The sequence below is a fragment of the Oreochromis niloticus genome, linkage group LG6 (assembly GCF_001858045.2).
Source record: "Oreochromis niloticus isolate F11D_XX linkage group LG6, O_niloticus_UMD_NMBU, whole genome shotgun sequence".
Taxonomy (NCBI): domain Eukaryota; kingdom Metazoa; phylum Chordata; class Actinopteri; order Cichliformes; family Cichlidae; genus Oreochromis; species Oreochromis niloticus.
This window is the reverse complement of record NC_031971.2, coordinates 35442706-35514794: the sequence shown is the minus strand read 5'-3', so window position 1 is coordinate 35514794 and position 72089 is coordinate 35442706.

Sequence of the window (72089 nt, the reverse complement as noted above, 5' to 3'; positions counted from 1 at the left end):
ACGCATTCCATCACACACTCCCCCATTTGACCCACTCTGCTCCAGCTCAAAATCCTATCCTCAGCCCGGCAGTTATTACTCATCTTTTATCAAACTATAGTTTACTTAATATTTATTTTTCAATCATGTCTAGAATGCTTTGGCTCAGGTTATAGTAGCCTTCATGTCAAAATTTGCATAAACAATCGTGTTGATAGGCAATCCAGTAGTGGTTTTAAAATAATTTCCATTGGGTCCAACTGACATCGCAGCTGTGCTAAGTGGTCATAATTTTGTTTCTTTGGGTCCTGCACACCCAAATATTAGGTATTTGATGAATAATCCCACTGTAGGAAAAGTCATGAAATATGGGATGATGGATTCATACAATTTTTTAAATGCCAAGGGGTCAAAATGACTTTCTTAGTTGTTCGACTGTTCAAGGCATGAAACCCTGGAATGTTATAATTCATTATTATCAGGTTGCTCTACAAGCTCCCTGAAAAGTCTTGATATAAAATGCTGCAGCAAGAGTACTAACTGTAAACTGCCTAGGGAATAGAAACAGTTAAGTTCAGACAAAGCACAAAACAACTTCAAACATCCAAAGTCAATCCTAGCACCTAATTAGAAAAAATAAAAATAAATTTCATGTGACAAAAACTGACATTGGTCGGCTCAGTATTCAGTCATTCCATAGCTGCCTAAGCTTTGACTACATCTTTTGGGCCCCAGAAATGAGATGACCACCCTGTCTCTACAAAATATATTCTAGTAAGACCACATATATATGTATTTTTGGTTTAATAAATCATTGCACGTTGTGGTGATCTTCATGCTAATAAGATCCTAACTCCTCAGAGTCTGCAGCCAGTTTTGTGTTCCTCTGTCTGACAGGATGATGTATAGCTATGCTAACTAGTGGATCACTTCAAGCAGTAGTACTGAATTATAATATTCCTATTAACACTTGTTGACTGGACTAGGCGTCAGTACTAAAGCTTTCGTCTCCATATTTGTCAAGTCAGTAAACCAAAACCACATGCAAGTAATATATCAGGGTGCAGACAGCATAAATCCTTTTGAACTGGCCTTCACTTTCCCGTGGCTCATGTTTAAAAGGTCTGCAGCCCACTGATGTATGCATGCTATCTCTCCCTGTATCTCTGAAGGTCTTTTAGAAGTCACCACTAACTAGAAACTGGGGAATAGGTTGTCTGGGCTGACGGAGAAGCGAATGGGGTCCCCCCAAGAGGCTCCGTCAGTTCCCAAAAGCTCACACCTCAAACAGATTCTCTTTCATGTGGACTATTAGCATCAGGTAACGCTGTAGCCCACTGCTTTGAAGTCAACGCAGATATCAAAGGATTGGGGAGAGATAGGGAAAGGCGACATAGACGAGGACTGTATTTAGATATGACTTGTACATTGCATGTGAATGAGCACACTGCAGAGTGACAACTGTCGCACGCAGCATTAATATCATCACTGACAGATCACTACTCGCTATATTCACCTCATTAAAATTGTGACAAATAAATAAATGTTAACTCTAATTGTTTATCTAGGGGCCAAAATGATTTCTGTGATGGCACAAGTAGTTTGCTAATACAAACTAAGAATAGGCCACTGGCAGCACAAGATGTCTGAATTTTCAACAGTGTCAAGGGGTAAAGTGTTGAAGGGTAAGTTGTGTAAATGTGTCAAACACACCGCTGTCACTGAAAAATGTTCATCTGCTTTTCCCAGTGCTAAAAAAGAGGGTCATGGCCTAGCACTCCAGATGTGTTTCTCACACACCACTTTGTGCAAAGACTTGTCTCTGAGTGGTGAGCTTCAATCCAGAGCAGTCCATGCAGCACGATCGCTGCAGGGGAGGGAGATTTAGCTGAAGTGCTTCCACCCTTCACTGTTAATCCTGTGGCTGCAGAGAGGAAGAGAATAACAGAGAGAAGTGCATGTAACCAAGGAAGGTTCTGTGGGTTCAGCCAAGTGTGAACACCAGATATGTGGGGTACTGGAAAAAAGCCCGATACCCACCTACTCAGGGCCTTTCTCACAAACAAGGCGAACAATAAACAATTGTTGGACCCCCAACCCCTAACCCCTCACAGGAGCATTATCTTGCTTAACTGTTTTTCAACTTTTTACAAAATTCATAAACTCTAAAAACTGATGAACCAGTAAGACTGCTACATTAAACCCCAATAAAAATAAACTTTTCAAAGACTTCCCACAATACTCCATCTTCATCACTGTATGGTCACACTTTTTTTTAAGCTAAGGCCAGCCTTTCATTGATGGTTGATATAAAATAAATTGCTGTCAATGTTCAACAGACACCTGGTATAAAACTCCAGTATACTGTTAATTATACAGAGCTGATGCTGCTTAATAAGTATTGTGGAAACACATTTGGCAAAGGCTGAAATGCAATAGACATCAATGCTGACAGTCACACAAACTCACAATTTTGCCAAATAATTGGGTTTTTCCCATCATACCATGGGCAATCATCATCTTGGTCCATGATGCATGCGGGAAAAATAGTTTTCACACAACATCCAAGCTCAGCAAAGTTATATGTACTGAGAAATTGTAGGTGTGCAACCAAGTGGTTTGCGGCCCTTCATCTAACAGTTCACTGTGGCTAGTCCCTCATGTTCCATTACTGACTGCAATATTTAAAACCTGTCAAAAAAATCCAAAAACTGTTGCCTTGATATTTGCCGATGCATTATTAATGAACAGTGGCTGTTGGCCTATAATCTTTTCCCAAGACCGTTTCACAATATTTTAGGTATTTTAAGTCATTAAAATGCGTTTAATGTGAAGTGTGGATGGTAGGAAAAGCTGGGCTTGCATTAGGAATATAGTTCTGATTTTTTTCTTAGCAGAGTGTTTTTTTAAATATTTATATTATAAAGTTACAAAGTGACATACTCTATGTGAGATATAGTCAAGACTTAAATTAGCATTTTATTTCCTGTGAATATACAAAATAAAATGAGGTAATGATCACGAAAAAAAAAAAGAAGAAAAAAGTGACGTGAGCTTAAATACCATCTTTGTGACACAGGATTGAATATTTGATCACTTCAATAACTGTCACGTGCTATCTAAACTGTGAACTTACACGTGTTCTCATTACAAATTGCACTGTAATGCTCCCACAGACGTGTACTTTTTCTAATTGCTTTGAATAATAAAGATGATTGGGGTTAGAAGTCCTCCTGAGAGCACTGGATATGAGTGTGCCTGACGATGACAACGGGTATTGTGTTTTTTTGTTTTAGCTAAATTTTCCCACTTTGAATAAACATGCAGACTATCATTTTGATGATTGTGATGTTAAACACAGCTGCATTAAAACAATGAGTCATTCACCAAAAGCTGCAATTATTGGTATTAATCCCTTGTGCACCTAACCCTTCTACACAGTGCTACAACAAGTCAACCATTCATCTCAGGATTTGATGCGTGCTTGCATACAGTGTATAATTCAAGTGCACCACTTGTAGCACTGGAACAAATGGTGCATTAAAAAATAAATAGATACAATACCAGAGAATTAGTGAAAAATGCATAAAACACACTCTGATTATGAGGATGTGGCAAAAACACACAAATGAAATGGATTTCATGGTATGCCATTTGCTCTCTTTCTCTGTATTTCTCTCTTGCTCCAAAGACCCCACCCTACCTCCAAAAAATGTTTTAGTTAAAGTGATATTAGGCGAGAAGTGAGTGTGGGCGGTGATTTTTGGTTAAATGTGGGGGTAATCAGCTTAATGCAGAGTTAAAGGGCCGATGGGACTCTGGCCAAATCTCTAGGCTATTAAAGTCGCACTGTCTCCCCGGCAGTGACCTCATCCTCAGCTTTAATTATGGCAATACTGTCTATCTCCTTTAGCTCCCCTCTTTTACCCATCCCCCTCTGTCTTTGTCAGGCTTACTTGTTCTCACTTCATCTCTCACTTTTTTTACTTCCTCTGCAGCCCTCTGCCGTTCAGTCCTTCTTGTTTCAAACTGTTGTATACCCCATTTTAAATACCCCAGCACTCACTTTCTCAGCTTCATTTGTAGATGTTGCTTCTGTGCCTTCATTTTCCTTCGTATTTGTTTTTTTCCTGATTCATCCTTCCTCCTCCCCCTGTCCTCTTCCTGTTCCATTTGACTATGTTTGAGTTTGCCTCCCACAGACTTTTTACTTGTATACTTTCCATCAAGCCTTTCCACCAAGCCTTACTTTTTGGGGGGCTTCTCTCCTTCTTTCCCTCCTTCTGTGCTTTGCTCTGCCTGTCATTCCTGTCAGCGCATGCTGGAAGTGAATGACAGCAGTGAGGTGAAAAGTGTGCCACTGATTTGCTTATATGGAGAGAGGCCAGTGGGTGGTATTGTACCACGATGATTGTTCAAAGGAAAGGTTTTAATAATTATATGTTAAAAACAGAGTACAGTAGTAAATGCTGCCCCATGGGAAGCAGCACTTATTTTTTAAGCTGCTGAGACTGCATTTGCACTTTTTCTCTTTTAATGTCTCTTGGCATTTCTGTAACTTCTTTCTTGCATGCCTGACATGGCTCAGTCTTCATCTATGTCTCCTTGATCCACATCAATCTCAGTTTTTTCTTGCCCTTTTAGTCTTTTGAAAAAAATGCCATAAAATTATATAACCTGTCTCTCTAATTCCTTCTGCATTATGATTTCACCTCTCCACTCCCTTGTGACACTTTATTCCCTCCATTTTCATCCTCTTCGATCCCTCTGTCAAACTCTCACCTCTTTTCCACTGCCTCTACTTTTTCACCCTAATCACCTTCTTTTTCCTTATCTTCATTGTATTCCCTCATCTGTTTTATCCTGCCGAAGGCTTCACTTGCCTCTAGTTACAATGCGCTATCAATATTGCAAAGAGAACCACTGACGGCTGCTCATGTTCAACCACTCACATAAATTCTACATTCCCCTAATTCATCTCCATGGGATACACACACACACACTAGCACTATCTCTCAAAACCATAGAGAGATGAACACAAATTGTACACATGCACAAACGCAAAGAACATCCAAACACAACATTTGGAAAGCACACACAAACAAATGCAAGTGTGCATACAAGCGCATACTGGAACACGCATACACACACAAGTAAACATACAGACAGTGGCACACACCCATAACATCACTGCCAAACATCTGTTGGCACATCTATAATTTCAACAGAACCCCAGTATGCCATTGAGAAGCACACATTGCCAGCTGGGCCAACACTTCTGCCAGCCTCACATCTGCACTGTGTGTGCTTGGAGGACTAGTTGTGTCTCTTAAATGTGAATGCGTTTGCATTTGTGTGTGTGAAGCTGACAGCACTGACCTGACACTTCGTGTGAATAAACTTTCTGTTAGTACACCTCAGTTTCAATGTGTGTCACTTGCAGTCCCTGTATGGATCAGCCATTAACAGACGTATAGATTTTTGGATAGTGACGTTTTTTGTTTTTTTGCCTCTGTATGATCCTATGGAGGGTTTTACAGTGGGTTGCAAAAGTATTCGGCCCCCTTGAACTTTTCCACATTTTGTCACATTACAGCCACAGACATGAATCAATTTTATTGGAATTCCAGGTGAAAGACCAATACAAAGTGGTGTACACGTGAGAAGTGGAACGAAAATCATACATGATTCCAAACATTTTTTACAAATAAATAACTGAAAAGTGGGGTGTGCGTAATTATTCAGCCCCCTGAGTCAATACTTTGTAGAACCACCTTTTGCTGCAATTACAGCTGCCAGTCTTTTAAAGTATGTCTCTACCAGCTTTGCACATCTAGAGACTGAAATTCTTGCCCATTCTTCTTTGTAAAACAGCTCCAGCTCAGTCAGATTAGATGGACAGCGTTTGTGAACAGCAGCTTTCAGATCTTGCCACAGATTCTCGATTGGATTTAGATCTGGACTTTGACTGGGCCATTCTAATACATGGATATGTTTTGTTTTAAACCATTCCATTGTTGCCCTGGCTTTATGTTTAGGGTCGTTGTCCTGCTGGAAGGTGAACCTCCGCCCCAGTCTCAAGTCTTTTGCAGACTCCAAGAGGTTTTCTTCCAAGATTGCCCTGTATTTGGCTCCATCCATCTTCCAAAGAAACCATCCCCAGCCTGTTTCAATGACTACCGCCCTGTGGCACTGACACCCATCATTATGAAGTGCTTTGAACGACTAGTCATGTCACACATCAAATCCACCCTGCCTCCCACCCTGGACCCATACCAGTTCGCATACAGAGCGAAACGATCCACAGAGGATGCAATCTGCTCTGCCCTCCACCCAGCCCTAACTCATCTGGACAAGAAAGAGTCATATGTGAGAATGCTGTTCATAGACTTCAGCTCAGCATTCAACACCATAATACCACAACAACTCATGTGTAAACTGGACAGACTGGGCCTCAGCACCTCCCTCTGCAACTGGCTGCTGGATTTCCTCAGCCAGAGGCCTCAAGCGGTGCATGTGGGCAACAAGGTCTCAAACAGCATCACCCTGAGCACGGGGGCTCCACAAGGCTGTGTGCTCAGTCCTCTGCTCTTCACCCTGCTGACACATGACTGCACACCAACCTACAGCTCCAACCACCTTGTGAAGTTTGCGGACGATACAACGCTGGTGGGGCTCATCACCAAGGGCGATGAGACCCACTACAGGAAAGAGGTTGAGCTCCTGACCACGTGGTGCAGAGACAACAACCTCCTGCTAAATGTTAGCAAGACCAAGGAGGTTATTGTCAACTTCCAGAGAGGCCACACCTGTCACCCCCCATTGACCATCGACAGCGCAGCGGTGGAGAGGGTGAGCAGCACCAAGTTCCTGGGGGTGCACATCAGTGAGGACCTCTCCTGGACCACCAACACAGCATCACTGGCCAAGAAAGCACAACAGCGCCTCTATTTCCTGCGCAAACTCAAGCGGGCAAGTGCTCCACCACCCATCCTGACCACATTCTACAGAGGAACCATTGAAAGCATCCTTTCCAGCTGCATCACTGTGTGGGGCGGTAGCTGCACTGACTATAACAGGAAAGCTCTACAACGCATTGTGAGAACAGCTGAGAGGATAGTTGGTGTACCACTCCCCTCCCTGCAAGACATCTACACCACCCGCCTCACCCGCAAAGCCATCACAATTGTCAACGATGCAACCCACCCCGCGCACTGTCTGTTTAGCCTCCTGCCCTCTGGAAAGAGATACAGAAGTCTCCGCTCCCGCACTACCAGGCTCACCAACAGCTTCATCCACCAGGCTGTGAGACTGCTGAACTCTCTCCCCTCCCGGCTCCCAGCCAGCAGAACCACCAGACTGGCAGGAGTATAGGAAGACAGACTGGACTCTCAGCGCTCTCCTTGTTCGGCCTGTGAGTTTAGGTGGACGGCCTTGTCTTGGTAGGTTTACAGTTGTGCCATACTCCTTCCATTTCTGAATGATCGCTTGAACAGTGCTCCGTGGGATGTTCAAGGCTTGGGAAATCTTTTTGTAGCCTAAGCCTGCTTTAAATTTCTCAATAACTTTATCCCTGACCTGTCTGCTGTGTTCTTTGGACTTCATGGTGTTGTTGTTAGTTAGACAACTTAGACAACCTCTGAGGCCGTCACAGAGCAGCTGTATTTGTACTGACATTAGATTACACACAGGTGCACTCTATTTAGTCATTGGCACTCATCAGGCAATGTCTATGGGCAACTGACTGCACTCAGACCAAAGGGGGCTGAATAATTATGCACACCCCACTTTGCAGTTATTTATTTGTAAAAAATGTTTGGAATCATGTATGATTTTCGTTCCACTTCTCACGTGTACACCACTTTGTATTGGTCTTTCACGTGGAATTCCAATAAAATTGATTCATGTTTGTGGCTGTAATGTGACAAAATGTGGAAAAGTTCAAGGGGGCCGAATACTTTTGCAACCCACTGTAAATGCAAAAATCAAGATGTGAATGAACTGCAGACTTGTAGCTTTAATTTAAGTTGTTTCACAAAAGTATTGCATTAGGTGTAACTGCAACTGAACTCCAGCAATCTTTGTGCATAGTTAACAATTTTAATGAGTAACTGATGGAACTAATATAATTTTAAATATAAGGATTGTTCATGACACAATCAACTGAAGTCGGTGATTGTTTGCAGTCTAAAACCCATGGACAGAGATGCTCTGCCAAGCCTTACTGTGGCTCTGTCCACCTTCAGCCTTTAGTAACTGAAAAATTACTAAAAAAAATTATGGCACAATATCTCTGGCAAAGTTATTTGTTTTGTCGGCCTTTTTCTCCAACCTAATAATCAATTCAATTCAATTCAATTTTATTTATATAGCGCGAAATCACAACAACAGCCTCAAAGCGCTTTATATTGTAAGGCAGACCCTACAATAATAAATGCAGAGAAAAACCCAACAATCAAATGACGCATGAGAAAGCACTTTGGCGACAGTGGGAAGGAAAAACTCCCTTTTGATAGGAAGAAACCTCCGGCAGAACCAGGCTCAGGGAGGGGCGGCCATCTGCTGCGACCGGTTGGGGTGTGAGAAGGAAGACAGGATAGAAGACATGCTGTGGAAGAGAGACAGAGATTAATAACAAGTATGATTCAATGCAGAGAGGTCTGTTAACACATAGTGAGTGAGAAAGGTGACTGGAAAGAAAAACTCAATGACTTATTGATCTAATTTACATGGTTTCTTTCACTTTGATCATAAGGAGTTCCCTTATTTGTTATGTAGGTTTCACCTGGACAGCTTTTACAGGCCTCTCCCTAGACCTCCAAAATAGTAAACCATTATACCTAGAAATGGTTGCAAAGATAACCCTCTATGAAATGTTCTAGAGATAATGCCTCTAGTACAATGATGCCACTGAGAAGTCACTTGGGGATTTTATACATAACCATTCTATGTTAATATTCCAGTTTTTGTCTGTAACCCAAATAGGAGCCTCTAAAAGTAGCCTTTTATGTATGCGTTTTCCCTGTAGGCCTCTTTTTATTTTTGATAGTTTCACAAAGAATTATAAGAATTCTATATAGTACATGTGTGGGGGTAAAAGACATATTCCATATGTTGTCATCTATTTTTATAAAAAGGATCACAACTGCTGGTGAATATACTATACAACCTTAACAATGAAATGTGCATGGAGCATCATGCCACAAACATAAAAGTTAAAAGAGTTTTGTTTAATTAAGGGGAACCTAACACTCACACACACACACACACACACACACACACACTTTAATAGTAGTATTAAAACTGTAAGTTGAATAAAAATGCCTTTATTTGAATAAAGTACATTTTATGTAGCTTATCTGATACATTCAGAGATGACTACAGGGAGGGAAAGTAACACACAACCATTCTGACTCTAATCTTCATGTCTATAGACATATAATACGCATATGAATAAGTCAATAAGTCATTTTTCTTTAGTCGTACAGCTCACAGAGTTCAAACCATACATGATACAATTAATATGGAGGTCACTGCATATGTTGTCTTAAATAAACTTCTTGTGGGTGAATTGAACTAACACCACAAATAAATAAAACCAACTCTGAATAATGAAGACTAATATATTAATATATCACTGCATGAAAAACTTATATAAATCTTTCTATTTACTGTAAAACACACAACTAATCTTGAAGTCACCCAGCTAGAGATGAACAACATTGCATTTGCATTGCTTGTGAAAGTGACCTCTTGTACCAAATCTTTTATTGCATGTAGTTATATATGTACAATACAACAGATTTGGTCATTTTGTCTTTTACAGTTGCAATGTGTTTTTTAAAAATTTATTTTATTTCCGTGCAGTTTTCTGAAAACGGTATTGATTTGCATAAAAAGTACATAGCTTCATCCATCAGTTCTAGAGGGTGTCTGCGAGATTGGATGGGTGTGTTCGGAGATAGAAGTATTGATTTAAAATCTCAGCATTCATACCTTGAGGTTCTTCCAGTGATTGGCAGGCTCAATTTCATTTTAATTATACCTTTAGGTGATGCTGTCTGTATTTAATTGCAAAACATCTGAAATATTACATGCTGCAATTTGATCTCAGCAGAGTATGTTCTATATTTGGAACTTTCTCTTCCTGTCCTAAGGAATGTGAAGGACTTTTTGGGAGTATCTCACTACTAATACTGTATTAGGGTTAGTGGTTATACTAGGATAAAATTGGACTAGTTAAGTCTTACTAAGTTAAAGTAGCGTGAGAAGGGTCGCTATTTCCATCTTTTTTGTTTTTGGACTTTTATGTATGTTCGGTTGGTTAGCCATCAAAAAAGGATCTTAGCTTGGTTATTCCCAACCACCTTTACATTCCATGTATGCCCAGCCAGCTGGATTGTCTCAGGAGCATTTCTACATAGCCTGCACATGGGGTCTTTCCTGGTGTGGTAGACCCCAGCCTCCATGGATCTTGTGCTTAGAGCTTGTTCTTGTGCTGTCATGATTAGTGCCTCTGTTCTGTCTTATAGTCCAACTTTGTCCAGCCACTGGTAGGATTACTGTAGTTATAGTTCTAAGCATTCCAGGATCCATTTGTGAGGCTCATAGACTTTCGTATAGTCACTTTAGGCAGTACAAAGGTAGGTCAGTCTGGTCCTACAGCAGAAAGACTGCTCTATTTACCACTAGCTGAGGTTTTGAGTGTTTCTGCCAATTCCTCTCTAGGTCCCTCTCATGCGTTTAGTCATATACCTGTTCATCTTAGCCACTGTGATGCCTGACATGAGTGTCCATGCAGTACTGAGGCAGGTTATTGTGTGGTAGTTGGATGGGATTGGTGACTTCTGAGGTTGCTGTGGTCTGCTCTTGATCCACTTGCCACTGAGCATTGTTCCGTTATGGGTTGCGTTCTTCTCGCATATGCTCTTCCAGTTTTGCTGCCGTAGTGTAGATTAGCTGGTTAGTCTTGGTAATGGTCACAGTAGGTATTGTCTATAGTGCTGCATTGACATCATCTAGTAGACCTTCAGTGGGTACTTCACGTAATCTTGGTAACTGGCTACGGAGGGTACAGGTTTCAGGCTTCACCATGATCCTATTTTTCAGGTCAGTTCCTCTCGCACTCAACAATCTTCTTTTTCCTTCTCTTCTCCTTCTGTTCTTCCATCGTACTTGGGGCTTGGTACCCAATCTCAGGTAGAGCTGCTAGTTGTTTCGCCGTCAGTCTGGATGCTGAGTATCAAAGATTCCATAGGTCCCTCATCCTATTCATGGGGGAGGGCCAGTATGGCTTCAGTTTTTATACATATAAAATAGGCATATATAAAAAGAAATAGGCAGACATTTAAATATTTTAAAAGCATTTTAAGTCAAATAGGAAATTCCTCCTTTATAGTAAATAGTACACAAATCATTCATTCTGCACTGGACCATGGACAGCTGCCTGGATAGAGAGAGATAAAAAGAGCGAGAGCGAGAGAGAGACTAAAGCAAAATTTTTAGAGATACAAACAACATTAAGCCACATTAAAGAAGATTAGGGCAAGCAATCAAATGCTGGTTGCCATGGAAATACCAAGCTAAACTGTTATTAAGTGGGACTGGGTGGCTAGCCAAGACTAAGATTGTACAATGAGGATAAGCTAAATGCTATCTACCTATCCCCCCTTCAAACTGAAATCCATCAGCTTTGTGTCTGTAATTTGGGATCTACAGCCCAGATAATCTTTGTCCTCTAAATGTATTTATGCTTGTCTTGCTTATTAATGGCAACAATGACTCAAAAAGAATATGTTCAGGCGGTATGAAATAAGCAACTTTTAATAGTATTAAGTGTAAGTTCCAAGTATTAGTGCATATGCACATGAGTAATGGAGGCTGGTTATGTGTTTGGAGCCAGCAACCCCCCCCCCCCCCCCAAAAAAAGAAAAAAAAAAACTAAAAGAAACAGAACAATAGTGATTTCTTTAAACTACCCAAAAGAACTAACCATGTATTGTGTCTGTCTGTGTGCCCCACTGCCAGTATGAGAACTGTCCCACTTCCTACAGAGCCAAACAAAAAGGAGAGTGAGACAGTTTTTCAAGCATCCAATTGGGCTTTTGAAAGGCAGTCAGCTACAATGCAGGCTTAAAGATGAGCTCTAAGCCGGAAAGCATCATGAGTTGTGTCAGCAGCACAGACAGAGAGCAAGTAAGGCAACATAAGGACACTGTTGTGCCCTGTGATATAATCTGAAGAATGTTGTTTCAAGCTAAGCTAAATGAACATATTACATACATTACACGATATACTAATTCCACACTCCAAACAATGGCAAATGCTTACTGATGTGGTAAGACCTATTGTGTGTGTATCCAAACTGATTTCTTATGTTTCGTGTATGAATCAAAAATATTTTTTTTTCTCTTGTGTATTCGTTAAGAGTGATAAAATTAAAATCTCTGTGTGCCATACTTTGGCAACATTATAAGGCTTCTCAGGTCTCAAAAAGTACGAGTAGAGATTCAATAAAATACAAACGTGGATGGCCAGTAAAACACTAAAACAAATTACATGCATAATGAAAACACTTGATATGAAATATTACACAAGTTGCTAATGTAATTGCTACAGAAATATTACAATAGTATGCCCATGACTGTACAATCTGTGTAGTTTGTTTGCTTTAACAAAGGAACAAAACAATGTTTTTGTTTGTTTGTTAGTTTTTCTATGCGCCCTTCTCTTCTACACCAGAAGTGAAGACATGCAGGGATGACCTGTAACTTTGTGTTTGTATTGTTCAGCAAGAAAACAATTTGTGCTTTTTGTATGTTCCTCCCCAAAATCTTTGTCATTAACTACTTGACAGCAAATAACAAACAAAAGAATATACACTGTTACAGACTTGTTATCATTCTTTACTACAGCAAAAATCAATTTGGATGTATATTTCAGTTGTACTGCTATATTTACTTGTGTTTTTTATTCAAAATGTTTTGCACATTTATCTTCATTTGTATTTGTTATTTAAGAATTTTGTGTTACATTGTTTGGGAAAAGATCTGTTACATCTTAAACATTATTTGAAAAGTTTTGTAATTTAAATTTTTTTTAAAAAAAACAACTTTTGCACAATAAATGTTCTTAAAATGGTATTCTATACTGTTCAGTCATTTTGACATATATATACAGATGAAAAGAATATATCGCAATATATATCGTTACCGCATATGCTTCAAATCATACCGCAATATGGATTTCAGGCCATATCGCCCAGCCCTACGCTACAGTACTCTAATACAATACCAAAAATGCAAAATCCAAGTAGGCAGGAAAAGGTATGGGGATTTATGTGGGTTGTAACTACTTGCATTATATACTCCAGTTCAGACCTTATAGGTATTATTATTAGTAGTAGTATTATTATTCACAGATTCTATCGAAGGAAACAGCAGCATTCCTAGATAACTAAGCCCAACCTCATTATTAAGTCAACAACACAATCCCTGCATGCTCGTCATCCATTACAGAGAAGTGTCGACACTGCTCATCCAGGAAGTAGCTTTGGCTCCTACAAATTGAATTGGGAACATTAATATTCCACTCGAGCCCCTGTGCACTCGGGCGGGGCTCTTCACAGGGAAGTGGAGAGAGACGTATAATGTTCTGTCAGCATATGCACTGGGCCCCGTCCATCTGTGTGATGGGGCCCCAGAGCAGTACTAATTTTCCCCCACCCCCCCACTCCACCTTTTTTTACACTGCTCTGGAAACCAGTACAGTCAAAGACGAGGAGACAGTAATTGCATATAGTACTCCTGCATGTGTTTTCCTTTTAAGTGTCTTTCTGAACTGTGTTTGTGTAAATGTGCCAGCGTGTGTGTATGTCTGTATAACACAAGTATACACATGCAAATCCTGCCCCTTTCGTGACCATGCGAATTCAACAGCATGTACTACAGCACCCTGGCTGCCATACTATAACAGAGGTCACCTGTCTGCAATCTGGGGGACTCTTCTGTCATTCTTTCTCCTCCCCTTCCAATTACCTTATTAGTGGTTTCCCCAAAGGAACCTTTTCCTTACTGCCATCTGCTGGCATGGCATGCATAATGATTATGCATGCCATTTAAAAAAACAAACAAACACTAAAAGCATGCTGAGTACTTCCCTTTTATGTTGGACATCCGGTGGTTGAGTGTCAGAAGTGTGTCACCAGATTTTTTCCTTTTTTTGTTCTTTTCACTTTGAGATTCATCAGACTCTTGATATCAGAGGATTAGGGCAGAAAGTGAGGGAAGTGAAACCATCAGGTGCAGAGCTGAAAAAGGAAAAGGCTTTGCAATGACTTCTGTAATGGGAGCCACTAAGGAGGGGAACGGTGGAGGGTGTGGGCTGGAGCTAAAGGAAAGGTGGAAGATTTGAGATCTTGCCAGATTGTGAACTGCACTGATGTCAGATCCAACAGAAGTATAAGACGATTAAGAGTGAGTTATGACCCTTAAGGGAGTTATTGGCTTTAGGTTTCTTTTTATGGGCATTGTGATAGTCGGAAATTGGTTGGACCTGCAATAGGATCTTAGCATTAATGGATTACTGGGAGAAGATGCCTGTGTTGCATACATAAGTAAGTGTGCGTACACATTGTTTGAGGGTATCCCTTCATACCCCCTGCAGCTCTGGAAGATTGAGATCAGGGTTAAGTATGCTTCGCTATCTTGTGCTTACACACACACACGCGCACACACAGGCACACACAGTGAGATAAAGCCATCTCCTTAATGTAAAATCTGTGAATCCTAGTTGAGGGAGAACGGTTTAATTGCAACTGATGTGACCTGAAGCCATAAAGAGTAAAGGGAAAAGGAAAAAAAAAAGAAAAAAATTGAGTGGGAGTGAATCTTACAGCAGCATGCTAACATAATCCACTGACACACACATAAACCATTATCATGAAACATCTGTCCGCCCTGTTGACCTCCTCATTTCAGGTCAAATAAGGCCGATTACACAGTAGTGAGATGGATGGGAAGATGGAGATTGATGTCAGTGTGCATTAGGCAACCCTGTCTGTTTTTATGTTGCCTAGTGTGATGTGTGTCCTAGGTCATAGGGCTAAGGCAGTGTAATCCTAATAGTGACATATCCGCCAAAATAAAGCACATATCATCAGCAGAATTTCTCTAGTGAATTTAAAGCCACTCTTTTGGTCGTTTTATCTGTAACAGTCTTATAAAGTGAAAAGTAAGACTATGGGTTTGAATACCACGGCATTATCAGATACTTCTGTTTATCAGGGCATATTAGAGCTGCAAAGAGACTTAGGGCTAGGTTTACTAAATGGGGCAAAATCCTATGTGAGCAAATTCCACAAATAGACTTAGAGAGACTTAGACTTAGAGCTTTTTATTGTCATTGTGCAGTTTCTTGCACAGCGAAATTGGGTAGCTGGACCACAAAGGTGCTAAAGTAAGAAAAAGAGAAACCAATATACATCGAAGGTGGAAAATAAATAAATAAATAGAATAAAATAAAAAGCAGTGTATATATATACATGTGTGAGTGGAACTATATACATGGTGTATGTGTAGGAAACATTGAAACAGACTGGGACCAAAGGATGTTGAAGAGGTGGTGGTTAGGATGGAGGTGGTCCTTTATAATTGCCCTGGCTCTGGAGAGACATCTTGAGCTGGCAATTAAGTCCAGGGAGGGGAGTGGACAGCCGATCACCTTCTCTGCAGTTCTGATGATCCTCTGTAGTCTCTTCTTGTCAGCTGTTGTGCAACCAGCGTACCACACAGGGATGGTGTGCACCAGCACACTCTCGATAGTGGCACGGTAGAAGGACACTAGGAGTTCAGTCTGCAGCCTGTTCCATCTCAGAACCCTCAAGAAATGGAGGCGCTGCTGGGCTTTCTTTACTAGGGCTGATGTGTTTGTGGACCAGGATAGGTCCTCGGATATGTGGGTGCCGAGGAACTTAAAGGAGGAGACCCTCTCCACATAGTCACCTTTTATGGAGAGGGGGGGAGGATCAGTCCTTGTTTTGCGGAAGTCCATGACCACTTCCTTGGTTTTCTTGGTGTTTAGGGTGAGGTTATTGTAGTTACACCATTCTGACAGCCGCTGGACCTCATCCCTGTAGGCGGTGTCATCATCGTTGGTGATGAGCCCCATCAGAGTGGTGTCATCTGCAAATTTGATGATGATGTTGCAGGGGTGCGTAGGGGTGAAGTCACTGGTGTAGATGGTGTATAATAGTGGACTCAGCACACATCCCTGTGGTGAGCCAGTGCTGAGCGACAGGGTGGATGATTGCTGGTTGCCAACCTTGACTGATTGTGAACGGTCTGTGAGGAAGTTTTTGATCCATGCACATGTGGAGGGGGGGGAAGTCCAAGTTTACCACCTTGTCTATAAGAATGTCTGGGATGATAGTATTGAAAGCCGAGCTGTAATCAACAAAGAGCATCCTTACTGATGTCCCAGGATTCTCCAGGTGATGCAGAGCAGAGTGGAGAGCAGTGGAAATTGCATCCTCTGTGGACCTATTTGCCCTGTAGGCAAACTGGTGGGGGTCGAAGCTGGGTGGGAGGCAGTCCTTTATGTGTTTTAGGACCAGCTTCTCAAAGCACTTTGCAACCACTGGAGTCAGTGCGATGGGTCTGTAGTCACTGAGGCTACTGATGGTGGTGGACTTGGGGACTGGGACTATTGTTGATGATTTCAGGCAGTGAGGGACAGTGGCATGTGTCAGGGAGAGGTTGAATAGTCTGGTGAACACAGGAGCCAGCTGGTCGGCACAGGCTTTGAGCACTCTACCAGGTATTCCGTCGGGGCCAGCAGCTTTCCTCTGATTCACTGCTCTGAACACATTGCGGACCTGATTGTTGTTGGAGGCTAAATGTGTGGGGGCTGTGCTCAGAGGACGCTGTGGGCAGGGTGGTGTGCATGGTGAGGGTGACTGCAGTTTTCTCGAAGCGGGCAACAAAGTGCTTAAGTTCCTCCGCTAACGAGATGTTCATGTTATCTATATTTGTCCCATTGGCTTTGTAATTGGTGATGTGTTTGAGGCCCTCCCATACCTTCCTGGAGTTGTTATCAGAGAGGTGATCTGATAGCTTGTTTGAGTAGTCCAGTTTTGCTGCTCTGATGCCTTTTTTAAGGTCTGTTCTTGCTCTGCTGTACATGTCCTGGTCCCCAGATTTGTATGCAGAGTTGCGTGCCTTTAACAGTGCCTGAACCTTGCTTGTCATCCAGGGTTTACGGTTGGGGTAGACCCGGACCCGCTTTTCTGTGGTGACAGTGTCCATGCAGTGTTTGATGTAACCCAGCACTGCGGTTGTGTGAGTCTCTAGGTCATCCTGTTCAAAGACACTCCACTCTGTGAGAGTAAAACAGTCCTGCAATTGAGCGAGAGCTTCCTCAGAAATGGTATTAATGGTTCTGATGGTGTGCTTTGTCCTTTTCCTGAGTGGTGTGTATGCCGGGAAAAGGAGTAGAGAGAGGTGGTCGGACATGCTCAGGTGGGGGGGGGAACAGATCTGTAGGCTTGCTTAATATTTGAGTAAACATGATCCAAGGTGTTATTTCCTCTCGTAGGGCATTTCACATGTTGTACAAATTTAGGCAGCACAGTTCTTAAGCATGCTCTGTTGAAATCCCCTGCAATGATGTGTACTCCCTCTGGGTATGTCCGTTGCTGTTCGGAGATAATGTCGTGCAGGTATGCAAGGGCGGAGCTAGCATTAGCGTCTGGTGGTATGTAGACTGCTGTTATTAGCACTGCAGGCAGTTTTCTGGGCAAGTAGAAAGGTCTGGACATGACAGACATTGCCTCTATGTCCGGGGAGCAGACTGTGGTGATGATCTTAGTGTTTGTGCACCAGCTGTTATGTGTGTAAATGCACAAACCTCCTCCTCTGCTTTTCCCCGCTGTAGCCTTTCTGTCGCTGCAGTGCATTGTGAGGCCCGCTAGCCGCACGGAGGCGTCAGGAATTCCCTCTCGTAGCCATGTTTCCGTGATGACCAGGACACAGCAGTCGCGGACGATTGGCTGTGCGGCGAGAAGTAGGTTCAGTTCATCTATTTTGTTGACGACCGACCGTGCGTTGCTCAGAAAGATGCTCGGGAGCGGTGGTTTGAAAGGCTGCCTCTTTAGCCTGGCTAGCAGGCCCAACCGGCATCCCCGCTTTTGTTTGCGTTCCTTCCGTCGCCTGCGTTTCTTGGCAGAGCCGATAACAATCCATAGCACTTACGGTGTGTTCACACCGAACGCGATAGACGCGAGCGAAAATGCCCCAAACGCCCCTAATTTGACGCGTGTCCAAGAAAAATCCATCGCGCGTCAAAATATGCAATTTTGACGCGCGTGAACCGGAAATGTGGGAGGGATGTGGGAGGAAGTTGTGCCAGACGGTATCTTTGCTAGTTGGCAGCTGTCGAGCTAGCGTTTGAAGAGAGAGTCTCCCTCCTCTATTTACTGTGGAGAGCAGAGCAGCGGCATTAAGGACGTCCCCGCCATACCTGGGTCCATCAGGTCCTCCAGAGGCGTGAGCAGTTTGGTGAGTTTCACCACTTGCTCGAGGAGCAGCGCCTGGATGACGGCCGATTTCAGCGATATCACCGTCTTTCACTCGCCCAGTTTGAGGACCTGCTGTCCCGCGTCGGTCCCAGAATCGCCCGCCTAGACACCAACTACAGGCGCTCAATCCCACCTGCAGAGCGCCTGTCCATCTGCCTGAGGTTAGTAAAAGTGTTTAATACGGTAGTCCTTTATTGATACCTGTGCTAATATATGCTAAACTATCGTTTATACACTGCTAACATGGCTGTGGTATGCTATCAGTGAATGCCGTCGGTGTTTACTGATAGCAAACTGTGGTATGGAGACGACTGTTTATAATATTTCTAGTGATACTCGACAGTTCTCATCAAGTCCCGATTTAATTCAATTTATGCTGTTATCAGTGTTAGCAACGATAGCATGGCTGTGGTGTCTATCAATGTATGCTCTCGGTGTTTGCTGATATCAAACTGTGGTATGAGGACCACTGTGGGTTAATCTTTGTAGTGATACTCACTCCTTTTTTCTTTTTTCTTTAGACCTGGTTTAATTCTGGTATAGTTGAATATTTGTATATAATCCCCGCAGCTGTCAGACTCTATAACAGGGGTCACCAGCCTTTCTTTAAACTGAGAGCTAGATAAAATTGTGAACAGTTTGGTTCATCTTTAGTTATATGGTTCTATCTAGCATATTCTATCTTGATAAGCTATGTCTTATCACAGGTTAATTTTTCAAAAATATTAACAGTGATTTAAGCAAGGAAAGGGCTACATGTCAACATACAACTCTTTATTTCTATTAATGTCTTACTTCATTCCTACCTGATTGACATGTCTAGGAATTATGAGTGATTGGCACACTGTAGTGGTAAAAGTTGTTACCAATCAAATTATGATATGGTAAAGTTAAAACAAAACACAACTGACTGTTTTATATTATATCTAATATATGTTATGTAATTATCCTTATAATTACAAAATGTTTTATGTAAGATTTATGTTTTGTAATTTAAATCTGACATCACAAAAGTATTTTGGAATTTGAATAATGTATTTTGTAACTGCAGTACACATAATACTAATTTTGAACTATTTTGTCCAGGTTCCTTGCCACCGGGGACTCCTTCAGGACCATCGCGTTCAGTTTCAGAGTCGGTGTGTCCACGGTGTGCCAGATCACCCCCCAGGTAGCGACGGCCATCTGGGACTGTCTAGTGGGCGACTTCATTCCTGTGCCTTCACCTGGAGACTGGCGGTCCATCACAGAGGGATTCCAGGAGCGCTGGAACTTCCCTCTCTGCTGTGGAGCTCTGGATGGGAAGCACGTCCAGACAAAGGCACCCCATATATCACATAGGAGACACACACATTGATATACACTAAATATTTATTCCATTTCTTTTTTTGTGGTGCCCAAATTTATGCACCTGCTTGATTTATCACATTTAACACAAATATCACTGTGTGTCTCCTGTATGATATGTTTAACTGACATTTTTTATTGTAACAACCAACGATTTATACAGGAAAATAATGGCTATTAACAAGGTTGCCCAAACTTATGCATCCCACTGTATTAGTATATTCTGTCATTGGTATAATATGAAATAAATTCTACGTGTCAAGTCGTGTGCCAACATTTGCTGTGTAGTAGAACTGAGACATTAGTCATTATAAAAATTTATTTGAAATAATATTAAAATTCACAAACAGAAAAACATTAAACATAAATATATAAAATATAAGTATTTACAGAGAGACAGGAATAAAAAGGACCCAGCTGCTCTCCAGAGCAGGAACAAGGCTGAGGAGGAAATGCTCCATTGGAGACTGGCGTGGCCTCTTCAGGGACACCAGGATGGCCAGCTCCACCACCGGTGGACCGTCCTGGGACCCATCCCTCATCTGCCTCGGAGCTGTCCTCCTCTCTGGGCCTGTAAAACAGCACAAAACACAAAGAAATGAGAAGGCTGCTACTAGATTTTCATTTCAACATTGAAAAAACAAACAAACAACAGGATATAATCAGATTAGTTGTAGATATTTAGTAAATGTGATCACAAGGGAATCCCACCGAGTAAAAAGCTATCAGTGCTGCTGTACATCTGATGCTACAATTGCATACCTGTGGGTGCAGCAGCAGGAGCTCAGGGACTGGGGAGCAAGGAGAAGCAACAGGGGATGCTCTGCTGCAGAATCAGTTGGTTCTATCAAGACAATATTAAATGTTAACAGGTTGAATACAATAATCATAGAGAAAGCATATACAGTGGTCCCTCATTTATTGCAGCAGGGGTTGTCAGAATAACTAGCCCCTCGCCATGCACTTTATACACTTTTTCCCCCACACACATGAACATTAGTCACAGTTCTCACAAGTTGTTTCTCAAAGACAAATAAGTAATTACTTCTGCCTACTCCTTTTCAAACAAATAATGAAATGATATTTGGAAATGATTGTGAAGGCACATGTTTGAAATAAAAATGAACTGAACTGAACTGAACTGAAAGTGCAAACCTTTGTAGATTGCAAAACGTAAAAGTATTATGCCGTGTTTTGTCTTCGTCTGCCTGCCACTTTCGTGCGCCTTTTTCCCTCGCGGTGCAGGTGTCTATTTCCGAATGAGGGTCATAGTTATGGGTGTTTTTGTGCTGTTTTATCTATTGGATGTGATGGTTATCAAAACAAAACATGATAAATTTGACAAGCGCAGGAGACACAGCACGGAGGAGATTTGTCAATCAGGCTGCAGAATGCAATGCTGTGCTGTGCAAAAAAAAAGAAAAGAAAAAGAAATCAGCGAAAAAGCGAGGCAGTGACGGATGAGCGGGACCACTGTGTGCTGTTTATTAATAAACAAAATATATTCCTATATGACAACATGCATAAAAGCAGAACGGTATTTGTACATCAGTGGGAAAATAGCGGTGGCTTGCTAGCTTTTGCGCGGCTTCCCCGGGTCAGTGAAAAATGTAAAAAGAGAAATTAATGAACTTACCAGGTTGCCCGATCTCTTCACATTTCTTCCTCCAAGCTCGGTCCTTTATATTCCTGTCTCGGTACACAAAGCAGCTGGTGTCGTACAGCGGGTTGTTTGCCACGGCGTTGATTAGCCTTACCTCCATTAAAGAATGAAGGGCTTTGGCTGGATCTGCCCCTTTGACCTAGGTCACAGGCACGTCACCAGGCTCCTGATTGGTTGTCGCGGCGCGATTTGACGCTGGAGTTCCGATTTTCCAACTCGAGCGGCAGAGGCGAAACATGCATATGCACAAAATGCAACACAAAAACTGACGCGCGTGGTTTTTTTCGCGAGTCAAACGCGCCCCACGCGCTACACTGACGCGCGTTTCAGGCGTTTTGGCGTTTTCGCGACGCAAATCTGCCTCCGAATTTTCGCTTGACGCGCAATCGCGTGTCATCGCGCTCTTTCCATTGACTTTACATGTAAACCTGACGCTCTGGCCGCCTCTATCGCGTTCGGTGTGAACACACCGTTATAAATAGCACTTATAAGTGTTGTTAGTTTTACGGGTGATTTACAAAGTTGTGCTGTTTTCTAAATACAGTCACAGTCAGCTCACTGTATTTTTTTGGCATTAAATATTGGGCAAAGGTAAATCACATGTCAAAAATGTTAGTAAGTCGCTTTGTTCACTTGATTTAAAAAAATTCTCCTCTCTATGTTGTGCCTTGAGAAAGGACCTCCCACAAATACTTATGCAACAAGGTCATCTGGAAAAATCTCTGAGTTCCTACCTCTTATATGCAATCTTGTCACCCAACCCAGTTTACACTGTGCAACACTCTATTTAATATAGTCCGTAATGGGTTACTCATAAATCCCAGCAATTGGAGAAAATTAGTTAATTGTGACCTCTATAACCAACATTGCTATAGTTAATTAAAATAATAATTTAAGCTGTATAATAATGTTATTATTTATTACTTAATGAGCAGTATATAATGTGCTATATAAGTTTAATATATATTCTATAATTAAAATTGTAACAGGTTTTCTCTCTATTATTGTAGGGCTTTACTTTGCAATATAAAGCACCTTGAGATGACTGCTGTTGCAATTTGGCACTATATAAAAAAATGAATTTGACCACCTCTTGCATACCTGAGTCATAAACCACATGCTGTCCCTACAATATTTTACAAATTGGTATTATGATGCATTCAGTAAAATTGGAAACTAGCAAATGAAACTATAATTCATCACAGTGTTTACTCAGGGCATGTATCAAGCTAGGCAGAAGCAATCTTCCTATAGGCTTAGAGTACAAAAAAGGGAAATTTACAGCATTTCTCTGTAGACATCAGATCCTAAAGCTTTGTCCAGTTTTATATACTTTCTAAATACACTCACTGGCCACTTTGTTAGATGCACCTGTTCATCTGCTTGTTAGCATAAGTTTTTAATCGGCCAATTATATCGTAGGAAGTCAATGCATTCAGGCGGGAAGACATAGCATACGTTAGCCGCTGAAGTTCAATCTGACCATTAGAATCAGCAAGCAAGGTGATTTAAGTGACTTTTAATTTGGCTTGCCTGTTGTTGCCAGACTAGCTGCTCTGAGCATTTTAGAAACAGCTGCTCTACTGGGATTTCCCCACACAACCATCCTGAGAGTTTACAGAGAATGCTCTGAATACTTGAAAATATCCAGTGAGCAGCAGTTCTCTGGGAAAAAATGAATTGTTGATGCCAGAGGAGGATAACCAGACGGCTTCAAGTTGATAGGAAGGCAAAAGTAACTCAAATAACCTAAGTATGAGAACCACTTTATACAACAGAGAACATCTCTGAACACACAAAATGCCAAACATCAAAGGCAATGGGCTACAGCAGCAGAAGACCACATTGGGAAACACTCCTGTCAAATTCAGTCTGCAATTTTCAATGGACTCACAAAAATTGGACAATAGAAGAAAATATCACCTAGTTTGATGATGGCTGGTATGGTCTCAATTTGCATGGATCCATGGGCTTGTATCAGCTGAATAGGCTGGTGATAGTGGTGGTTGTGTCAGTGGTGGTGGTGTCAGGGACCAAGTGAGCATTATTTTAATACCATAGCCTACCTGAGTATTGTTGCTGACCATGTCCATCACTTTATGCAGGACAATGCTTTTTGTCAAAAATCTCATATAATTTGAAACTAGTTGTCCTATACACCATGTGTGGTGGTCTGAGGAGTGCACCCAATATGTAGACTCACAGGCAGGACAGTGCTTAAACCAGCTTTATTAGTAAGCTTGCAGGCAACTGAAAAAAAGAACTAAACTAAGCCTACATTGGGAAATGTTAACAGGGCAACTACACTGGAAAGTGACAGAACACACAGCTGGCAGAAAGAGGGAGATCAGATACACAGAAAGATATATACACAATAGGGAATCAGGGCTGAGAAGAAACACCTGGGGAACACGGCTGGACATAATTGTTCCAAAAACACAAAAACAAAAACACTGGCTCATGTTTTATGAGACAGCCTCAGGTGATTAATGCAAGAATAGATCTTTCATGTGTTTAAGCAGTTTGATGTTTGAAGGTACACAGTAACGTAAAAAAAAAACTTCCCTCAAATGCGTTAAACGAAAAGTAACAAGTCTGTTTTTGAAAATCTAAGTATTAGACAGTACAGATATTTGTTTAAAATGTAGGGAATAAAATTACCTAAAATTCTACTTAAGTACTGTAAAGAAGTATTTTTACTTTCTGCCTACATCTGGCTTTCATGTATGTTACAAAGAATTAAATCAGCTGAATCAGCTTTGTGACATTATGCGTTAACCTGCTAGAAGTAGCCAATAGAAAATGGGCACATTGTGGCCATAGAGGCAAAGGTGGATGGTAATGAAGTAGAAGTAATTTGGCATATACACTACAGAAGAGGAGCAAGGATTTTCTTGTTGATGTTGTTTTTTAAGTGACAGGTAATTTCAAACGCGTTGTTTCTACCAGTTCAATTAATATTCTCAAACACACAAACTCTTTCTGTGCAGTTTGTCAAACAATCCATCTGCTAGCTAAAGTTACAGCTGCTGTGTGAAAAGAATGTGAGATAACGTCAATAAAAGATGAAACACGATTTAAAAATGACAGGAGAGGAAGAAGAGAGATTAATTTTTAAAGATAAGAAAGTAAGGACTGCTCAGTGCCATCCGATAGACGTAAAGCTAACTGTGCTGAGTGTGGTGATGTTTATAGTAAAATACCTTGTTGGACCGGTGCAGAGTGGCTTTGGTGTTCATGGTCAGTGTTGGGTTAAACTGAGCGAATATCCATTTAAATTTAACCCCGTAATGCCAAGAGTATCATATCTGATACATGCATTTTTCTGTGAATTTTTAAAACCTCGACATCGTTAGTGTGTTTTTAATTTTCTCCAAAGAACCTAAATAAATTGCACAACACATTTTAAGCAAAAAACTGCAGGGAAATGAAAAATGTAGCAAAAATGGTACAAATTAAAACTCATGTATGCAAAGTTATTTAATTTCTTTAATTTAAATTTTCTGTCAGTATTTTCATGGTTCAGGCTTTACAGAGTTAATCTCAAGATGCTGAGAAGATTGACATACTGAATTCTAGCTTTGTACTATAAAGGGGTCTTGATAGCACATGTAATGTCAGCTTTTGTCAATTTCAGAGCGTGTAATCTTTTACTGAGGAAAGAAGGTAAATCAGTACTTCAACTTTTACCAGAATATTTTTAACACAAGTATCTGTGCTTCTACTTAGGTGAAGAATGTCTATACTTTTGCCACCTTTTTCCCTGCCTTTGCATAAAGGCATGGACATGGTCACTAAAAATAATGAGGCAGGCAGGGGAGCTTAAACAATAGTCAATTGGTAATAAGGAGCGTAAGGAGTGTTTCTAGAAAATGTCTCCCATACCATTACACCACCAGCAGCCTGAACTATTGATACAAGTCAGGTTGGGCCTATGCTTTCCTGTTGTTTATACCAAATTCAGCCAGAGTGTTGCAGCAGAAATCAAAACTCATGACACCAGTTAATTTTATTGGTTTGTTTTGTAATCTTCTGTTTCCAATTTTGGTGTGCAATTGTGAACTGAAGTCTCACTTTCCTAATTTCAGGAGCTCAGGTGGTAGAGCAGTTCACCTACTAATCAGAAGATTGGTAGTTCAATCCCTGTCTACTGCAGTCTGTGCACCAGATATCCTTGGGCAAGATATTAACCCCAAGTTGCTCTCTGATGCATCCATTGGAGTATGAATGTGTGTGAAAGTTAGACAGAAAGAGCATAGAAAAAAAATGCTCGTGTGAATGAGGCAAGTTGTGTAAAAGTGCTTTGAGTGCTCTGAAAGAACCAGTCCGTTTACCATTTAGCAGTCCACCTGCTTCAAGGTTCATAGTACTGTACATTCTAAAATGCCTTTGTCTGCCTTCTGCAGAAAGCAGTGTAAACATTCCCTTCTGACCTTAGCACCAACACCCGTGCCACATTCAAATTAATTTACATTACATTACCTTTCTTTTGGATGTTCGGAAATAGGAAAAATGAAAACAGAAATAGGAAAAAACAGATTTCCAAAAGCACAAGGGAAGTGTTTCTGGGGAGACAATAACCCGACGGACCAGTTGCAGGAACCAAAATATGCAAAGAATTGCGCTGGGAGACACATAAAAGAAGTGGAGGATCTATCAGTTTTGTGAGAAAAGAAAAGATGACAGTAGTGTGTTAGCCTAACTATTAGCCTAAAAATCCATCATCGGTATGAATCCGGTTTCTGTTTTCTTTTTTCCTATTTCCATTGTCGTTTTTCGCATTTCTGTTTTGTTTTTTCCTATTTCCATTGTCGTTTTTCCTATTTCTATTGTGTTTTGTGTGCTTTTGCAGCGTTTTTCTTATTGCTGGTGTTTTCTTAAGTTGCAGTCCGTTTGGCCTCTTAGGGCCACAGTAAATTTGGGCTAAATTTGTAGTTTATCATTAACAGGAACACAGTGGAAAGAAACTATATCATTCGGATCGTCTAACTTTGAAGGAACTACTTCCTCTTCCGCCTTTCATAGTCATATGCGAAATATGGCTGTATAAATGTGTCGCAGCCCCTTGGCGTGCACACTCACAACAATGGCTGAACGTAAACGGAGTCATGAGTGGATGTATTTTACCTCCACAAACAGCCAAGACGCGGTTTGTGATACATGTGGCAAGAGAGTGAGGTGTTGTGGCAACACCACTAACCTCGTCAAACACCTCAGAGTAAATCATATCACAGAATATGACGAGCTTATGATGAGGCGAACTGAAGAGGAGGAGAGGACAAGGACAGGTGCTGCTAGGGCGAGACAGACGTCTCTCGCGGAGTCCTATAGTGCTGCAGGCAGGCAACGTGTTCAAATAGCGCACAACTTCAGGTTTTTTATTTCTATATGATCATTCTGCATTATTAAGCAATAAGAACAAGTAGTCTGATGTCATGTAATCATTATGAAGCTATATTTGGAAATACAATAAAACATTACATTTTTGTACAAAGTATCAGTATCGAATCAGTATCGTCGATACCACCCTGAATTTTACTTGGTATCGGATCAGAAAGGAAATCAGTGGTATCACACATCACTTGGTTATCTAATTTCCACCTCAACCAAGAGATGTAATCTCTCCAGCATGTCCTGAGTCTGCCCCGGGCCTCCTCCCTATGGGACATGCCCAGAACACCTCACCCAGGAGGAGGCATCCTTATCAAATGTCCGATCCACCTCAACTGGCTCCTTTCGATGTGGAGGAGCAGCGGCAGGTGGCTATCTACTTTCATATGTTGTATTAATTCATTTTATTTATTTATTTATTGCCTTTTCTTGATTGATGCAACTTTAAGTTTTGAACCTCATTAAATAGTCTGAACAAAGGCTGAATCATAGCCCTTACTAGCAGTCTTTTGTAGATTGAGCTCTGAACATCATGCAATATATGGGCACAAAAATTTTATTTTTTCTCTCACAGAAATGGGACTGTTAATTTAGTACAGGGGTACAAGACTTTTTACAACTGAATCTGACAACCACAGTTTAAAATAACAATATTAATAATAAAAGTCTCAAAGAACATAATGATATTATTATCACTGCTTAGCATACGGCTCCGTTAATAATACTTCTCTCACCTTTCTAAAGTTATTACATGAACATGGTGTTGTTTTTGTTAATGTCCAGTGAAGTGAAGCTTGATGCTGTGGGACTTGTGTTCTTGCTTCAGGGTTTTTTTTTTTTTTGACTTAGATTTTGAAAAGCAATCCATCAGATTTCAGATTTGTCTCTTAGTTCCCCTGTGGCTCAGCAATTTGGCGCTCTGTATTGCCAGTACGATATACCCTGGCTGCAGGGTTTGACTACAAGCTCCAGCTGTGTACTCACATCTATCTTTATTACTCTGTTTCCTGTCAGCTGGTAGCATTAAACACTAAATAAAATAACAAGAAGAGCTAAAACAAGTGTTCATTCTACAGAAAAAAAGAACCGGAGAAGAAACTGAAGCACTTGAAACCCACTCTGTTATACTGTATAAGCCTATGTTAAGCTTTGCCTAGTGCCTCACTGTTCTCTTTGATCGTTTTCATTTTAGTCGAAAAGAAACTATAACCCCTCAGGCTCAAAGCTGTGTTTTTGCAACAGTTCTGCTAAGTGATTTCTACAAGCTATGTAGCAACCTTTGCATATGGGTATTAACGAGATTATAGCATAAACAAAAAAAATGTGCTGTATGAATTTATTCACATTAACTTTATGAAGAACCCAAACACATGAAATGTAAATACTGAGGTCTAAATCCTGAAGGTTGAACTTCACATGAAAAACATTGCCTCATTCTGACATTGTTTCTAAGGAGATTCATTTCCTCTGAATGCACATCATTGCATGTATATTTCCTGACATGCCCACGATTTTGCAAATCTGCACTTTTCTTACCAAGTCCACAGGGTGAAGTAAGTTATGCAGTCAATATAAGCTGATAGATCAAGTCAAAGGGTATGAGGAGGAAAAGAACAAAGGGACAAAGATTCTGCATTATATATTTAAAAGGAACTGTGAGCAAGTCTAATGGATGAGATGCAAATTATTACTCATAGTCATAACCCTTATGGAAATTGCCAGGTTGACATCCACAGCTCCAATACTTCAAGTTTTATCACTGCAATTTTACAGGAAAGCTTTTTTCTGCTGGAAGGAATTATTTATCAGATATATGGGTCCCTTTTTCCGCTCACTAGAGTCACCTTTGAACCAACAAAATCCATAGGTTTTAAAAAGTTGTGCACACACAAAGGAATTCTGTTAATAAGAACATAACCTGCCTTGTCTGCCAAATCCACATCAATATTTTATATTTACCACGCTATTTATCCAGTTCGTTTATCATTTATGAATGTTATTTAATGTGTCGCAGTACCCATGCACAGAATTTCTGTGGGGTTTTTTTTTAGAATTTTTTGTAAGTGTGCCATTTAGATAATGTCACGGCAGGCCATAAACTCCTCTGGCATCTCTGTAACCCTGCTATACAGCCATCGACAAGGATATTCTCTCTGAATAAACAAGTGTCTCCTCTTCTCAACACTCGACCCTTAATTATTCATATGGAGCTGAATAGGACATTGTTTATCAAGGCTACGGCACCAGGGAACTTTGTGCTCCTGGCTATACACCTATGTGTGTGTAGTACAAGAAAGCAAGAAAGTTGGTGGAAAAAAAAAAGATATTGAACTAGCTCATGCAAAGGCAGCCAAGTTTCTAATTGGTAATTAAAATACCTTTGACAAACTAGCTTTAGTTGTCTACTTGCTATTGGAATGGTAATGAGAGTTGAAGAGGTAAACTGCTTTCCCACCAGAGAGAAAGAGGGAGCAAAGAGAAAGTGCCAGTGTGTGTTTGTCATGATGGGCACTGCATGTGTCATTTTTAGATGCATTAGTGTTGAGTTATTTCACCCAGAAATGTTTAAATTTCAATGCAATCTGACATTGCAAAACAGTAATGGTGAACATCAACCGTTATACCATAAAATTTATTTCTAGTATTGTGTCATGTTGTTTGTTGTACATATTTGTTTCATTTTCATTGAGAGTTCTGCAAAATGTCAGAGAAGAATGACAAATGTCCTGAATGTCCCTGAGTGAGGAAAATAATAAAATCAAAGCTGCATTCTATTTAAAAATAAAATGAGAAAAAATATTTTCAAAGCAGGCACATTATTACATGATTTTGTGTTGAGTCACTGAATCACCTAGATTGTAAGACATCTTTTCTTTACTTCTTTCTTTTTTGCTTATTTTTTTCAGTTAATAGATTGTTTAACTATTGAATGTTTTAAAAAATGAAGGAAAAGTGTCCAATCAATGTCTCATTACTCAAGCTGGCATCCTCAACAGCCTGGGACCTAAAATAATTCAATAGAAAAACTATAACGGCACACTGGCTGTATAGAAGAACGAAAAATTTATATTTCAGGTTTTTAATACATAGCTGTGTGTTTACCAATATTATATTGGTCAAGTAGCATATACTTACTGTTGCTTGTGCATATGGTTGTGCTGTGTATTTTATAAAAACCTTATTATACAATGATTGCCACATAAGTGTTGTTATGCATTATCTTGTGATCAACTAGTGGCACCAGTCATCCTGTTTTAGTAGGAAAACAGGTTTCCCTTATTTCCTGTCTGATTCCCAGGTTTCTGTAGAAGATTTCTTAATATAATGCTGTAATGCGATTTCTGTTCCTTGTCTTTTTTGTTAATGTCAAATCCCAAAATACATGGCATTTCAAGTCTAATAGCATGTCATCATGTTTGAGCTAGTTAAAGGCCACATTAGTAATAACAAAGGAAATGGCAATGCTTTTATGCCATGTAGCCTATCTTTAGATTTAATGCACTGCAGAAGCCCATAATTATGAGGTCAATTTGGACCAAATGAAGACTTAAGTCTTTGCAGGGGTGTTGAAGGTGACATTTTAACATGGGTTAAATTTATGCCTTAAAAATGCTGTTCCTTTTTTATATTACCATGAAAATTAATTTAACTGTTGTTCTTTTAAAAAAAAAAAGACTTCAAGTGAAACATCACAAAAAGGCATAAACAGCAACAAAGAGTTATTACAACATATTCAGTTTCTGTACATGAAAACAAAACAAAACAATAAAATAAAATAATTGTGATCTCCACATTTCAGCCTCGTTAAACCAAGTTCATAAAAATAATTTAGGTGTAGGTTGGTATAACTTGGTTGACTGGCATTTTAAAATCAGCCAGTGTTCACTAAAAGCATTTATTTCTACCTCCTGCAAAAACTAATCAACACTTTCTATCTAAATAGATTTTTGGGGGGGGGTTTTTGCACAGTTATAGTTACACCAGAAAACAGTTTAATTAACATTTCATGTAAGTCCTGGCTTAAGTGTAGTATTATAATAGCTATGGTGTCATTAATTGCATCAACCAAAACTGATGGAATATTATTGAATACTAGCTTTATTTGAAATTAAGTGCATGATTTGATACAGATCACGTCACGCAAAGGCTTCTGGTGCAATGCCGTTAGTTCCATAAGTATTTGGACAGTTACATTTATAATTGCTGTTTTTTTGTAATTTTGCTCCTGTACATTGCCATCATGGATTTTAACAATCAACATGTAATTAAAGTGCTGACATTCAGCTTTAACCCAAGGGTTTCAACAAAGTACTGAATAAGTATGTAGCCATTTCATACACAGTGACCCATTTTTGGAGGGTCAGAAGTAATTAGACAAACTAACATCATTTAAGAAATGAGAATAGTTTTTGTTACATTGACAAAAAGTTTTTGTAGTGAAAAACTGTCTGAAATCTAGAACCCATGGGCAACATCAAATGCTTTGTTGTCTACCATAAAATGTTCTGCCATGCCTTTACTGCCGTCCCTTTTAGTACCTGCTTGTATGTATTTCTCACTGTTTTCGGTTTTGGTTTAAATACCTTAAAATGCTCTGTTGCATGGAGATCAGGTGATTAAGTTATCCATTAAAACAATATTCTGTTTGTTTACTTTGAGAAAATCTTAGTTTGCATTTGTAGAAAACTTCTATCTTTTATGTTCTATCCTGTGAGTTTTTCAGCATTTGACTTAATCTGAGCAAATCTATAGCCCTGTGCACTTCTGAATCTACCCTGCTAATCCTGTCAGGAGCTCCATTATCAATAAATACATGTGACATGGTCGCATTGGCAACTGTAAATGCCCATGACATAACATTACCACATTGCCATGTTTGACATGTGGAAAGCTGCCAATCATGAGCTGTTCCTTTTCTTTTCCATACTTTTCTCCTCTCGTTATTCAACCCAGTATCAATGCATATAATTGACATGCCAGTCCACCTTGTCCATTTCGAAATGGACACACATGCAGAAGTTGCAGTAAGCTAGAGCTACAGTACTATCAGAGGGCGATATCTTATTTCAAGGGGGCATGAATGCACCTCCCCCTGTTGGTACTGCAACTTCTCTGTCCATGTCCATTTAGAAATAGTGGACTGGTGTGTCTATTACATGCTTTGCCGTGATATCAGTTTGCATCATTCATGGGTCAAGCACAGTAGCTATCTTGAGCCACTGGTGGTTGAGTGTAGCTACACATTAGGATAGGTCCTTTGTGAAGGGAGTCTTAAATTTCACTATGTAGTTTGAGTCATCATCAGGGACCTCCATGATGTGATGCAGGTGGCAGAAAGCAGGTAATTTATGTTAATCTTGGTTTAATTTACCCAACTTTTTCTCTTTTTTTTTCATAACTGGTAAGACTTTTTATACTGTCAAATTTCTTCTCTCAAATCGGTCTTCTCGTTCTATTTACATTCATGAAAGGTTGATACGCTTACCTGTGTGAGTTTTCTTGACTAGATATTGTGAAGATTTTTTCTTAACCATGTAACTCTGCAGTCAACTGATTGTCTTCTATGATATTTCTAAGTTTTCCAGTGCATTTGCCATTTTTATGAATGTGCTATATTGTTGCTTTGGGCACTGATAAAATGTTTGCTTTTTATTTGTTGTGTTTTTCCAGCTTTGGGCCATCTCTTTGGCCTCCATATATAAAATGTTAGTGAAATGTTAATGAGAATTAAGATAGCAAATGTAAGTTCCGCACTTTCAACCAGCTCTTTATGTGTTTTTATTTGTCATGATTAACATGACAGATAATATTGTTATGAAATAAACTAGCCTTACCTGCATTAAATTGTTTGTTTGACAATTGTTCAATTGCTTTTTAGATTATTATAGTGTGCTGTTGTAAAATTTCTATTTTTATGTAGACATTGGTGCAGACATGTTGTGCGTATAAACATATTGCAGAGGTTTTTTTTCCTTCAATTTGTCTCCTCCACCTTGGGTTTTGATATCTTGGCTCTGTTGCATTTTTTTTTTTAGAATACACTTTTTTTGTATTTGTCTGTCTTTTATATTAAGTTCCCTTAGATGCCTTTATACCAAATAATGCGGGTGGTTGTAGCTCAGAAAATAGGAAGGTTGGTGATTTGATCCCTGGATGCCGAATATCCTCGAGCAAAATATTGTTGAATGTTAGATAGAAAACACTTTCATAGAAAAGGCATATAAATGGGTGTGAATGGGTGAATGAGGCAAGTTTTATAAAGAGCTTTGAGTGAGCAGGTACCATAGAAAAGCGCTATATAAGAACTAGTCCATATATCTGTTGATATCTGAACATTGAACAATCACGCAAGATACCATTCAGGGGATTTTTTCAAGAAAGTAAAAAAGCCACTACTCCAGGCTTGGTGTTTTTGAGAAACCCCCCAAAACCTGTTGATAAGGACTTGATGCTTAGTGGTTTCAACAACACACCAAAAACCAATGCAGCAGGCATTTCAGTTTTTTGCACTATTGTTTTGCTCAGATAGCTTTGTATTTACAATAACCTACATTATTGCGATGCATTCAGAACTGATTTTGCTTTTGAAGCTGTCATAAAATTATGAAAGACACCTTTTGACTCCGGGGCACCCTACATGAAAGAAATCTGTTTTTCTACATAAATATCGGATATTTATGGTAATAGCAATGCAGTACGCTATGCATGTGTGCTTGTAGTAATGTTTTTTTTTTAAATAACTGAGTAGATAAAACAGCATAAATTGTATCTATAAACTGCATGAATAAACAATAATTAGCTGCCTTTTGACTATGTTTCTCATGTCATGAGGGGGCTTCCCCTCCACTGTCATGGATTGCAACCAGCAATGGAATTACCTGTTCCGCTGCCTCAGTAAGCTCAGTGTAGTGACAACAGCTCTCCACCTGTTGCAGGTTGTAGTTAGAGGGCAGAAAAAAGGACTACTGTGATGGAGTTGTTTCACTAACACTTATTCCTAAGCAGGGGACTAGAGTTTTAGGAAAATATTGAGGATGGAAAGGACTGGAGCTAGCTGGTTAGTGGAAGTTGCACTTCCAAGGCAAGGGCGTTGTTCAGTAGTAAATCAATCAAGCACTTGTCTTGGATCAATGAAAAAATAAATCTCTTAGGTGGCTGTCATCTCACAATTTATAGTACCTTATGAATGGGAAAGCTCACTGTAAACAAAACGCTGTAAGGGCGGATTAGTGTATTCTTCCTGTTGACACTTTTTCTGCCCCAAGTTCCTGTATTGGAAAGGCTGCTTATGTCTTTTGTCTTTTCACCATCAAGGTTGAAGGAGAAGCAGAAGTGAAAATGTGTGTGCTTCTCCTTCAACCTTTTGGTGCCAAAAATCAACATCCATCATACTCATTACTCCACACTTCACTCCCCTCCCCCATTCATACAATTCTGATCTGTGTGCTCTTCAGTGCCCCCTCCCAACCTTCTCCACCTCCATTTTCTCCCCAATTACAAAGCACTGTCAGCAGGGTTGTCAGTGTTGCACCGAGGAGTGCAGGGCATAGCCAGACACATGGCTGTTTGATCATTCTATGCACATCCACACAGAAAGCCACCCTGGATAAGCACACACTTTAGAGATAACGTCCTTGTATCATTTAAATGTTAATAGGCTTTCTATGGGCTCAAACCTACATTTATTATTGTGCAAATGAGCCAATTTCCCCATATCTGTCCTGTCGTTAGAGCTGGCATGTTTAGTTGTCTGAACATAATTAGAATTATTGTACTGTAAGGAAGAGAGAAGAGGATGGGGGAGAAGGAAAGGAGAACAAGGGGGGCTCATCGTTTGTTCTACGTAGAGTAGGACAAGCTCTTTGGAGAAAGTTTCCTTTGAGAAAGAAAGAAACATTTTCACTTTTATTCTTTTTCATTCCACAGATTTATGGATCTCCCCAATTTTACTCCCGCTTTCTGTTTTCTTTTATTTCTTTTTCTTCAGACAAGATTGTTAGAATATTTTGCTTATGTAGTGAAGCTGCTTTGCAGGAGATAGAAACTGAGGAGTGAGCAAGAAAGTGAGACAATAGCAAAAATTGTACTGCAGATATAGAGTTGGCACATGTGCACTCAATGTTAGATGAATCAATTTCAATATCATTAATCTGATGAGTGCCCTCAACTATGATTGAACTGTAATGATGTATATACTTTGATAACTAAATATTTACATGCATTCTATTTCTGATGCGCTATTCAAAAATGTGAAATCCAAAGGCTTCAATAACATATTTGGTTTGTACGATGAACATTTTCTGGGAGACTGTTTCCAAACCTGAGATTTACCGTACATAAAAGAAACACACTGCCTAGAAGATTCCTCTTCAAAGTATTTTGTTCAACAGTGCCAAGAAGATCTTTGGCAGTACTATATATTCCATCTCATCAGTGAAATTCCTGTGATAAAGCTAGAGGACATGGTTCGAAAGAAGGACATGGAGTTACCACAATAAGTCTGCGTCCCAGATTTGAATTTGGGGCAGAAAATGATTGGATGAAAAAGAACAAAGTCCAGCAAAGGTGGATTTATTAAGACTTGTGATTGGAGTAGGCTGCAGCTAAAGTGGATAGTCTGAGATTCTTCTGCCAAAGCTCACATTCCACAGAGCTGTCAATCATCTCCCTCTGTAGTGACAGATGACCTCCACATATCCCCCCTTTCTTGTCTCTGTCTGTAGTGCGCTTCTCTCTCCTCTTTTCTGCTGTCATCATCACTGTTGGCTTGTCTCTATCTTCCCTTGTACCTCAGAATTGTGTCTACCTTTCCATCATATTCTTCTCCATTCCCCTGCCGATTTTTTCTGCTGCTCTCTCTCTCTTCAATGTTCCCATTCGAACCTGCATCGCTTCTTCTCTTCTCTATTCATAATCAACTTAAAATGTTCCCCCCTTGTTTTTTCTGCTCCTTTTCATATTGCTACCTTCATCATCAATACCAGCCTGCTGACTCCACGTGTTAAGTTTCACTTCTGTTTCTGTTACAATTTATTTAGTCTTGGATGCATTGAGTCGGGATCCAGTCCACTGACAGCCATGTGTTTGCTGATCTAAGAGACCTGAGTGTGGCAGTAACACTGGCCGAAGCCACTGGCACCAGCGCCTAGCTATAGCAGTACACAAGGCAGCCAACCAGAAAGCCAGCTTTCACACTGTTTTTTCACAGTCTGATTGTTCATTGCAGTCACCTGGCAAAGAAGCTCAAACTGGATTGTGGTTTAGAAGATGGATGAGGTAGATCAATACAGGACAAGCAAACATCTCCTGCACACATTTGGTCCTTGCTTACCTTCATGCTCCTTTACCCATTGTTTGTTTCTGCTTTCTAAACCTTGCTTCTATGAAAAAACTATCTCAACAACAAAGTGTTAGACACTGACAGAGTGTCTGTTTCACCCTTCTTTTGCAATCAGGTTAGCCAGGCAAAAAGGTGTGAAATTGCTTACTGCTTTCTGAACTAAATATGTGTTCTTGTGTTAATCCTGGTTTCTGAAGCCAGACCTGCAAGAATTGCTTTCCTCCAAAACACTTGGAGCATGGAGTGTGCAAATATGCACATGGCTACAAATGAAAAGCATACAAAGATGAAAAAAAAAGCATTCATTCTTGGTGAAGAAGAGCAAAACAACAACAAAGTATCTTTCTTTAGCAGTAGCACTTTCGACAAGCTGTAGATGGGAAAGAGAAGACTGACTGACTGTAAAGTGAATTACAATAGTCCAAGCACTAAATGAGTGCATGAATAGCAATTTTGCGATATGTCACAGAAAGGAAATGCTTAATTTTTGATCTGGAGCAGAGATGGAAAAAGGTTTTTAGTTATGAAGTTAATTTGCTGGTCGACCTTAAAGCCAGAGTGAAATATCACATGAGATTTTTGGCATAGGTTGACAGATTTTCTACCTGATTAGAAAATCCTCAAAAGGAACTAGGGGAGCCAAAAAGTACATTTTCTGTCTTATCATCATTTAGCTGACATAATTTCTGCACCATCCAAGTCTTAATTTCCTCAAGGAATATGATGATGCTATCCAGCCTAGACTAGTTGGGTGTGAGGGGAAGATAAACTTGAGTATTGTTACCAAAGAAGTGAAATATATTATGTTTATATATTATGTTTATTGATGATTTAAACCAAGGGAAGAAAGAGAGAACGGGATGGGACCTAAGATTGAACCCTGAGATATCCCACAGCAAAGAGCTTCTGTTGAAGAATAGTTTCCAATGGTGACAGAGAATAATGTGTTTTTGAAGTATGAAGTGAACCACTGTCTTCTCCATAGTAATGCAGATGTTAGTGGTAGCTCATCAGAAGATTTAATAATTTCAAGATAATTTCTAGCATCATGAATCCCCACAAAATTTTCTAGTGTATACTGTTAGCTGACAGTGTTGCTGACACTGGTCGCAGCAGATGGCCGCCCCTCCCAGGAAGAAACCTGTCGGAGGTTTCTTCCTGTTAAAAGGTTGTTTTTCCTTCCCACGGTCGCCAAAGTGCTTGCTGATAGGGGGTCATATAATTTTTAGTTTTTTTCTCTGTATGCATTATTGTAGGGTCTACCTTACAATATAAAGCACCTTGAGGTGACTGTAGTTGTGATTTGGCGCTACATAAATAAAACTGAATTGAATTGAATTGACACTGCCCCATCTTGTGATATGCCATATTCTTTTTTCAAAGTACATCCCTCTTCTTTTTGTAGTTTGTGCCATCACGCTGAATCAGATGGTAGGTGGTCCAAAAATGACTTATCAGGTATCTTTTAAGGGCACTTTATTGTCTGTTTGTGGTAGTTTTATACTTTAAAAGGGTGCTCTACTCAGATTTCTTAACGTAAAATATTCAGTTTGAGCTTAGAAAGTACTTCTTTTTTTTTTCTTTTTTTTTTAGGCTTAGTAGTACCAATTAGAAACATATGGGAATTTAACAAGCAGAGAGTTTTATTATTGGAAGGAAAGGATCCAGGATTTTTTGGAGCTTGTCTCATATAAGCACTAAAAGCCAAAATATTTTGGCCTCTGCTGGATAACGTTTAACATTTTTATTATGAAATCTGTCTCTCAGTCCCCCAACAGCATTAAATCAGTAAACATGTCATTTAACAATGCTTCAGTAATAGCATAATTAAAACTGATACAAAAAAATTGTGAATAATATCACTTTGAGGAATAAAATTAAAAGGGTTGTGTGTCCATACTTCAAGTTAAAAACAGGTCACCTCAAAAGAAATTTTCATTGTGCGAAGAATAATGACTCATCACTATTTGATGTGAACTTGATTGTCATATCAGAATCAGAATCAGAATCAGAATCGTGTTTATTGGCCAAGTATATGTGCAGACAAATACAAGGAATTTGGTTCCGGTAGATGGTGGCTATCAAGCACAGCAATGTAAAACACACACACACACACACACACACACACACACACACGTCTATATATACATTACACATGCATACACATACATACACAAAGCTGTGTAAACCAACTATAAATAACTAAACAACTAAACTTATGTACATAAAATACAGAAATGAAATGAGGTGGAATGAATACTACAGAATGTACATAAGGTGCAGTTGCAGTCTGGCAGTGGGGAGCAGTGTGACAGGTCAACTGTTTAGGAGGGAGATGGCGAGGGGAAAGAAACTGTTCCTGTGTCGGGTGGTCTTGGTTTGCAGGCTTCTGTACCGTCTGCCAGAGGGCAGCAGGTCAAAAAGTCTGTGTCCAGGGTGTGAGGGGTCTGTGATGATTTTCCCTGCCCGTTTCCTGGTTCTTGAGAGGTACAGATCCTGGATGGAGGGCAGGGGGGCACCGATGATCCTTTCTGCTGCCCGTACAGTCCGCTGCAGTCTGCTCCTGTCCTGTTTAGTGGCTGCACCATACCAGACTGTGATGGAAGAGCACAGGACAGACTCAATGACTGCAGTGTAGAACTGGGTCAGCAGCTCCTGTGGAAGACTGTGCTTCCCCAGTTGTCTCAGGAAGTACATCCTCTGCTGGGTCTTTTTGAGGATGGAGTTGATGTTGGTCTCCCACTTCAGGTCCTGGGAGATGGTGGTACCCAGGAACTTGAAGATCTTCACAGTCGACACAGGGCTGTCTGACATGATGAGGGGGGGCAGAGTTGGGGGATCTCTCCTGAAGTCCACTGTCATCTCTACAGTTTTAAGAGTGTTCAGCTCCAGATTGTGCTGACTGCACCAGAGTACCAGCCGCTCAACTTCCTGCCGGTATGCAGACTCATCACCATCCTGAATGAGGCCAATGACGGTGGTGTCATCTGCAAACTTTAGGAGTTTAACAGCCGAGTTCTTGGAGGTGCAGTCATTAGTGTAGAGGGAGAACAGTAGTGGTGAGAGGACACATCCTTGAGGGGCACCAGTACTGAGGGACCGAGTTTCAGAGGTGATCTCCCCCAGCCTCACTTGTTGCTTTCTGTCTGTCAGGAAGCTGGTGATCCACTGACAGGTAGCTGGAGACACGCTGAGCTGGGAGAGTTTGGAAGAGAGAAGTTCAGGCACGATAGTGTTAAAAGCCGAACTAAAGTCCACAAACAGGATCCTGGCATAAGTTCCCGGGCGGTCGAGGTGTTGCAGGATGTAATGCAGCCCCATATTCACTGCATCATCCACCGACCTGTTTGCCCGGTAGGCAAACTGCAGAGGATCCAGCTGGTGGCCTGTAATGTCCTTCAGATGGGCTAACACCAGTCGTTCGAAGGATTTCATGACCACAGACGTCAAGGCGACAGGTCTGTAGTCGTTCAGTCCTGTGATGGTGGGTTTCTTGGGAACAGAGATGATGGTGGAGCGTTTGAAGCAGGATGGAACTTCACACAGCTCCAGGGATCTGTTGAAGATGCGAGTGAAGATGGGAGCCAGCTGTTCAGCACAGGTCTTGAGGCAGGAGGGTGAGACACCGTCTGGTCCGGGGGCTTTCCTGGGCTTCTGTTTCTGGAATAGTCGGCTCACATCCTCAGTGTGTATTCTGAGTTTCAGGGAGGAGGAAAGGGGGGTGGGAGGTGTGATGGAGGTCGTTGAGTCTGGATTGGAGAGGGTGGTGGTGGTTGTTGAGTCTGAAATGGGAAGGGTGGTGGTGGTCGTTGAGTCTGGATTGGGGAGGGTGGGGGTGGTCGTTGAGACTGGATTGGAGAGGGTGAGGGTGAAGGGGGAGAGGTGGAAGGTGTGTTGGGGGTCAGTGTCTGAAGCGGTGTCTCTGGGGAGGGGAGGGTGAGGCGTGGGAGTCTCAAACCTGCAGTAGAATGTATTTAGCTCGTTGGCCAGGTCTTTGTTTGCTTCAACAGTGGGTGGGGGGCGTCTGTAGCTGGTGATTTCCTGCAGGCCCCTCCACACTGACGCAGGGTCGTTGGCTGAGAGCCGTTCTTCCAGCTTCTGGGAGTAGATCCTTTTAGCTGCTTTGATCTCCTTGGTCAGTGTGTTCCTGGCTTGCTTGTACAGGGCCCTGTCACCACTTCTGTAGGCGTCCTCCTTAGCCTTACGAAGATGTTGGAGTTTAGGGGTGAACCATGGTTTATTGTTGTTGTATGTGCAGAAGGTCTTTGTTGGCACACACACGTCTTCACAAAAACTGATGTATGATGTCACAGTGTCCGTGAGCTCATCCAGGTTATCAGATGCAGCTTCAAAAACAGTCCAATCAGTGCAGTCAAAACAGTCCTGCAGTTCCTGCTTTGCTGCGTTAGTCCACTTCTTCACAGTTTTGACTACAGGCTTGGCACGTTTGAGTTTTTGCCTATAAACTGGAATAAGATGGACCATGCAGTGATCAGAATGTCCCAAAGCTGCCCGGGGCACAGAGCGATAGGCATCTTTTAGAGTGGTGTAACAGTGATCCAGTATGATGTTGTCCCTGGTGGGGCAGTCTATATGCTGTCTGTATTTAGGGAGTTCGTGGTTGAGGTTTGCTCTGTTAAAATCCCCAAGGATAATTGTAAAGGAGTCCGGGAATTTCCTCTCCAGGGTGGTGATCTGGTCAGCCAGCTCGCACAGTGCGTTGTTCGCGTTGGCCTGAGGAGGGATGTAAACTCCGACCAGCATGAAGGAAGAAAACTCCCGCGGTGAATAAAACGGTTTACAATTGATGAAAAGACTTTCCAAGTGTGGGCTGCAGTGTTTCTGTAACACTGTGACATCAGTACACCAACCTTCATTAATGTAGAAGCAGACTCCACCACCCTTTGTTTTCCCTGAGAGCTCCGTTTCGCGGTCCGCCCGGTGAAGTTGGAAGCCCGGCAGATTTAAGACAGCGTCTGGGACACGCTCACTGAGCCAGGTTTCAGTGAAGCAGAGGGCAGCAGAGCGTGCAAAGTCCTTGTTAGTCCGGTTTAAGAGCAGTAATTCGTCAACTTTGTTTGGAAGAGAGCGGAGATTCGCGAGGTGAATGGAGGGGAGTGCCGTGCGGAATCCTCGCCGACGTAGTTTCACCAGTGCACCAGCGCGGGTCCCCCGTCTACGTCTCCTCCAGGAGCCACAGAGAGCTGCTGCGCCTCCAACTAAAATCTCCAAAAAACTTTCCGGGTTTGTGAAAAATGGATAAGAACTATAGTGAGACGACTGCCTGATGTTTAGCAGTTCATCTCTGGAGAAAGTGATGTGGTCTGAGTGACCAAAAGCGCAGAAAATAAACAAAAACAGGAAAAGTGCAAGAGAGCGCAGTACCGAGGCTGCCATCCGCGGCGCCATCTTGAATGTCTCTATTGGAAATATTACACCAGAAAAGTTTGAAGGGAGGGTATTTCATATCTGGTTGTACTATTCAACAAGCATTGTAGTTAAACGTGCTGACAGCTTTCACCTCACTGTGAACAAATCACGTCACGTTACATTAAAACCATTGACGAACAGTGTACTATCACTAATTAGTTGTATGCACAGGTAACCAAGTAATTACAAATGTTTCTATGACACTCTAACCAATTACAGTTTGATGAGATTTTATTATTCATATTATATTGTTCATAATATGATTAAGGGTCTCATTAAGCATTGATTATGTTCCTCTAAAGTAGGTTGTTAACAAAAAGAGCTTGGTTTCAAAAAACTGAAATGAGATATTGGTTTTGAGGCACAAATGTTACCGACAAAGTTACTAAAAACATTTACAAATAACAACCAAATACAACCAAACCCAAAAGACAACCCACAAGCCACTTGTGACTTTTTTTAAAAAAATCAGTTGATTTTATACTTAACATGGCTGAGTAGCTGCTTTGCTGAAAAGCTTTATATTGATTTGCTTTTATGTGGAGCTGGAATTCACATCACAAAAGATTATAATCAGTGCTTCTATGATTGTATGATTTGCAAGTGATTGCCTTTAATTACAGCTTGAGCCAAATATAGACGATGCATCTAAAAAGTGTGTCATTGGTAAACTAAAACAGCTTCTAACTACCTAATCAACTGCTCATGTCAGTTTTTTTTTCTGGAGGTAAATTGCAGAGAGGCAATTTCTGCCTCATTATTAAAAATGTTGACATTTATGCTGCAAGTTCCATCGAAAGTTAATTACCTTCAGTGGCTTAAATCTCTGTAGATAATACAGAATACTTTGTGTCAAGAGAAGAAGAGGTTTCGTAAAAGACAAAATCCAATTTAGTGGAAGGGAAGAGACTTGGATGTTCCATGCAATCTTTAATAACAATATATCTTATAATATGTTGTGCTTCAGCAGGTTATTCTGGGAAAGGGTTGGGATTAACTGTCACAGGTGTTCTCCCAAGAAAAACAGAGCATGCATGTGTGCGTGTGTTCTTTTATCTCTTTATGAGAAGATAACCATGAAAAATTCCATAAGGACACTGTAATGACTATTATCAGTTTCTGCACTGCTTCACTCATCTGATTTATTCAGCAGTTAATACATATAAAAGGATCAGTAGTCGTATAAAGTGAATTTGCCTTTTGTTCAAGATTAAATGAGTTATAATTGAATTTATTTGTTTAATTACACTATTCATAGGTTAAAATAAAACCATCCATCCATGGAGGTAGAAACCAATGGCACTGAGGAAAAGCAATATTTGCTTTGCATTTGTGTTCAGCGATAATATTACAATCTATAACTTTGCTTTCTTCATATGCACATGAATTTTAGCATTTCTCTGTAAGCTCCAAGTGTTCACAGAATGTGAATGCAGCCACAATTATCTAAAGATTTGACGTGTTACCTCTTGTCTTGTTTTAACTACAAAATGTAAGGTAAAACTTTATGTAACCCACATTATGGTATGTGAATGGGTTAAGTCTAACTCTGGGATTCTTCCCAGGGTACCTGCCCTTTGCCCTGATCTGGAGACCTTGGGGAGATGGTTGTGTTAAACTTTTTAGTCCTTCAGTCCCATGTTTGAGTCCTCTTTAGTCCCTCGTATATGACAAAATGATATGTTCAGTAAATGAAGTCTGCAGACTCTGATCTTGTTCAGCATGCTCTGACCAGCCAAGGAGTCCTGCTTGGTAAACATGACTAGGTTCGACCCAGTAAGACTCACTGGTCTTCAGACAGCTCAGTTGCACCTATTTGACAGATGGTTCCAAGATGACCTACCTTGTGAGTCTGTTGCAGAGCATTAAGGTGGGCTTTGTCCAACACACTTTTAAATTTTACAACAAAGTCCTTTTTCGTATTAGTTTCAAGAACAGTCAAAGTAAATAGCCCTGACTCTGCAGGTTACAGTGTTCAGTCTGCATTAAGGGAGAAAGAGTGTTGTGATCTCCCCGATCTTCTTGACACTTATTTCCATTTTTATTACAGTAGATGACCACAGTTGCGAGCACTGAAAGCTGAAGAATTACAACTCCAAGAGCCGGGTGACTTCAGACCTGGATTGAGTAAGCTGTCAACTCCATGACCCCCATAGCAACCAATCTGTCCTTATTCCTCATTGTGTATGGTCCAGGATGGGATGATTTTTAAAAAGAAAATGAACAAAGAACACTTGTTGCACTCCCGACACTTCAGTAAAACTTCGCTATGGTACAGGAAGTGCCCAAATTGGCTTTCAGGGGTAAAACAAATTTCTTTTATTGTAGCTAGAGGCAGCTAACGTAGCTTTACACCACTTAGTGATGACAGTAATAATATTGTCTCCAAATATCATTTCATTGTTCACCCTCTGAAAATCTTTGTAAAGGTCTTTTTAGCTGAACATTTCCAGTGGCATTCTTTGCTTGTCATCTTAATAAGATCTCACAAAAGAAATGACGCTGACATGGATAGGTTTAAGCTAAAGCCTCATAGAATATTTCAAATGTGTCTCTTTGTTCATTCATCAGGCAAGAATTTCAAATGACAGAGATGGCATTTAGTAATTTTATAGAGGGGTCATTACCATAATTCTAAAATAAAATAACTAACATAAAGGGTCATTAACAACATTCTTTACAATTGGTGTCTTGGAAACCTACTGGCTATGCTCTTTGAACCACACAGAATTTATTAGCAGCAACATGATCAACGGGACAAATAGACAGAGATGCTTGAAGCCCACATACACTACATGTAATAACTGGACTTGTTACATCCTGGAGGCAACCTATCACTGACATTCACTGAGCTCCCGAGAGCGACCTTTTCTTTGCCAAATATTTCAATACTTATAAAAGCCGTATGCATGCCTAGGTGCTTGAATTTATACAGCTGTGTGCTTGGAAGTGATCGGAACACCTGAAAACAATAATATGGATCGGTAAGTGTTGGCACTATAGCGTATGATTTAAATGATGTAAGACTACTATCAGCAGTAATTTTTTAACTGCTCAATATTCTTGATAATATTACACATGGGAGTATTAATCAATAAGTCTAACATTTTTACTTTTGCAAGATGCCCTTGGTATGCCGTAGAGTATCATCTTTAGCGACTCATTCTGAATGTTTTGCATCAGTAGCTACTTGAAAGTCAGATCCTTTCTTCCATTGTTATGTTGGTGCTGATCTTACAGTTTTTCTTGTCACTGCTGACTGTATGAGACTAAATAGAATACTAAGCAACTGATAACTAATCCGTCATTTTTTGCAACATTAATCCACAGCAGCAAATTCCCGTTCGGTAAACATGAACAATGACATTAACTTATTTACATATGTTAACATTTTACTTAAGGTTTATTATTTCAACAAAACTTTTCTTTTTGACGAAAGCTAAAAGGAATCCATGTAAACATTCTTCAGTGACTCCTGAATATCCTTTTTGTCCATCTGGCAGTTGATGAAGGTCAAGGAGAGCGGGGGAAAGAGGAAAACTGTCTCAGCTGACTAACATGATCTGTGGCTACATCTGTATTCCTCTAACCTCACATGCTAGGGTTGTGATATCCGGCTCCTTGGAGGCCAGTGTAAGCCTTTGATTCGGAGATGCTTCTTCCCTCTGGGTGGTGGACTGCTCTACAAAGTCATAACATAGCACAATAGGTTCCTTGTTGTCAGATGATTAGGCGGACTTGTGTGTGTGTGTGTGTGCGTGTACATGCATGTGTGTTGACTAGTTTGTCTGACAGCGGTTTCAAATAACAATAGATGTCAGAGCCAGTGAATAAGTAGTCTGACTGGCAGAGCCTTTTGTTTTCCAGACCTTTTCAATATCGCGTGGGAATGTCACTGTGTTGATTGGGGATTTGCCAGAAGGGGCACATATTGGGAAGAAAAGTGAGCTTTAGTGACTTTAAAAAAAGCTTTTCACATATTTGTCTCTCATCTAAAATGACTTTGCTTTATTTTGTTTGTTGTGTATGCTTGTGTGTGAATTCGCTCAGTATGAGTGATGGGTTATTGTTAATGACAGACTGTGTGGGCACCAGAGACAGACAGGTGGATGGTTAGCTTTCTCTTTCACACACTTTTCTTTGCTTCTACCAGCATCCTGCCAAACTCACAGTTAACACATCTTTGTGGTGACTGATCTCCCTTTCTTTTCTTACTCATGTGTAGTTCTTGTTATTTCACCAAAAAAAGCACCCAAAACATGTCTAGAAAGGAAAATGATCACAGCAGCTTATATCTTTCTAAATACTAATTTTCATGTTATTGTTTTATTGCATGTTTGCAGCAATTCCTCTGGCATTATTAACGCTCAAGCTGCAGCAAATTAGGTCAGCAAGGGGCAGGGGAATCACTACATTGAAGAAACCCTGTTTTAAAGACAAAAGAGAAGCGGAGAAAGAAAAGCAAAAAAGGTGACTAATTAAATTAGACATAGCTTAGCTTGAGGGCTGCTATGGGGAAGAAGTGTAGAGAGACAGGATGTGAGGGGTGGGTTTTAGAGTAGAGGAAGGATATTTAACTGCATATCAGGTCATAGAAATCAAAGCCCTGGGGCACAGCTGAACCAAACATGTCCCAGTCAATGAGATACGAGCCCAGAGACAAGCTCTGACCTTTGAACTTCAACCTCTTTGTGTTTATAGGGGTTGGGGGGATTCAGGAAGTCATATCCAGCTTTCTGTTTGGTGCATCTAGCCCTCAGGGAAGTGTTTTAAACTGACAAGGATATATTGGCAACCAAGGAGATAATGTTTGATAGCACGTTTGTTAATGTGTTTAGTTTTTAAACCGAGTGCTTCTGGCAGTTTTTTAAGCTCTGAATGTGGCCTGTTTTACATATGATGAGTTGGAAGGTTTATGGATGTTATAATGAGTTGTAGAGTGGAGGTTCTGGTAAATGCATTTTCCACTCATTTATTTGGAGTAAGAAAAAAAAAAGTGAATGTCCCCACTGGTTTATATTTTGCTATAGTGGCACCTATATCAAATTCGCTGAAGCCAAAATATCTTGTCTTTAATTCACTGACTTTCAGAATGTTTCCCACTGGACATTGAAACTAATATTAAGTCAGCAAAATGGGAATCCACACAGGACCCATCTTTAAAAAGAAATCTTTCCAGATGCAGGAATTTAAACAGGGATAATGTGAATTCTGTTCATATTAGTTTCATATTTCTTTCTTTCTTCAGCAATAAGCAATTGAGCACTCTGTGTTTTATTCATCACATGCTTTAGGAATCACCCATCTCTGCCCACATTCAGATGTTTCTCTTTTTCTTTCTTGCTAAAGAAAAATAGAACTGCTAGATTTTGCTCTTTTGCAGTGCTGTTTGTTAAAGCCCCAGGGGTTTTTTAATATGGATTTTTGTCATAATGTTGACATACAGCCACACTGTCCCCATAGAAATATCCACAACCCCCCCAAAATTGCAATGCTATTAACGTTATATTTCCAAAACAAACAAATAAATAAACATTAAAGGTTATTGCCAGATAAAATCTTATTTTGTCCCATTTAGTAGTGTGTGTGTTTGTGTGTGTAAGAGATCATTCATTGCCTCTAACACATGTACCATCAACACAGGTTGCAGGCCCGAGGCCACATTTGGCCATGTTACTAAAACATTTTCACTATACTCACTGCATGATAACTGACCTTAATTATGAGTATAAAATAACAGTGGCAGATGGATGGGAGAGCACATTAATGATGAAAAGAAATTATAATGGAACTGTGGGGAGAAAAGCCTCCAACCTAACATTTCATTAAACATTAATGTGGTGATTTACAAATATACTCATCAACCACGTCTAGTTTTAACATAAGTTAATCCTTTGTCACACAGCATATTAAATGGAAATGAAAAATGAAATCACCACTTGATTTTTCAACTTAGTATAAATACAGTAGAATTACAGGACTTTTCTTAGGACAAAGAAAAGCAGTCTGATAGCATTTCAAAATAAGATGCTTCCCAATATGCACATTACTTGGTTCCTCCAGCATCAAAATAATCCATTGATTGGCATATTTCCACTGGAAGAGTTACTAGCTAATTCAATATATAATCAATGCGCGTTTGAGTGAATAGTGGGACCCAAATGCAGACACAGGAGATGGAACTGAGTTTTAAACAAAAGGCGAGCCATTTATTTGGCTGACAAAATGTGAACACAAAAACAATGCAAGAGCAAACAGGGCAAACCCTAACCTGAAACCTAAAGTGGGAAATAACTAAATAACTATGAAAACTGTAATGAGAGCCATGGACATGAAACTGAACAGGTACATGTGACTATGGAACTATGAAATAAACCAAACATGAACATGAATCTGATCAGTACAAAGAACTCTGAGACATGACAGGGCTAGACATGAAACCAAACAGACGACCTGACACATAGACTAAATACACACAGGAGGTGATCAGTGGAAACACATGGGGAAACAGCTGACTAGAATAATATCATGACACCACAGGGAAAAGTAACACTAAGCACAATGAACATAGAAACAAGACTTTCAAAATAAAAAAGGAGCATAACAGGACGCAGACATGACATGTGCTTGACAAGACAGGACACGCAGAAATGAGACATGACAGGTTAAGACACACGAACCAACAAGGGAGACTTAAACACAGGGCTGATGACATAAAGGGATCTAATAAACAAAGAACTAAAACTGAGCAACCTAGGAGCTTAAGATGACTAAACGAACTTAAACATAAACAATGAATATCAAAATACAGGGTCACAAGAGCCAGGACCGTTACAAAACGGTATCAGTTTAGCAAAATATGAAATAATACAAACTATGCCTGTCTATATCTCTCTTGACATTAATGTAGGTTATTCAGTGATTTTTTTATTTTTTTTTTGGGGGGGGGATACAAAGAACAAAATACCATAGATCAAATCGTGCTTTTAACTGTATAGCAGACAGAGAAGGAATAGTCATGGATGTATTATCGAAACAGCATGTATATGTCACTTATACATCAAAAAAACCTTTTACATACAATTCTTAACTCAGTCCAGATAACAAATCATTCCTGATCAGGAAAAATCCTGTGCTCACATAGTAATTTAAGCACATTCATGCACATGTACTATAAAAAATGCACCTAAATAATAATTTGATGCATTTTTTTTCTTTTTGAAAAATAGGCATTAATAATTCCCATCTTTTCAAATACATCTCTGATTTCAGTTATACATGTGTGTTCATTTAAAAGTGATAGCAGATGACTTTGCTTGTGGAGCAGTGTTTGGTAGTGATCAAAATATTTATTCAAAGGTGAAGTGCCACAACAAGAAAGCTAGAGAAGTAAGGAAAAAAAGAAGATGATAACTGACTCATGTAAGAGTTCTCAGGTTGCTTCTCCTTCCCTCTCCTTCTCTCCCATGTGTCAATCTCTTTTAAAGTCACTCTTTCCACACATCCGCTTCATTCCCCATCTCTTTTATCTGCTTGTTTCACCCACACATCTTCACCTCTGCCTCATTTACGATTCACTTCTTTCCTCCGGGGAGTGTTAACCTCAGTCGTCCGCTCATTGAGCCCCAAGGCCATGATTAGAGTTCGGAGAGAGAGAGATGAATATGAGGAAGTGAGGGCTGCTGAATGGCGGGGCGGGTAAGGATTGGTTCAGCATGTCTGCAATGTGCATAAGCCAGACACAGCTAGTGACCCCGACCATCAACCCCCAAAATGTGGCTTTTAAACAAACTATATTTCACTGTTGTTATAACCTCAGGATAATGATGTTTTTGGAAACTTGGGGACCTTACTAGAACTTTTAAGGGCCTTTATTTCGAGGCGTCTACGGGTAGCCACATCACATACAGATACAACACTAAATGCTCTCAGAACTGGAAATTGAATGCAAACTAAACCCAGTTAAGTCTAGGGACTGACACAGTCCTTGTTTGATTTTAAAACAATGCACAGAATATATTGGTAGAATGGTAAAAACCATGTTGAAGACACTCTTCATATTTTAATTATATTCTCGATGAACTAGTTAATTAATAAATTGAAAAATAAAGTTAATTTTGACTTGCTTGACAAATCTTGTCATTTGGGGCAATTGAGATCAAACGTAATGTTATGAAGTTATAGATTAATCATATTATTCTGGTTTTTTCCATTTACCTTAACATCTATCTTCACTATCACCATCATCTTTAGTGTACTTGACTGCTATATCAATATCTATAGACTTTTATATTCTGTATTCTTATCTCATACTTCTCACATCCTTTTACTCATTTTTTATAATTATGCTGTCTCCAGTCGTTTGCCTTATCTATAGAGAACCTATATCATTTTATTTAACCCATGCTCACTGTTCAGTTTCTCTGCCCTTCCTTATACCCATTTTCTCTCCAGCCATCATCCCTCCTCTGAACATACCATTCTTCTTATCTCTATAGATTGCTTCCTACCTCCTTCTCCCTTGCAATTAGCTTTCTATTTCACTTCCTCCATTCTCTGGCTCTTGTGCTTAGCTTTCCTTGTCACTCCTGTCTGGCTGCGGACCTTTCGCCCTTCTCTCTGATCGTGGTTTTTCTTTCCAAATATCACCCCTCCTTGCAAACTCCTTATATTTCCTTTCTTGCCATTCAGCAGACTCTGATCATTTCTTCTAGCTCTTGTCCCCCCTCCCTCTTCTTTCCTCCCTCCCTTGCTGGTTCCTGACCTCCATCCTCCCTGTGATCATCCCTCCAGAGTTCAGGCCATCTGTTCCTTCAGGAGAACCAAGTGTGTCCTGCTCCCCCAACACCAGCCAGGATATGTGTGTTTGGGCATGTGTGGGCCAGTTCGTGTGTGTGTCTGTTAAAGTATGACCACGTATCCCTCAGTGAATATCTTAAAAAAATAAAATAAATCGATAAATAAAACAATGGAGAGTTGCATATTCATGATTTTAAGGGTAGCGCACTATTGCTACCATTTATGGAATTATCTTTCACATGCTTCATCACTTATATTGCTACATTAAAAAGCAAAAAAACCCCAAAACGTTATTGTCTAATGTTGAAGGATGTATATGTTTACAGCTAAAAAGGCCGATACCTGTGTGTGCTTTTTTTTTTTTGTCGGTGTTTATGAAGGTGTGTGATACTGCATTTGTCTGTGTATTTGCATGTCTGTGCATGTGTTTGTGGTAACAGTGAGAGTTCAGGCCCTCAGTGCTCTCCCTGCTCGATTAGGAAGTAAACAATGTTTATTCAGGAGCAGCTGTCTGAGGGAGATGGCTGTTTACGCGTGCACGGATACACATGCACACACATGCATTCAGAAAGATGAAGGCTTGGAAAGTAGAGAGACTGATTAGCAGCTCTGGAACCAAGGAGGAGAGGCCCCAGTGGAAATATGAATGCAATAAGTTCACATGCAGCTACTTTTGCAGAGACAGACCAGTATTTATAGTGACCATTGTGAATACGTTTCAATAAAGGACTATTGAGAATCATGGGTGTTACTGAAAAAGAGGCACCACAAATACAATGACTCTTTAGTCTTTAACTGAAACAGAATGTGGACCTCAACGTGAACTCTCTCCAACCCATTAACAAGACCTCATTGGCACTTTTACTCTTCATACAGGCAGCTTCCTTTGCAGCTTTATTATTTTTATTTTAAAGCTCTTGAAAATCACCACTTCTTCCTTTAATAAAAGATAATGTAAGCATTATAGTGGCAAAAATTTTTTTATTTCCTTGTGAAAACTGAAAAAATAACTAACATGTCAGACTTAATGTGTTGATTGTCTTTCTGTGCTGCACCACAGACTTTCCTCAAAAAAAGAAACAAAAAAAAAGGTCTTCGGAAATCTGTTTTTAAAACAACAATACCAAAATCTGCCACGTAGTCCACCCACTTTTCTCGCTCAGCTTTTCGGATTCCTTCCTCTCGTCTTCACGGCAGCTGTGTGCATTTCTCCTCAGGGTGAATCCTCCACTAGCAGGAAGGCCTGCTTTCCAAAAATGACCCAAATTATCCGACACACACTCTTACTGTTTATGAATCTAATTAAAATCTGTTTACAAATCTTATAAAGGCCAGTGGTAATCATATTTACGCTCAGTTATTCTTTTGCAGTGTTAAACCAGCATAATCTGCCAAATGTATAAAAGCAGTTTTTTTCAGCAAGTTTCATCCTGTCACTTTGTGTCAGCTGTTCAAAGGATTTTCTTTACTATGACATTCTTTTCACTATATTCACTCAGCATTGATTGAGGTATCCTTAAGAATGAAAATACAGCACTGTAAACACGATTTGGTGAACGAAATAGTTGCATTAACAAAGCTCACAATACAAAGTATCCATTAGACTCTATGGGATAATCAAACAAAAAGCTGTTGGTCACAGCTGTTTCTTTTGATTCAAAAGCCCTCTGTTTGGATCTCCCTATGAGCCCTGCATTGGAAAACAGTCGGGTAGCTATAACCACTTCTGCTCACTAATCTAAAAGTATTTTAAAGACATGCATTTGTTTAAACAGTTGGCTGTTTTCTTTGCTGTAGCATTTAATTAACACATTTTATTGTCCTAACATGGTGAGCCTCCTTTGGTCTAGAAAGTATGGTGACTTAAAATTGTCAATACATTATTAGTGGTTGTGTGTGCCGGCTTTGAGAATATCCAAAATGGGGGTACTTTGGCGTTGAATGAAAATGAGTTAATTTTATCACACACACATACACAGTGTACTGAGTAGTTTCTAATGAACTCCCTGTAAGTAGCACCCAGTCTTAGAATCAAACTCTAACACTGAAGCAAAGTGGAAGAGGTGAGCACCCAGTTTGTCAAAGTTCAATTTTAGTTGATAAGTATCAACTTACAGATGCTGTTGTTTTCAAGTAGCTTTCACCAATTTGTCATACTGACTCCATTCAACCGACTGGTATAGTAATTGAAAGTGGTATAGGAACTGAAAGTGGTATAGGAACTGAAAATAGACATTTTTATTTTTTTATTTGCAGCAGAATCTCATGCCTATTAGCCACACTTGGTCTGGTCTCATTCCTTTGTCTCTCTCTCTCTCTTTTTTTTATTTTCTCTTGTTCTGTCTTGCATATTCTATTTCACCCATCCCCATCTATCTGCAAATATGAGAGTTGGAACACAACTCAACAGTCTTAATTAAAAGGGTTGTTTGCACAAAGGCTAAAAGTCCTGATAACACAATGTTTTCCATCTGTCTAAAATGAATGCTGTTTAGTATGGTAGTGCAACTCAGGCTGAAATTGAAAACCATTGTTATGGAAGGCATAAATACAGACGAATAAATAAAACTAGTCACTGGTGCAACCAATGAGTTCTCTATTTTATAATTTTAGGTGACCGATAATTAAATCGCACTGTCAGATGTAAAATATTTGCATCCTGCCTTTATTCTCCGATCCTGCCTGTTCACAAAGAATTCCAATGGATAGGATCAGTGATGCTTCCAGTGTATTTTGGGTTAGCCTCATTCCTCTAATCCTAAAAATATTTCTGTTCCACCCAGGACAGATTGTGAGTGAACATCTGCACACCTTTCTTTCTTGTTGCATAAGAACCAAATGGTTCAGACCGCAGGGCCTTGACATCAAGTAAGCCCCACGGTCAGAACGAGCCCGAAAAGGAGTATCTGGGAGGTTAGTGGGGCAACGGACGGGATCGCAGTGAGTCTAGGCGGAGTTTCCCTCCGTGTGCGGAATCCGGCTCCGGTTACTGCGGACCTCCGGGCGTGGCGCTGTGGTGTAGTGTCAACGTAGATAGCGTGGGGCAGAGGAGCTAAGTGAGAGCTAAGGCTAGCTGTCCTTCCCTTTTAACTCACCTCCGTTTCCATCGCTCCAGGCTGAGTTTGACTGTAGAGCACGCATTGAAAGTGAAGCAGCACGGCCAGCTGCCTGGCGAAGAGCTAGCGTGTCTCCAGGAGGGGCGTTGGGCAACTTCCCTTCGTGTCGCCCATGGACTGCCGGAGCTTGGATGCATTCCGCTGACCCAACGTTTAGGACCACGGGAGTTGGCGGCGTTTGGATTACCCTGTCACCCAGACGACGTTCTGGTTGTTCACCCTGCTCCAGCTGGTTTTTTGGTTTTTTGTGAGCCGGGGACTGGATAATCTGCTCTGGCTGTGTAATCTCTGGGCAGCCTAACAGACTGGAACTCTGTAGTCATAGTCACGACAGCTAGACCTAAAACTTTTTATTAGTTTCACATACCAGGGACAATTCACTGGATTGGACTTTAAAGACTGGAACTATTTTTTGGGTGTGGACATTTCCAATTGTGTGATGAAGCTGTGTTAACCATCCTAAATAAGAAAGTTTCTGTGTTAACCTTTTATTGGTTTGCTGTATTGTGATGGTTGGGCCCTTTTCCCGTAGCTAGAGTGGTTCGGGAGGGGTTTAGAACTCACAACCTTGGGGAGTAACAGCCTGTTTTATTTGTTTTATTGGGTTTCTTTCTTTCTTTCTTTTTTTTTTTTTTTTGAGTATTTTGGGGTTTTTCTTTCTCACTTGTGTTCTCCAGGGCCCTGTTAACATTGGTGGTCGGTCTAGGTTCACGAGGGCCAGTTGAAGAAATAAAAGGGTTACACGTGATTTAAAAGTGACTGTAGTATGTTTCTGTCAAACCAGGTTGCCCTGGAATAGGGGCACCCGGGTTATCTGGTTGGATACAGGTATGTGGGGCTAGGCTGAGTTAATGTTTGACAGCATAGTGAACTCCGGACAGCCGTTGCTCGCAGGTTTTTAGCCCTGGAGCCCACCCCCCCCTTCTGCGCCAGCAACAGCCAGACAGCTAAAACCATTCTTACAGTAGTAAGTATCCGGGTCAACTGTACTAGGGGAGGTCACGGACCCAGATCCCACTACCCCCTAGTCGTTCGAGGCAGCTTGTGCACTTCTATACCCCTACATAACGGGGCTAGTAGGCCCTTACGTATGCATAACTTACCTTGTTTAGTGTGTCTCCTACCTTCCCATCTTACATGCTCAGTCTTCTACTGATTACTAATAAAGTCATAAACCAAGAATGATCTCTTTAACACAAAGGGGTACATTTTCACCTTGTGTTCTTTCCCCCTCTATGTATTTTATGTTTATTTATTTATTTTCCTTTCTCTCTGTATCTTGTTCTAACTTACACACAGAGATACAAACACACACTTCAGATATGCAACAGAATTGTTGATCCTTGTCTCTTTCTTCATAGCAAAAATTCTCCTGGGTATTGAAGTATGTACGTGCTAGCATGATGTCTGGGACAACAGATGGGAACCATTCTCCCAGGTAAAGGAAATATCAGAGGTCTTCTTTGAGAAAACATGAAGTGAAATAAGGAACTGAGAATTGCAGAAGCTCACAAAATTGCACAGACCCACAAAACACATGTTGACAGGAGCTTGCTGCAATTTTGCTTTTTCAGCTAACCAAAAGCTATTTACATTCTTACCATTTGTTATGATGAAAGTACATAAGGGGTAAGTGGAGTAAAAGATTAACAAATGGAAACTAAAGTAAAACTGTAATGATTAATACAAAAATTCCAGTTATTTTGGCATGTTTGGCAAAGAGAAAAGAGAATAAGTAATAGGGAATCGGTAAAGGTAGAAAGTTATAAAACATCAATAAAATAAGAGTGAAATTTTCTTACTTTGTTTTGAATATGACTCAGTGGTATTTAGTTCTATCATTACCTAATCATTAAAATGATGTATATAAATTGAACATACTTAAAGAAACTGAAATACACTTGGAAGTAGCTCAGAGCACATACCAAAGATTGTGTCTAAAAGAAAAAATCAAAGGAAACAGTGTTTCAGCATTCAGCACAGAGCTGCAAGTGAGCATATATGTATTCATTTACACTTTACACACACCTATGTATGTATGTATGTATGTATGTAGGTGTGTGTGTAAGTGTTGACGTTTTTGGTTTCAACTGACCGTTGTCCTACACCGTATTTCAACTTGAATATTTTATTCATTAAGATCCAATGTGTGATTTAGGTGCTTACTTATTTTTTTTCAGTGGCACATATTTGTTTGAGGAAGTCCTTGTTATAGCTAAACATTCAGTGTGTCGAATGGTGCAGACAGAGCTTATACAAACGCATACTGGGGATTTCATAGGATAACATTATCTGTCCAATAGCAGACTTCTCAGCTGGTATTCCCCAAAGAAGAAAAATACCCAGCAGGATCCACCGGCTTTTTCAACACTCACAATAAGTTATTTCCTAAGCTTGTGGGATTCAGGAATATTAATCCTCTGTAGAGTAAGCTTATAGTTACAATGCCTTAGTCCTAAACTGCAGCAGATTCTAAAATATAAATCCGGCAATAAAATCAGCTGTAACATGTGTGAACTATGTTGACATTTAGGGATGCACATTTGGCTTTAAATCAACTTCATTTGGTCCTATGGTGCTGAATGTCACAACATCCCACACTGAGTGTTTTTATGTCTTAATAACTGTGACCTTTTCCTTTTGCCTATTGGACGTCCACAAATCAATCTGTTGGTTCTGGTAAGGGTACTAATAAATGGCTTTTGTTGGAAGGCAAGAGCCAGCTGGTCTCAGTGGTCATCATGGAGAAGTATGAAAGCAGTTTGGTTTTGTACGACTGTGTTTATACAATTCATACTGACCTTGGGTTATTACCAATAAGACAGGTTTCACTGCAGATTCTCCTTGATTGCACTCATTCTTGTGCATGCAGTCTTGGCTACCAAAGCTCTCAATACAAGATGAATTGGATGAACACAGAGCTGGTGCAGTCCCCGTGGTTCAACTGCAGATGGGTGGGAAATGCGGCTTTAGTTCACTTTACTAGTTTTAAACCAATGTTTCAGCACTGAGGTGAATTCCCTTAATGGCAGCTTTCAAAAAACAACAATAAAGACATTGCTGAGTTTAAAGTCTTAAGAACAGTAAAAACAATAGTGTTCTTACCTCACAAAGCATTGAAATAGGGTGAACAAAATAATGTATAAATATATAGTAAGCATAGAATTTGATAAATCAGAAATGATTGAATATAGAATTATTGCCTGCAGGTAAAATTGACATTAATGGTGTAGAAGAAGTGAAGAAAAACACCTGCATGTGTATAGCATGTCTGATATGGCAATTTACTCTGTATGTAATTTCCTAAGCACAATGTAATCATGAAAGTGATCTCATTAATATTTATTTTCGTGGATTAACAATTACATTCGGATTTTTAAAAATCTTTTAGAGAAATATAAACACGTATTAGACTTAAGTCTTTAAGGATAAAGTATTTACTTTGGGGAATCAGGAAATTCTTGTTCTTTTCAATCTGGATAAAGGAACCGAATTCTCTATCTTCCACGTCTGCCTACGGCCTTGTAAGCTCAAAGTGATCCTGTTTTTGCCTTGTAATAAAAGAAAAAGAAATCAAATCTTTTCGTCTTGCGTTTTAGATTAATAGAGAGCTCAAGATGTTTGTCTTCAACAGTCCTGCTGGTCTATTTTAGTCTATCTTTGGATAAAAAAACAAATATTAACCACATCGGGGCAAATGGTAAATCAAACCGTGGCATTAGACATATTTATAAATTTTAGGGGTTGAGAGTTGATTCCTCATTAAGACACCTAGTCAAATAAATAAATAAAGAAGAACAAATATAATAAAAACAAAGCAGCGTATAAAAGATGTTTGATTTCACTGTGACAGCTGAGTCAAACCGCAAGGAAGCCAAAGGCAACCACACAGAGTTGAGCAAAAAAATCAAATGCTGACACCATGAAAACACAACCCATTTTATTTCATATTTTTCGATGTTTGTTTCCTGCAGAATGTTGTTGTGATTTTTCTTTAACCTTGCCTCACCTTGCTCAAGTGTTTGTCTTTGCTGTCTTAAGTAGACTGACTCACAGGTCACCACAAAGTGGATATTTTCACTATCAGTCTGAAAAAGATTATTTAGTCTTTGCATATTTAGGCACTTTGTTCAAACAGGGGATTGACTTTGCTGGGGAAAAAGGGCAACTACAAACAAAACAAAGCTTTGGATGCCATTTCTGTTTACCCTCTGACTAACAGTACCATGCAGTTAGGTAACGAACAATAATGATGCATTTTGGAGGCACAATCCATTTAATTAGAGAATAATCTGGTTGGCTATTGTTATAAATGCTGCAAGCTTGGTTTATGTTTGTCACTATAAAGTAACTGTATGAAAAGAACAAAGGAGCTGTTTTATAGGAATTATGTGCCCTGCAAAATATACAGGAAAATACATAATTATTTAAGAATCTGCACTTTCCATTTCCACTAATTGATAGTCATGGTATTGCCATAATGATTAAGGCTAGTCTGGGTATGTGCTATACTAATTCCAGCATTTATCTTGAAATGGATTTAGAATGAACAAATCAAAAGACATCAGATGGTTTTAACAAATACTGTTTGTATTTATTTATTCATATTTCTACCACTTGTTTGGGTTCTGGTCGTCGGGGCAGCCATCATTTCTTTTAGTGATTATCGACAACTCATGGCCATAGTAGTTTGACTGTTATATTGACAGATTCACTTGCAGACTTTGGTAACCTTTCACCACAATGGACTATTACAACACACTGATGACCCTTAAAATGCCGTAATCTATATACTTTCCCCCCCAACTCAATTAAAAGACCCATCCTCAGTCATTAAGCCTCTTTGAAACAATTTCGTCATCCTAGTTTTGGGAATAATTATTTCAATTTTCTAAAACTAACTTTTTATATCTGCTCAAACTTCCTAAGTTCCTAAATCTCGGTGTAAAGGTGCTCCCTCTGTGACTGAAATGGCACTGAAATGTGTGGAGTGTAGGCCCCTGAGGAAATGGGGTCTGTGGTTGACATCTGAAGCATTTTGTAAGGAGCAGACTGAGTAATACACACAAACACGCACTCATATAAAGACACACATACTCGTGCACATAAAGACACACAAATGTGTTCCAAGAGACACACTCAGTGACACCTGCACTGATGTGCAAACAAACAAATGCAAAGACAGATAGTGACAGGTGAGGTCATGTGTTTGCACACACAAATGCACACTTCCCGAGCTCCTGAGTTGATCAGAGACTGTTACAGTGTCACCTCGCTCCCCAGCTCAACCCCCTGTAGGAGATCGCTCTTTGTCACTGATGCCACTCTCTAGACAGTCTCACACAACTTCTGTCTGCCTGCTGCTTCTCTGTTTGTGTGTTTGTCTGTAAAAATGTTTCCTCCCCGTGAAAGATTTAAACTATTCTATCAAATCTCTCCTAGCAAAAATTAAGAAGTGCTTACAGTCTGAATTCAGCACCACACAATAATCACATCAATATCAGCTTAACTTCCAATTAGGTGGTATATTGCTATACCAACAGCATTTGTGCTTACTTTTATATAAGCTGAAAAAAATTCAACATATTTCCTAGAGCTGCATTTCAAAGTGTCTAATTTCACATCTAGTTTTACTGTTTTAGCTGTGTAAAACCAAAATTAAAGGGGTGGGCAGTGGGGCGCTGTGTGTTTGCAGTTAATATTACATTGTTTCCCAGCTGAGAGGGACATAATTCTTTTCATCTCTCACAAGGCCCAGGGAAATGTGGATTCTATGTAGAGCAACAAAGAAATTGCACAGACTCTTGTAGTCCCTCTGTTTTGACATCTACAGGCAGTATGCCACGGCTCAGCTAATGGTGTGGTAAGTGATAAAATGTAGGTTTATGAGGGATTAGTCAGTTCTGTATGTGCAATAGACACACACACACACAAAAGCACGCATGAGCACAAGAGATTCCCCAAGTTTAGCGATGCATTAGTGGTGTTTACGACAGCTTTGAGTGGAGCTTACCCCTCCACTGCCATCCCCCCATCTCAGCCTCTCCACCTCCCACCACCGCCGCAACACACTCATCCACACTAGCCGCAGTCACCAGTATGATGGGGGTTTAGTTAAAGACTGGAATTCTCTGTCACAGATGGTCAGGTCACTGAGATTGGGAGGGTAAGTGGTGGTGGTGGTGGTGGGGATTCTTCCATGTTTTTCATACTGTGGGGCTCAAAGGAAGAAGAGGCAGAGGGGAGATAGCTTTAGCAAAAAATGGATTGAGATGAAGAGAGGGACATCTGGTTTGGGGAAGACAAAGTGGGGCAGAGATATAAGTGGATAGAGTGTTGTTAATGATGGCAAAAGGAGGGAGGGAGTAGTAAGAGGAAGAGAGGGTGCAAGCAGATAGCATAAGATGCCTAACAAAAAGAGGAGCCAAAAAACTTTAGACTGGCAGCGCATTGGCCAGAAGTAAATTCTGGTCCCCCAGTAGTTAGGCTGTCTTAATAGTACTGAGGATGTATTTCCGAACAGACTAACTAGACACATGGCCTTAAACCCTGACCCAGAGCCTACTTATGAAGTGACTGATACTATTTCTTGTCAAAAGTTGAACTATTTTGCATGTCTTTTTACTTTTTCAGGTCATGAATAATTGTCTCAACCTGTCAGTGGTTGCCATGTTTGGACTATCAAACACTATTAGGTCAAAGCTTATACAAAGGGATTTTTACTGGGAAAAACTTTCTAAACAAAGTGTCCAGCAGTCTTGCAGAGAGTTTTTCTTTTTTTCCAGTGGTAACATCTATTGTTTTGGAGAATTCTGCAAAGAGTAGTCACGCCATTAGCACTGGCATAAATAGTATGAAGCTGTGGCAATATCACTGTTTGTGTGTGACATCACCAATATGGCAAACATAAATAGGCCCTTAGTCTCTTGGGCTTATGCTCATTACATTCCATGTAGCCAGAATATTTGGAGAGTAGATAAAGGATATCTGGTATAATACTTCATGTTCTATTCGCTGGTCAGTGTTTACAAATACAGAAAAAATCTAATCTAATTTAACAAAAAAGCTAAACTGTAAGAATGTGTTGTTGTTTTTTTCAACAAAAGCAATTCCTCATTTCAAACCAAAGCCTAGTTAAACAGCAATAATCAATAAATCTTGAACTACAAACAGAAACCAGAAAATTTCTGGTACCAAAAATATAGTCTCTTTGCAAAAGATTATTCTTATTTTATGAGAGAGATTAAAGAGATGAGAGATATGAGACACTACTAATAAAGTCTAATTCCTTATTCCAAAAATAAAAAAATACATACAAATGAATGTCAACACATTTCTAGCCATTTTACAACAGTTTTCCAGTGAAAACAATAATAAAAAGAAAGAATAACAGAGCTAGATGCACAGGGAAATTATATTAAGTAGAATTTAATTGGCTTTTCCAGTTTGCACTACAGTAATCTTTACTACATGCATTATTGATCTATTTTTAAAGTCCCAAATGGACTGCATTTAGTGGGGGCACACTCTTATGCAATCTGACAGTTCGCAGCTGGGATCTCCAAATGCTCATTTCCCGAAGCTGCTCCTAAAGCAGTGCGTGCTCCACACTACAAAGTGTCTCATTTACTGTAACAGATTTTGTATCCATAGAAGAGATGATTTTTTCAAGAAAAAATAGTCTGCTTGTTAAACTCAGGGGGAATTGAGTCCATCTATAAAGTACATTTGGATATGTTTTCTAGCTCAGACCCCCCGCTGAGTAAATCTGTGTGCGTGTGTGTGTGTGTGTGTGTGAGGGATTGATTTGTACATATATCGATGATTGACAAAAAAAAAAGGAAAATATCATCTGTCCATACCCTAATAAATAAAGTTGGGAAGCAACAAAGTACAAATATTTTCTGTTTTTACTGCCTATTTACAAACATTTCTGTACTTTCTACTCCTTACATTTCAAAACAGGCTCATTTAGGTTTGACACATTTCAGGGAAGTTTTTATTTCCCACCACTGCATGTGTTGCACACTTGGATTAAAATGAATTGAAACCAGTGTGGCTTTGTGAGTTCGCCTTTACTGTATCTGCAAATATATATATTGACATAGCACAACGTTACACACTTTTGCAGTCTCACACAACTCTTATAGGCGCACTGCCTTATGGTTAGTCTTTAAACTCAAAACACTAATACTTCTTACAGTACAACAATGAAATAAACATAAACAAAAGATAGTGTGATCCACCAGTCTATATCTGCTGTGATTACAGCCCGGTACAGGTATAAATCTACAAAAGCGCCACGAGGTTTCCGCACAAACTAATGAATTATCTCTAGCTGCTAATCGTTAGCGTCACGGCTAATTCACATCGCTACCAATAACTTATATACTAATGACACATAATGGGGATTAACGGCCAATTTTCCCACATTCTCTGCGACCCCGTGGACTCATCTGTAGATACATTTTAAGTTATTTACCATCTTGTATCTGCTTACCTGCAAATATATATATTGACATAGCACAACCTTACACTTTTGCAGTCTTACACAACTCTTATAGGCGCACTGCCTTATGGTTAGTGGCTGGGCTTATTTACTCCCGCTAGAGCTGCTCATTTTAGGGGATACTCCCTCTTGTGGTGTAACGGAGGAATAACTACTCTTCCTGCACTATGTCATTTTTGGAGACTGGGGCACACATTATTTTACAACAATCAAAGAAAATACATATTTGAACAATCAGACCATTTAACCTACTATAGTATTGTAACTAAAGATTATTGGGGGGTGTCCTGTTTTGTCCACAATGTCTTTCTTGTCCTTACACATGCTTTCAAACATCAAACCGATTGGAGGATAAATGAAGGGAACAATACATAAAAGACAGTCCTGTTAGTTTATCAGTCACTGAGACGTATCACATACAAATAGATAAAAAAGGCAAAAGCCCCTATTTCATGTATCATTTTTTAAAAATGATCATCTGCCAAAAAGTGCCAAAAAATGATTGCTGGTATTTAAACCATTGTAAAAGAGTTGGTCTATAAGCCGTCAAACATATCTCAAACATATCGCTCATGAATAACATCAGCTCATTTTGGACCAGAAAGAACATTCCTGTTACAAGGTAGCAATCAGTTTATGTCAAAGCGGTTTTTATCAAGTTAAAAACTCTCATTAACATTAAAATTATCTTTTTCAAGGGAGATGTCTGAGGGCAGCAGAAATAAACAAAACATCACAGCTCTGTAAAGACATATTGAGCAGCCAAAGAACTGGTTGATTAAAATCAGTAGGTACAGTAATGCAGTCAGATACTCGCAAAACAGGTAATTTCTTTATTTAATTTATAACCCCTTTTTATAACTCCTGTTGACTACAGGCTATTTACAGCAAAGATATAAGAACAAACAGAAACATCAGAAATCTTTGGCTGTTGGTGCAGATGACCATAATTGGTGGAGATGGTACTTCTAGGGGTTTCTTGTTTCCTCAAAGTGCTTGCTCAAAGGAAGTTATTTGATTGTTGGGGTTTTTCTCTGTTATTGTTGGTGTCAAGGCGCAAGCACTGATAAGAGTGGACCGAGCTGAGTCTGGTGTACAATTCTCAACTTTATTGTAAAGAGCACTGATTTCAAAACACAGAGAATTGGCACTAAGAGACTCTCTGAAGGGAATAGCAGAGATAGGTGAGTTCAATATGATGACAGTGATTCCTCTGATCCACTGAGAAATGGACTGGAAGAAGAGCAGTGTTTGGCACACTAGGAAACACTACACTAGAAAATTCATGGAGAGGCCTGATTACCACTTGGCAGGTGATGAGCAGATGATCTGGCAGAAAGTGGATGCCTGGACTAGCTCTTAAGGACTGACTGGCTAAATCAGGAAAATGAGTCACAGGTGTGTATCCCCAGGGAGCCCAGTGATGGCTCCTCCCAAAAGGAGGAGTCAAGTCTGCCCAACCCAACCTTGATCTGCAAAAGAAAGAAAACAGAGGCCTAAAACACAAGCAACCAAGGTCTATCATGACAGTAGCGTCTTTACCTTAAATCGGAATGCACCTTGAGGTAACTGTCATGATTTGATGCTACATAAATAAAACTGAATTAATTTGAATTAAAAATTAAGTTGAAACAAATTCAGGCATTTCCACGTTTATACCAATGGCAAACTGTCTAGTATGAACACAGTATTTAGTTAGTGTAGGGAATAGAAACTAGCCAAGTTAGCTGCTTACATCTTGTTGAATTTGTGTAAATCCACTAAGACCAGTAAACCTCAGAGCAGCAGCACAAGTCAGCTGATCACAGTCTGTACAAAAAGAAATATGTAATTTATTTTTGTATTTTATATAAAATATAATAATATTATTATACTAGGATTTTATTTCATAGTGTTATTGTATTTCTGGTACTTGTTTTTCATATTGTGGCGTGTTGGGGGAGCAGCTAGTTCTCTCCCATCATGCCTTGGGACATGTGCTGCTGTTTTCATGTTCTTGTTTTATTGTTTATGTTTATGTTACTTTTAACTGTTACCTTGAATGTTGTGTTTATGCTGCAGTATAATTTCAATGACAGTTATTGTTGATGAAAGAATGTAGTACCATGAGTGAGTTCAGGCTTGTGGTTATTGATGCTCTGTAGCACAGTGTGGTACAGGAAAGTGTTTTAATAAAGAGCTCCTCCTACCAGTTTGGGGTTGAACTGCAAGCTCAATCTCTCTGTGAGCTTCTTTGTTGAGATTCCTCTGCATTCTGCATTGGTGTCAGAAGTGGGATTCCAAGAGCATGGCCACTATTCTGAAAGAGGAAGAGGAGCTGAGGAAGATTGAGGAGCTTATCACTCACCTGGAAGCGGTGAATGGAGCCCGACCGAAGAAGCAGGGAGAGCTCTGGGCAGCAGCAAGCCAGCCAGTGGAAGATCTGTGGGGCTTACCAGATGGAACCTCACAGCCCCGCCCACTGGGAAGCTGTCGCAGCTGCCAAGGCATGCTGCAGGCTCCAAGACCACGAGCAGCCAGCCAGCCTCCACTCATGGTGATGCCTGGGAGCAGCACACCCTCACTGCTGGCAGCCGAGGGGGACAACGCCAACTGTCTCCAGGACCCAGTGCAGCTGCCGCTGCCATCAGGGGCTCCTGTCCGGGGGAGCATGAAGCTGCCACCTATAATGGGGAAGCACCTCCAGAGACCTACCTTATCCAGGTACAGCTGGCTGCTCAGCTAAATGGATGGTCAACAGAGGAGACAGCTGTCCAAGTCGCCCTCGCCTTGGAAGGCAGGGCACTGCAGATCCTCACAGATCTTCAGCCAGAAGAGCGTTTAAGTTGGCCTGCTGTTGCCAGAGCAATGCAGAGCAGGTTTGGCCTCCGTACACATGCAGATGATGCCCGAGATAAACTTGCTAGCCGCCCACGGAGACAAGAGGAGAGTCTGGGTGCCTATGCTGCCGACCTACGTCTTTATGCACGTAGAGGGTACCCTGCTTTTGATGCTGCAGCACAAGAAGAGCTTGCTCTCCAGGCTTTTGTCCGGGGTCTCCAGCCAAAACGACTACAAGAGCACATCCGTCTGCATGCACCAGAAACCCTGGCGGCAGCTCTAACTGAGGCCGAAAGAGTGGAGCATGTGCTCAGCCCAGGTGCACGCAGCCCTGGCATAAGTCACCAAGTGCGCCAAACAGACTACGAAAGGAGCGACCAGGAGGAGGAGGCCCGCCAAACCACCAACACACCACCCTGGCGATCTCGGCGAGGGAATAGACAAGCAGGAGGCCAATCCAGGGGTAACTGCCATCAGTGCGGAGAACCAGGCCACACCGCACGCTACTGTCCAGCACCAAGCCCACAAAGCCTGGCACCCCAGCTGCCGTTAAACTAAGGCGGGGTGGCACAACGGAGGAACTGCCCCCTGCCACCACTCTGTCCTCCGAATCACACTTGTGGGTTGGCCGGCTCGGCCAGGCACGGGGACTGTATCTGGACTGTGACCTTGCCGGCACCACCTGTAGAGCCCTGATAGACACTGGATCCACGCTTTCCTTGGTACAGGCCGGAGTCCTCCCTGGTACTGACGGCCCAAGACCGCAGGGTTGGCAGCCTACTCAGCTCCACATCACCACAGTCACCGGGGAGCGTGCCAAGGTTAAGGGGGAAAGATCCCTCCCGGTGACTGTTGCTAACTGCACTATTGACCACCAGTTCTGGCTAGCCAGCATCCAGGACCAATGCATCATTGGTCTGGACCTGTTAGCCAAATGGGAGGCCACAGTGGACGTGTCCCGAGCAATCCTTTACCTGGGCACGGAGGCTGTGAAGCTCCACACCACCAAGGAAGTCCCGCTGCCTGCCTCCACTTTTTCAGCCAGCGTCAGGAAGCCTGAGGACCTGTCACCGCTGGCAGTGGAAGGGGCCTCTCCTTCACCAGCAGTACAGCAACTGTCCACAGAGACCAAGCTAGCTGTCGAGGACCTATACCAGAGGAGCTGCGAGGGTCTCCAGGCTGATCATCAACGGCAGCTGCGGGAGATACTCGACTTGTTTGCCGACATCTTTGCAGCCAAGGATGAGGACTGCATGCAAACCAGCCTGGCACAACACGACATTGACACTGGGGATGCACGGCCCATCCTCCTCCGCCCTCGTCGCCTTCCCCTTGCCAAGCGTGCCGCAGCAGAGCAGAAGATCAGGGAAATGGCAGAGGCAGGCATCATAGAACCCTCAAACAGCCCCTGGGCAGCCCCAGCCGTACTGGTTCGGAAAAAGGATGGTACCTGGCGGTTTTGTGTCGACTATCGTCTACTCAACAGCATCACACGCAAGGACTCCTACCCATTGCCCCGGATCGATGATGCCCTCAACGACATTGCTGGGTCCTACTGGTTCAGCTCCCTCGATTTGCGCAGTGGCTACTGGCAGGTGGAGCTGACGCCAGAGGCCCACCCAAAGACTGCTTTCTCCATTGGCCAGGGACTGTGGCAGTTTAAGGTGATGCCCTTCGGCCTCTGCAATGCCCCAGCCACATTCGAGCGCCTAATGGAGAGAGTTCTGGCTGACATTCCCCGCGACCGCTGTGTGGTCTACCTGGATGACCTCCTCGTCCACGCGACAGACTTCGAGAAAGCCTTGGCTAACCTGACTGCGGTTTTCCATGCTATCCGCCAGGCTGGTCTTCGTCTCCACCCCAAAAAGTGCCACCTCTTCCGAAAGGAGACAACCTTCTTGGGTCACGTTGTCAGCGGAGCAGGGGTTTCCAATGACCCTGCAAAGGTGGCTGCTGTGAAGGACTGGCCCATTCCGGGCAACACTGCTGAGTTGCGGAGCTTCCTTGGCCTGGCATCATACTACCGGCGTTTCGTCAAGGACTTTGCTACCATTGCAAGCCCCCTGCACCAGCTCACACAGAAGGGCCGGGAGTTCCACTGGAGTGAGGACTGTGCCGTGGCATTTGTTCGGCTCCGATCTGCACTGGTTGAGGCACCGGTGCTAGCCTACCCAGACCTGCAGCTTCCTTTTGTCGTGGACACCGATGCCAGCAACACGGGTGTGGGGGCTGTACTGTCGCAGGAAGGCCCTGAGGGGGAGCGGGTCATCTCCTACTACAGCCGTTCCCTCAGCAGACCGGAGAGGAACTATTGTGTCACCCATCATGAGCTGCTGGCCATCATCCTGGGTCTCCGCCATTTCAGACCCTACCTCTACGGGAAGAAGTTCCTCCTGTGCACAGACCATGCGTCCCTCACTTGGCTGCTCAGCTTTAAAGAACCGGAGGGACAGCTAGCCCGGTGGTTGGAGACGTTGCAAGATTACCACTTTGAGGCGGGACGTCTCCACACCAATGCAGATGCCCTCTCCCGACGCCCTTGTGAGGAAAAACAGTGCAGGTACTGCCAACGCTTGGAGGACCGGGAGGGCATGACTTCAGTGATCGCGTCACCACAGGGCGGCCATGAGAATGACTCTGTTCCGGGTGGGCATTGTAGCAGTCTTCAGGTCCAGTCCACCACAGGGGATACCGAGGGTCTGGAGGCCATGGATCCCCAACGGCTGCAACACAACCAGAACCAAGACCCTGCCCTTTCCCGGGTTCAGTGTTGGATTGGGGCCGGTCAGAGACCATCGTGGCCAGAAATATCTGCACTGGACCTCGAGACCAAAGCTCTCTACTCCCAATGGGCCAACCTCACAAGCCGAAACGGCCTCCTCTATCGCCGCTGGCAGGCTCCCGGGGGTCACCGTGAGGTCTTCCAGCTCTTGGTACCTCAACAGTTGCGGTCCAGGGTCCTCCAGCTGGTCCATGGTGCGGCAGGGGCAGGACACTTTGGAGTTACCAAGACTCTGCGGCGACTTCGGTCTCGGTTCTACTGGCCCGGGTGTCGCCAGGACGTAGAGCTCCATGTCCATCGGTGCAATGCCTGCACGGCTCAGAAAGGGCCTTCCCAATGCTCTCATGCCCCCTTGCAGCAGTATCAGGTGGGGGCTCCCATGGAGCGGGTTGGTGTGGACATCCTGGGACCCTTCCCCACCACGGACCAGGGGAACCGCTATGTCCTGGTTGCCATGGACTACTTCACTAAGTGGCCTGAGGCCTATGCAGTCCCTGACCAGAGTGCTGTTACCACTGCTGAGCATCTGGTCAACGAGATGTTCTGCCGGTTCGGGGTACCAGAGGAACTGCACAGCGACCAGGGCCGGAATTTTGAGGCTGCGGTGTTCAAGGAGGTCTGTCAGCGGCTGGATATCAGGAAGACCCGGACGACGCCACTGCACCCCCAAAGCGATGGGTTGGTGGAACGCTTCAACCACACCCTGGCCACCCAGCTTGCTATCCTGACCTCCCGCCAGCAGCGTGACTGGGATCAACACCTTCCCCTGGTCCTAATGGCCTACCGTTCTGCAGTCCAGGAATCTACTAAGTGCACTCCAGCGGCCTTGATGTTCGGTCATGAGCTTCGTACCCCAGTGGACTTGGTGTTTGGATCCCCCCCCGAGCCGGAAGTGTGCGGGGACCCCGGGTTGGGCTACCTCCACAACCTCCTCGCCCGGCTACGGGAGGTGCACCAGTTGACCAGGCAGGCTCTCCGAGATGCAGGCTCCCGGCAGAAGCGAGCTCATGATTCCTGCAAGGGTGAAGGACTCTTGCCAGGTCAGCATGTGTGGGTCTACAGCCCGGAGAGGAAGAAAGGGCTTTCCCCCAAACTGATGAGCCAGTGGGTTGGACCCTGCACTGTTCTCGAGAGGCTGTCCGACGTGGTCTACAGGGTGCGGCTGGTCAAACGGAACAGGGTGGTCGTACTCCATCGTGATCGCCTGGCACCCTATCAGCCCTTGAGTCCACCCAGGGAGGAGCCAGGGTCCCAGCTTCAACTGCAGGCCCCCAACCTGGCCTCAGAGGCGGCTGGGGGACCCACGGAACGTCCTCAATGACGCCGTCGCCTTCCCCAACACCTCAGAGACTTTGCTATGGACATGCCGGTTGCTGGGGACAGCTAACCACTCAGGTGGGGGCTGTGTGGCGTGTTGGGGGCGCAGCTAGTTCTCTCCCATCATGCCTTGGGACATGTGCTGCTGTTTTCATGTTCTTGTTTTACTGTTTATGTTTACGTTACTTTTAACTGTTACCTTGAATGTTGTGTTTATGCTGCAGTATAATTTCAATGACAGTTATTGTTGATGAAAGAATGTAGTACCATGAGTGAGTTCAGGCTTGTGGTTATTGACCCTCTGTAGCACAGTGTGGTACAGGGAAGTGTTGTTGTTGAGATTCCTCTGCATGCCACAATATGTACATGTGTGCCATTCCTTCTGTCTTTAAAAACTTTACCTCTGGAAGTTTTGAATTATTTATTTATTTATTTTAATCTTTAAGCTTAAATTTCTACTGCCTTTATTTGCATTGGCAAAATGTAGGATATGATCCTGGTATATTGGGATTCTAAATATCACATTATAGCTTACACGCAAATATCATGTTTACCTTCTCCAACATAACAATTGTGTACTGAACATTGTCATGCTACCTTTTCTGATATTTACTGCACTAAAAACGTCTCGTATTTCATCAATTTAAGAAGAACGAAGAAAACTTACAACAAAATAGTATACTATAACCTTAAAAGTAAATATTGCCCAGAGAGTGAGCTGTCTTGACAGAGGCTTGTGCTCTTGCACGTGGTTCTTGTTTTATTGTTTTATTTTACTAATATACCACAAGGTTCATTTAGCTTTACTCTTTTCTTGTTTCTTTCATGAGTCATTCAACCTTTATCAAAGTATTTTTTAACACAAGTATCTGTATTTCTGCTCATTTTTTAAAATTAGAAACACAGTTGAATTTAATTCAGGCAATTCCACCTTTATAACAATGGCAAACTGTCTAGTATAAAGACAGCCAAGTTAGCTGCTTACAACTTGTTGAATTCATTTGTGTAAATCCATTAAGAGCAGTAAAACTTTGAGCAGCAGCAGCACAAGTCGGCTGATCGCAGTCTGCATACAAAGAATTATATCATTTATTTTTGTATTTAATGAAAAATATAATCATATATTTATAATAGTATTTGATTTTATAGTATAATTGTATTTTTGGTAGTGTTTGCATGTGTGTGCTTTACTCCTTTTTTGTTTCTTTTTATGAGTCATTCAACCTTTACCAGAGTATTTTTTTTATATTCTGGTAAAGGTTATACAGATACTCATACAGATATAAGTATCTGTATTTCTGCTTACAAGTTAAGAATGTCTTTACTTCTTCCACATTTGCTAGTAACTCCCGGAACCAAAATAAAGAACCCCTCCCCCAACGAAAAACAGAAAAAAAAAAGAACAAGAAAGAAAAGGTCTCTATCTCAAGTGGTGACTTTATACTTGTCTGAAAGATGGGCTGAATTTGATATGGGACACACACACACACACACACACACACACACACACACACACTTACTAAGAGATCTACAAACACTGGAATCTTCTTAAATCTATACTAATCCATAAACCTCTGGGTGCGCCACTTCCACCCCTTCTCTGTCGGCGGGACCCGCATGCATTTTGTGCTGTATTCATGTTGTTGCATTAACAGAAGTCATAAATTATCAATAAATGGAATTGAATCTCCACATGCAACACATGCACATACTCAACATGGAAAGTAAACCTCATTTGCTTATTGTTCCTGAGATTACATTATTTTTTCTCACTATGACAACGCTTCCCTTATGTATGTGTGTGTGTGTGTGTGCACAAATTCAGGCAGGACTGTATGTGTAATGAGGCAGCATCTGTTGTGTTCTCTACTGCAACTAAACACCAATCAAAGATGATTATGATGTTGACAAAGTTTCCCAGCAGATAGCACTTATTCAACCTCTGCAGGAGTCAACTCTTAAACAGAGCCAGAAAACAAATTTTTATTGTCAAAGGTTTAGATGAATTGGTGAGTTTGATGTTATATTTAAGACTGCAAGAAATATGAATGATTTTGGAGCTGTTGAAACAAAGTTCAAAATTTCAAATAAATGTTTAAAGATACATCTTACAAACTCTGTAGTCTTCAGTTGGATAAGTGGAAAAAATACTAGCAATATCTCTTTTTGCTTTTCAGATGCGTTTGCCACTTTCATTTTTAACATTTGAAACTGAATAGCCTTGGGTTAAGCTGTTTAATTGAGTTGTTAAGGTGTTTAATGAGATCAAGCTGTTGATTAATTAGAAAATTAATTAACAGATTGGTGTAATTAAAATAACTGCTATTTGTGTCCTTAAATTCTATCCTAACCTTGTGCATTGTTGTCTTTGCATTGTTGCAATCAGCTACAGCATTTTTGCATTGTATCATCTGTTGCTTTGTTAAACACATTTTTAGCAGATGTAATTTCACAGATTGTGACACTATGCTATCAATCATTTAGTTTGCACATACCATTCACCAATCCTTTTTCCTCTGTATATGGAAGGCAGAATTGTTCCTTTTAAGATGTTTGCCAAGCAAAAATTGAAAAACGATAGGTTTAAAACTTTGATAGTGGAATAAATTATCTGTCAGGGAATAATACATTTATGTTTATTACTCACTCTGTAATTTCCTGTGAATTTATTGCCTATGCCATAATCTGTGATCCCTCATTTGTTTCTTCTGCCAAGACGTGTCAGATTATGGACAGCTTTATTATTATTTTTGCACAGTAGCAGCAGTAGTAGCCCGGTATGACACTAATTGTGCCAGGTTTTTGTTGTTAATTTAGCCTATAGGTTTCTCTTTAATTACCAAGAAAATTACATTGCTGTGGTAATTAGTGTGGTAATTATTTGCATATGATCAGATCTGTTTTTACTGATGCTGTCCCTCTCTGATGCTCCCATCTTCTCTTGTTTGTAATCTTTTTTTGTAACTTGTCACTATACCCAGGGTTTCTTAGCTTCCTGAGGCTGAACTTTTTTATTTTCATA